Genomic DNA, 60,948 nt, shown 5'->3' with positions numbered 1-60,948 from the left:
CTTTCAGCAGATTTTGTACTTCTTTGAACCTCATCATTTTCCCAATCCCAATATGCATTTTCATCAACATCAATGTCTCTGCTGATCACAATTTGTTTTGTCTTCAAGTTGTACACTCTATAACCTTTGGAGCTTGCTGCATAGCCCAAAAAAATCCCCATTTCAGCTTTGTCATCCAATTTGGATCTTTTTGCTGCTATAACATGAACATAACATATTGATCCAAAGATCTTCAAATGTTTAGCTGAAGGCTTCACACCTATCCATGCCTCAATTGGTGTTTTTTCTTGAACAACCCTTGTTGGCAGCCTATTCAAGAGATACACTGCTGTATAAACAGCTTCAGCCCAAAAACTTTTTGGTATTTGCTTTTCAGCAATCAAACATCTTGCCATCTCCATAACTGTTCTGTTTTTCCTCTCAGAAACTCCATTTTGCTGAGGTGTGTAGCTCACTGTCAACTGATGTACAATGTCCATATCTTCACAAAACAAATTAAATTCATTGGAAGTATACTCCTTTCCGTTGTCAGATCTCAAAGCTTTGATTTTGCCACTACAAGAAATTTAATATTTTGCGACATTTACTTTGCGACCCTTGTCTCTTAACTGTCGCAGAGTGCACATTTGCGACACTTATTGCGACCTTTATGCCCAACTGCCGCAGGTTTTAAGCCAAAATATTCAACGCGTTGTCAATTTGTCAAAAATTCATTTGACCCAAATTTTCGTCACTTCCTCCCTCTTTCTCAATATCATTCTCCCTCACACAACTTCAAACCCTAAAGTCTATTTTTTTTTTCTTGAATCTCACTCTCTCTCAATCTGAAACCTATAGATCTTCATCACTCTCACATTCAATCTCAAGTTCTTCGTCACTCTCACACTCAATCTCACTTTCCTTTAATCTCAATCTTGTGAAACCCTACTGCACTTTCCTCATCAAAGCAAAAACCTCTCGCAATCAAATACCATCAATCACCTTCTCCGATCTCAAAACCTTCACCACCGTCAAAGTTCCCGCGCTACTCCACCGACAGCGGCGAAGTTGTTCAAGATCCATGGCCTTACCGACCACCGCGAAAGGTCGCGAGAATCTCTGGTTCTCGTTCGGATTCGTGTGAAACAAGTCCTCTTGCTGTTGTTCGAACCGTGCAGAGATCGGCAACGCCAACACCATCGCCGTTGCCGTTAGCGAAGGTTTATTCGTCACCGGAGATCGGGAAGATGAATGAAGTGAAGGAGATTAGTAGTAGTTAAATGACGGAGGTTTCGCCGCGGTGTTTCGGGAGGAATGATCATGAAGAGAAGGAGAATGGAATGAGGCATAGCTTGTCTGGAATATTTCCAACGGTTTCGTTGTTTAAGGAGTATCAGAATGCAGCTATGGTGGTAGTTAATTACTCTAATTTTGATTCAAATTATTCAATTAAATATGCTTATTTAATTTTGATTGATGTGGATTAAAAAATGAAATGTGAATTAGGTTATGAACTCTGAGAAGTTTATTTTTCCCTGTTATGTTTATTTTTTAAACATTAAAGTAGTGCTTATTATTACCGGAAATGGATCGAGTGCAGTCGCCTCCAGTGCTGTTAAGCTGCAGTCAGCGGTTTCGAGCAGTTTGATTAAAATCAGACGGTTCAGATTTAAAAGTTCCGTCATTGATATCTGAACCGTCTGGTCTTGATTGGGCAGCTACAAGCTCGAGGACTGCATGCAGTGAGTAATGCTACTCAACAAATGATTTTGCAAAATGAAATCAGTTCATTGAGGGAAGAACTTACATTCTAATCATTTTTTTTTTTATGTTTTCTAGATCTTCAGTTGTAATTAGTTTTTTTTCATATCTTGGTCTTCTTCATTCCTGCTATTCACCCAAACATTGCATAATAATGTCGTTCTTCCTAATGATATTGTTGGAGTTAATTCTAGTAGTAGTAACATTATGTCCACTTGGAGCAATTCTTATTAGCTTAGTAATGATAAATAAAATTAGATTAAGTTCATTTATAAAGATATACTTGACGACTAAGATTTACTTTAATTAGTTTAAGCCACTTACACACCCTTCAGCCTTATATACAACAAAATACGCTAAACTTATGCGTAAAACACAAAATCAATTAGCTATTTAAAGAATTGATGGTCATATTCAAGACTTGCATGTCTAGCTATGAGTCTATGAGAATGATTCCTTGATAATGAAAGCTTTGGAACCTTGTTCTTTTATCTCGTCAATTTTAATGACACAAATATATAGTTCCAATTCCCAACCGTTATAGTTGATATTTTGGATTGAAATTAGTTCCACAAATAATTTTGTTGATATAAAACATATACTCCCTCCGTTTCAAAATGAGTGTCGCTTTAGCTAAAAAAATTTGTTTCAAAATGAATGTCACTATCAGTTTCCAATGCAATAATAACTTTTTCTTTTCAATTGTACCCTCCAATTAATACTCTACACACTACTTCCAAAGTATTACTTTTAAAACTAACCAATAGTTAATAAGGATAATTTGGTAAAATAATCATTCTTTTTCTTTTAATCATTGCATTTCTTAATATGTGTGTAAACACCTAAAACGACACTCATTTTGAAACGGAGGGAGTAGTTCCAATATTCTCATTTGTATTTACACGCGGCAGTTGTTAGCCATGTGTATGCTGCTGTCAGCAGCTGTTTCTGTGCTGGCAGGTTGCTGTGATCTGCTGTTTTCGGGTGTGGACGGCCTGTTTTTGCTGTTTTTTGGGTGAGCAGTTTAGTGAGAAGTCTGGGTGGTTTTCAAAGTCCATTTGTTTTGCTGCTGTTCTGTTTTTTTGGCCTCTTTCGGGGCTTCGGAAAATTGGTTTCCGGTTAAATTTTTAGGGACGGTTGGTTTTTAGGTTCCTTAGGTATTTAAGCTATGTCGGTCTTGTATTTAAGAGCATGCAGCTGTGTTGAATACAATACTCAACAACTATTGATATGTGGTCTCTTTATTGTATAGTGAATGAATTAATTGATGATAACTATCTTGTCCATAAAACAACCATTTTTGTTTCTCAAATTTCTTAGGCATACAATGTTCTCAAAAGACCTGCTGATGTGATTGATAAATTTGACAGGAAAGCTCTAGAGCAATTAATCTGGTAAGAAATCTAGCTTTCTATTCATTTCCTCCATGCATTGCCCTCTACCATTTTTCGTTGAAGTATTTTATCAAGTGGTGGGTACAGATTATGATTTTGGTACTATTTAGATAGAATATGATGGTCTAGATAAACAATAGTGCTATGGGTTGAATTACTCGAGGTTGCGAATGTTGAAAATTATTTTAATGATAAGTTTGTTGATCTACTTGTAAATGTAACTTTCGGCAAGCAAATTCGAATCTGGGTTAGATACCAAGACTTTTAAGTTATTTTGATGAAATTTGAGTAGTCTAAGAATACAAAGGTAATGATATTAATGGTTTAGTACAATATGACTTAGTTTGACGTAAGAGCTTAATTTCTATTTCAAAACATGTTACTCTATAACTTATACCGATAAAATTAGTATTTTACATTATCAATGAGTCTACATGTGTTTGATGTTGCCTCGTGCAAAGAATAAGAAATTTTCTGGACTCTTCTTTTTAGTAATGTTTGCAATTTCAATTTGTTTATTGACAGAGTGCAGAGGTCTCATTTTATGATCTCACAGAACTTATACAAAATATAATTGATTTTTGGGTTAATACCCCTTTTAGTCCCTGTAATATGAGCGAATTCCAGTTTTAGTCCCTGTAAAAAAAAAAGTTTAGATTCTGTCCCTAACATTTGAGATTCTTCCACTTTTAGTCCCTCACCTGAACCAGTCAGCAGAATCTGCTGACGTGTCATGCTGACTGTGTAATTATTTTTATTTTTTATTTTTTTTATTGTGCACACGTGGCATTTGTATTTTTTTTAATAAAAAATTCTTAAAAAAATAAAAAAACGAAAAAAAATCTTAAAAAACTAGAAAAAATTATAAAAATTAAAAATAATGAAAAAAATCTGAAAAAATTTAAAAAATTATGAAACAAAATCTTAAAAAATTAAAAAAATCTAAAAAAAAATTCTGATTATTTATTACGCAATGGCATTGCTTTTTATTTTCTTTAATTTAAATAAAAACAAAATTCAGAAAATAAATTAACTTAAATTAAAATCAAAGTGAAAAGGAATTTAAATAAAAAATGGGTTTCATCTTTCTCTTCTTCACAATCCTTCAAAAAAAAAAAAAAATCTTTCTCTTCTTCACAAATCCTTTTCTTCTTCTTCTACCTGTTATATCACGCAAGCTTCCCAGCACCCATGAATTTTGTTTCAATCTTAATCAAATCTCCAATTGATGGATTAATAGACACGCCTAACTCAAAGAAAAATACACCAGCTAGAACATTTATTCCCTTTCATTTCATACCAGATCCAAACCGTTTGTAATTAAAGAAAAGTGACGATGGTACTTGTTGAGGTAGAGGGTGCCCAACTAGAACATTTATTCCCATCATCACCTTGAATTTATCAACAGAACACACTTGAATTTATGGGTTTATAAAAATCTCATCTTTCAATTTCGAATTTTGGGTTTCTTAAAATTTGAATCACACACTTGAATCTGTGGATTTCTTGTTGAAGCTTGTGTTGTAGCTGTTCATGTTTTTGTTGTTGTTCTTGGAATTTTGTGGATTTGTGAATCTGTTTTTTTTTTTTTTGTAAATATGAAGCTTGCTTTTTTGTTCTTGTTGCTTGGGTTTATGATGAATAGAAGAAGAAGAAGAAGAAGAGCTTTGTTTTATGGCGCTGTCTTGTTGTATTTTGCTTTTGGTGTTTGTGTTGCTTTGGGTACTTGCTGTTGTAGCAGGTTTGTTTTGTTTGTATTGGTTTTAAGGAAGGGCTTTTGTATAATTTTTTTGGTGTTTGGCTTTGTGCGCCACACCACTGTTGGCTGGCTGGGCTATGTTTGTTCTGCTTGGTTCCTTGCTGCTGTAGCTTCTGTTAGTAGGCAGGACCTGTTTGTTTGCTTGTATCAGCGTGTACCATGTGAAGAAGAAGAAGAACGATGGAAGGAGAAGAAGGAAAACAAGGGCATTTGCTTGTATCAAATTTTATTTTTTAAAATAAAATTCAAAATTTTTTAAATTTGAAAAATATTCAGATTTTTTTTCAAAAACAAATAATCAGAAATTTTTTTTAGATTTTTTAAGATTTTTTTTCGTTTTAAATTTTTTTCATAATTTTTTAAGATTTTTTTCATTATTTTTAATTTTTATAAACTTTTCTAGATTTTTTTTTTTATTTTTTTAGATTTTTTAAATATTTTAAGCGTTTTAAATTTTTAAGATTTTTTAAATTTTTTCATTATTTTTTAAGATTTTTTTCATTATTTTTAATTTTTATAAATTTTTCTAATTTTTTTTTTAATAATTTTTTATTAAAAAAATACAAATGCCACCTGTGCACAATAAAAAAATAAAAAACAAAAAAATTACACAGTCAGCATGACACGTCAGCAGATTCTGCTGACTGGTTCAGGTGAGGGACTAAAAGTGGAAGAATCTCAAATGTTAGGGACAGAATCTAAACTTTTTTTTTACAGGGACTAAAACTGGAATTCGCTCATATTACAGGGACTAAAAGGGGTATTAACCCTTGATTTTTACATGAAAGTATGATCTTATTGAATTTTGATGTTGTTAGCTTTGGGTCCTGTTTGACTAAGCAAGTGTTTATAACATAAATGCTCATTATATGCTTATGTATAAATGTGCATTATATGCATAAATGTGTCAGATGCCAACTCTGCACTTGCACAATTCATCCTTGATTTGGCTTGATCATAATGAACTTTTTGTGGCTACTTTATCTGATTTAGGTGTTGTTTGTGGCTACCTGGAGTTTTGCTTGAACTCAAGACTGGTGTTTTGAATGAAAGGGTAATGATTTATTTGTTTCACATTGAATGCAATTAATTGGTCTTGTAAGCTTCTTTGTAATAAATAGCTAATGGTTATTCCATAGTGGTTATTTTTGACAAATATATCAGAAAGTAATTATAAGTTTAATTGCGCGATAAGTTAGAATCATGACTTGCGTGACATTATTGCTTATTTTTGTTAATTGATGTGTCTTATATAATCTTTGACTTATTTTTAGGTGGAAGACTTAGAATCACCAAACAGAGCATAGCATTCTTTGGAGTCTATTCATCTCTGTTGATCAAAACAACTTCCTCGCCAAATATCATCTACATATATTGATTAAATTTTCATGTTAGGAACTCAAGAAACCTTATTGTATCACTTGTTTGTATTTTATATGAATGTAAAATTCATATTTTAGTTTATGAATTTGTTCATATTTTTTATTAATTATGAATTATTTTAGTTTTATATATTTTTTATTAGTAAATAGTTCTATTAAAAATTCAGGAAAAAACTGATTTTTTTTTTAAAATTAACTCAACATCTGCGACCCTTGCAAACTGTCGCAATATTTTTTTATAAATAAATTTTATGCATCTGCGACCCCTCCCCAACTGTCGCAAGTCCCTTGAAATCCATTTGAATCTCCTCATTTGCGACCCTTAGCAACTGTCGCAGTGCCTTTTGTGGCAGTTGGTACGGCTGTTCTATGAAGGGTCGCAAAAAACACTTGCGACCCCAACATCCGCGATTGTTGGGGAAGGGTCGCAATTGTACATTTGCGACCCTTCTAACAGTCGCAATCTGCCATTTTAAAAGTCGCAAAATGCAGTTTTTCTTGTAACCACTTTGAGATTCCACCATAGCTCTAAACTTTTTGAAGACATTAAAAGTTTGAGCTTTACTTGTCATAAAATACACTCTCGTCATCCCAGTCAGATCATCAATAAACAATAGAAAGTACTTGTTGTGGCTAAGAGAGGGCATACTCATAGGACCATACAAGTCAGTATGAACAAGCTCCAATTTTTCCTTTGCTCGTGTAACATTTGTTGACCGAAAAGACTTTCTATGCATTTTTCCAAGTTGACAAGCATCACATAAATCATTAATACAATTAATTTCTGGCATGTCTCTCACCATATCATGAGATTGCAGAAATTTTAATGCATTAAAATTAAAATGACCATATCTTTTGTGCCATAGTGCAGAATCATCATGCTTGGAAACAAGTGCTGTTTGATTCACTTGATTCAAACTTAATGGAAAACTATTTCCACACATTTCAACCTTCACAACTTCAGAATCAGTTGAATCCATTATGACACAACTATTATTTTTAAAGGAAATTGAATATCCTTTCTTCAATAACTGAGCAACACTTAGCAAATTTTGACTCAGATCTCGAATCAACAAAACATCATGGATATATTTTGGACCTTTGCTAGTGTGAACATAAACAGTACCTTTTCCTTTGGCCTGAACAATTTTTCCATTTCCAAGCTTCATTCTGGTTCGTACAGCTTTGTCCAAATAGGTGAAGATACTTGGTTCTTTTGCCATGTGGATTGTGCACCCACTATCAACATACCATACATCTTTTGAAGAAGAACTAGATGTATGAGTGGCCATAAATAAGTGATCTTCATGGGCTTGTTCATCAGTGAAGTTAACTTGATGTGCATGTTGTGGTTGAGATTGGTTTTGTTTTAATCGACAAAACTTCTCTCTATGACCCCATCGATGACAGTGATTGCATTTAATTTGGGGTTTTCCCTTATAAAAGCAATCTTTTGTCAAGTGATTTGTTCTTTTACAAGTTAGACAAGGAGGGAACCTGTCCTTTGCTGCAGATCCACTTGAACTACCATCATCTTTGTTCTTTCCTTGTTGATCACCACCATGTTTGTAGTTCCTTTTCTTCTGCCCAGACTGCTTGTGGTTGGCCTGAAAAGCCCCATCAGAAACATCATCCATTCTCATAGAGAATCTTTGTTCATGAGCTGACAATTTGCTGACCATCTCAGAAACAGTTAGTTTCTTGAGATCACATGACTCTTCAATAGCAACAACTTTGGCTTCAAATTTGTCAGGTAAGCTGATCAGCATCTTTTCCACTACTTTGCTGTCATCTACAACCTCACCATGAAGTCTCATTTGATTCACCAAGTAAGATAGCTTTGAGGTGTATTCTTTGACAGATTCATGTTCCTTCATTTTCAGCATTTCAATCTCCCTTTTAAGAGTCAATAACTTTATGGATCTTACCCTTTCATCACCAGCATACCTTTCGTCCAACTCATCCCATATTTGCTTGGCTGTTTCGAGATGCATGATTCCCGCAAACACATCATCTGCCAAGGCTGAATGAAGAACTGAAACTGCTTTCTCCTTCTTCAATTTCTCCTCCTCATGGTGTTTCATTTGAGCTACTGTGGGATTAGCTTGCAGTGGTGGAACCTGCTTGTCTTCATCTACATAATCCCATAAGCCAAAAGACTTCAAACATGATTTCATTTTGACAACCCATATGTGATAACTTTCCCCAGAAAATTGAGGAATAGAAATTACAACATTACTACTAGAAGCCATTTGATTTCTAACAAGTTTTTTTGGTGTGTTTTTTTCTTTTTCTCACAGCCTCTAAGAACACTGCTCTGTATACCACTGTTAGCTTTTGTAATGGCAGCAGAAGCAATAAGCACAAAACAGAAATTAGAGGAAAATAAGTGAAAGAGAAGGGACAATAACAATGTTTAGTATGCTGCAATTTGATTCATACCATCCATACATCCTTTTTACATATTTATAGCCAAATACTTGGTAATGACTCAGCCTATGCTTAGCTGATGTCATATGACATAAACCTACTTATCTTGTGCAGATAACCTTACTTGTGCAGCAGAGTTTTACTTAACAAAACAAGTTAAAATGATTACACACATAAGCAATTAAGTAACATAATTAATAAAGTATTTAGATATAGCGCTTAACTTATAGATTTCTGGTGTTTGATTTGCCACTTCTTTCAAGTTTCATATGCGATACAACCTAAATTGTGTGATCTATAATCTTTATCTAATTTTAATTTGGTTAAAACTGTTTTTAGTAATTACAACAAAACTCTATCTATGTTTAGTCTCCAATTTAGTGATTTTGATTAATATATTTCATCAATTTCTGGTTCATGAAAATATCAAATTGAAGAATTATTTGTTCAAGTGCAATCACACTAAGTGTGTTAATACACAATACTTTATCTTTGTTATTAGTAAACACACCAAGTAAAACAACAATAATGGACTATTAGCAGGAACTAGATTAATTAACTAGCTACTGTTGATATTTGGATTTTCCATCGTATTAACTATGATTGCCTATATTAAATTAAAGCTTACTCCAGGGAAGAGAAAGAAAGTAAAAAAACTAAAATTACATGGGCGTAGTAGAGCGGAGGAGTAAAATTGTGATATAAGCTAATTTTAACTTAAGTAATTATGAATATAATAAACAAAAAGATAACAAGTTTGAAAGGGACATCATCATCAAATTAAATTTGCTCAAACTTCATCAATGGAAGTCCATATCATGCTTGTAAACATTCTTCTACTATACGTTAGTATATAATAAAGACTCAAACGTTTTAAACTATTCTATGTGAGACTTCTTAACTTTTAAAACATAAGAAAAAACTAAAAAAAAGCTAACAATCTCTTACATATTTCAACAGTCCAAAAGAAACCGTAAAGGAATATTTTTTTATTGAACATCATACCACAAAACAAATGCTATCAATTATAATTCTTTAACAAAAGATGCTTATTTTTCTCCAATTGCTATCAGTTATAATGTTTTTACGAATGTTGCTTAGATGGAGAATGTAAAGAGTATCCAACCTGCAGATCCTATTCTTGTTACTTTTCATAATTTTTATATATCAATTTTATTAAAATCCAAAATGAATATTTGGGATTCTAATATAGAACTATATGCACATGATACAGTAGAAACTCTATAAATTAATAATGTCAGGACCGGAGAAATTTATTAATTTAGAGAGTTATTAATTTATCGATAAATTAATAATTATTAATTTAAAGAGTTTTTAAGTAATTATACTGTACATACCAAACAAAAAGACAAATTAGTTTATGCCTCTTAAAATTACGTTGCACCGAACCTTGGGACTCAACGTAAATTAGTAATTACTGTGTTCATATGCATTGGAAATCAATAATGACTTTTGAACTTTAAAGGAAAACAGACAACTATTGAATCATATTTCAATAGAGTGTAATATATTTTTTTTTTCAATTTCTATGAATTATTAATTTATGATTTTCTTGGGACCGAAAATTATAAAGGGATCTCCCGAAAAATTATTATCTTACTATTTTATCGAGTTTTTCAATTTTTTACATTGGCTCAAGTCGGGACCGGACAAATTTATTATTTTATAGAATTTATTAATTTACCGAGTATTAATTTAAAGAGTTTCTACTGTACAATACATCATGCTGATCAACTAACTATAGGCATGCATATCAAATCCATAACTCACTGAATCCAACTAGAAAAACTAAATAAAAAAGAGCGACAAATCATTTAAATCGCATTGGAGTGGATCTTTTCCTTAAGCATCATCGAAGTTTTGATAGGTTATGAATAGCTTTATGACCGACATTCATAACATAATGAACCAAATTCATCACACCAATAGTTTTCATAAAGTAAGTTAAAGTTTTCATAAAAACAAATAAGAATCAAATTCAGAGTATCTCAATGCCAATAACTCTAATATTAACACACTTTGAAGCAGCGACACTTGTGATATGGGTCATTGTTTGTCACCAACACGACAACAACACATGTAATGACATTGAATTATAATACTTTTTAAAATTATTATTGACATCAACATGTAATTGTTTGTGTGTATGTGTGCTTCATAGGTAACACATAGAAAAAAGGAACAGGTCATCAACTAGTTATGAGCAGACTCATTACAGGGACATCATGTCGTATAACTTCAATTTTGGTATTTTAATTTTCATAATTCATAATGTAGTAAAAAAAAGCACAAATATGATTAAAATTGAAATGGACAAGTTCATTATCAATATAAATCATTCATTCAAATTTTTAAAAATCGAAAAACATAATTCATACCCAGTTGCAAAAATTCAAGGTCAGAGAAAAATTTAATGGATCAAAAGAAAAGGAGAAAGTGATCAAGATAAAGAATCGCCAGCATTCACAAAAGAGAGACGGTGATCGCCGTTCGAGCAGCCTCAACATAAGCTCTTGCAGCTTCTTTTGTCATATCCTCCCAAACCATGCTTCCTTGTTCAACTGCTTCATAAACATTTATTTTCCTTCCATTATATGAACACTTTGAATAAATAGTGTGATTATATACCCAGTTGGTTTTGTTGTGCTTTTATATGTGAGGGGAGAGTGAGGTGAACCATTGAACTAGTTGAGTTTATAGCAATTCCATTGTTTAGGCTGCAAGATATGCCTATATATATATAAGTTTGTTAATTAACTTACGAAATTAATCCTCCAAAGCTTTTTGATATTCATGAAAAAAATTAAATTAGAGAATTCGTGAAAAGGTTGAGATATAAGCTAATTTTAACTTATGTATAATTATCCTTAAAAAATAAACTTATGTATAATTATGAGCATAAACAAAAACAAAATAACATGGGCAGAGAGAAGTATGTTCTACCAAAATAAGTCTCTCTTTCATGCCTATTTAATTTCTTCTTTAATACGTTAGTATATAAAGACTCAAAAACTCTCTAAACTATTCTATGTGGGACTTGTTAACCATTAAAACAAAAAAAAAAAACCTGAAAAAGCTAACAATATCTTACATATTTCAATAGTCCAAAAGAAACCGTAAAGGATTTTTTTTATTGAACATCATACCACCAAAACAAATGCTATCAATTATAATTCTTGAACAAAAGACGTTTCATTTTCTCCAAATTCTATCAGTTATAATTATTTTATGAATGTTGCTTAGATGGAGAATATAAAGAGTATCCAACCTCTAGATCCTACTCTTATTTTGCTTTTCAGTTTTTACAATCCTTATATCAATTTGATTAAGATTCAAAATGAATATTTGGGACTCTAATATAGAACTATATGTACATGATACAATACACCATGCTGCTCAAATAACTAGAGGCATGATATCAAATCCATAACTCACTGAAGCCAACACAGAAACGCACAAATTTCTCAGCTAGCTACTCGAGTTCAATGGAAGTACAAATGAACAACAAATCAGCAAAATTAAAAATGTGAATCTTGTCCTTATTCACTAAGAAATGACACGGTGATTTAATTGGCTATTATTATGTAGCGAAAATACCATACAACAAAGACAAGGACACCGAACACAACACACAACACGTCAACACTTGTAATAATTGGAAAAAAATAATCATAATTGAATGTTATTACATGTGATGGTATCGTGTCGGTGTAGGACACTTATACGGGGACCAAACACCATACTGACCCGTCAACACCGAAAATTGTTTTTAAAAGTGGCATAATTGAATGTAATCATGTGGTCAGTATCGTGTTGATGGTGTTGATGTCTGATACGGACACATAGTGAACACGGTTTCTATCAAAGATGTTTCATGTTTAATTTGTGCTACACAAATTACAATTGAATATACTTACTAAATCATTTCTCAATGTCAGTAAAAAATAACATTCAGAACAAAATGAATCCAATTCATTCACACCATTGCACAGCGAAAAATAAGTTCAAGTCTTAATAAGGTTCAAATTAAAAGTATCTCATTGCCAATCACTCTAATATTAACACTATGAAGTACCGACACGTCTGATATGTGTCGGTGTCTTACACATGCACAACCCCGGCACATGTAATTACATTGGATAATGTCACTTTTTTAAAATAAATTTCGGTATTGAGTGAGTGTCTGTGTGCGTGCTTCATCGTTAACACATACAGAAAAAAGGAACTATTTATCAACTAATGAGCAAGATTGATACCTCGTTTTTGGACTCGCTGAGCTCCTCCAAGTGATGCAGCTTCTTTCATCATATCATCCCAAACCATGCTTCCTTCTTCAACTGCTTCATAAACCTTTCACATCCTTGCCATTTATATGAACACTTTTAAGTGGAGGAATTTATCTAACAAGGTGTTTATCATAAAACTCCTATTTCAAGATTGTGATTTAATTAAGTAAATATCGCGTTAAAAGGGCTTTTGCTAACTGATGTAAATAAACACTCCCAGTCACATATCGTAGCCAATATTACTTACGTGTATGTGCTACAAAGATAATCGGAGATACTTACTAAATCATTCCTCAATGCTAGACATAATCTAAGATTTAGTACAAAATGAATCCAATGCATTGCGAAAAATAAGTTCAAGCCTTAATAAGGTTCAAATTAGAAGTATGAAATTAAAAGTATCTCAATGCCTACAGTCTAACATTAGCCTTTCAAGAACCCGACACTTCTAATATGTGTCAGTGTTTTGCTCTAACACGGCACCGACACATGTGATTACATTGAATAATGTCGAAAAGTGATTTAACGCAGTCACCAATTTTCTGCAGTCACACTATTGAAATATCGGTGATTGTCAGATCTCAATCTAATGGCTATAGAAGAGGCAGATTGACTTTTTTATTTACAATTAAAAATACCGAGCGTAAGCGTTGACCGTCTGAACTTAATTGAATGACAATGATTGAATGACTTCGTAGCTACGTCAATTTATTGACTGCGGTTAATCAGTGTCCGATAATGTCACTGATTTTAAAATATTATTGGTGTGGCGTGCCTGTGCATCATAGTTATAGTTTTGGAACATACCAAGTTCATGCATGTTGATAGTTTTGGAAAGTACATGGGGGAGAATATTGCTCCTAGTAGAACAACAAGAGAGAAGTTTCAACACACCATTGGCAAGATGCAAAATTTATTGACTGTGTGGAAGCACCAATGTCTGAGTTTCAATAGTAGACTTGCTCTGGGAAGTATAGCAGTCACCTTGTCGTCGGAGACAGAGACAAACTTCATGATCAATCAACGGTTCTTATGTGTTTATTTTGTTTCCCCTTAGAGGTGGACTTATTTTCTTCTAATAGATTGAAGATATAGTAAGATCTAAGCAATGACCTCAACCTTGGTGAATGTAATTAAAGTTCTTAAATACTTGAGTTCAGTTTAGATTAGCTTTTAGGTTAATATGGATTGGCTTCTAAACTTTTTTTTTTACTGGGGTTAAACCGAAACTCGCCCAAATTACAGGAGGTAAAGACATATTAACCCTTTATTTTATGAAAAAGTTCAATGAGTGTTGCTGAAAAAGTTGATATGTATAACTTAATTTTAAATATTTTTATAATTCAACCGAAATTGTTATTATTTGTCATATCTTGTATGTACGAAAAAAATATAAGTATTAAAGAGAAAAAGGAATAATATAAGTATAAAAAAAAACTATAAAGATTAATCTTCTCCACTTTGAACCAGGTCAGAGAATCCACTTTGAACCACTTTGAACCAGGTCAGAGAATCCACTTTGAACCGGGTCAGAACCGGGTCAGAGAATGAGAATGATTGCCAATTGTATACACTTTGAACCAGGTCAGAGAATCCACTTTGAACCAGGTCAGAGAATGAGAATGATTGCCAATTGTATTGTATTAATATCATAAGTATTGTATTAATATCATAATCGCAAGGTCGCAAGGCAATCATTCCCATTCCCTTTGTTGTGAAGAAGTTTCCTCTTTTGTAGTTGTACATTGTTTTATATTGTACATTTGTATGTAAAGACCCACAGACTCGCTAAACTATTCTATGTGGGACTTCTTAACTTTTGAAATATAAATCTTTACGCTTACTAGTGAAGTTACTTTTCACTCTAAAACAATCCATAATCAACCACAAATACCCAGAAAATTAACTAATTATATATTTGTGCTCCACTTTGATGATGAATCTAGTAATTACTTCAAAACTTATAATAATTAGTAAAAAAAAATGTTTCTGTTCAAGCCTTGGGTGTCGAAATGCTATCCGCTTCACAATCCTACTCTTATTACTTCTCATAATTCTCATATATCAGTTTGATTAAGATCCAAAATGAATATTTGGGATTCTAATATAGAACTATGGGCACAAGATACAATACATCACACTCATCAACTAACTAGAGGCATGCATATCAAATCTACAACTCACTGAACCCACCACAGAAATGCACAAATTTCATAGCTACCTACTTGTGTTCAAGGAAAGTAAGAAATGAGTTTATAACTTTAATTTTGGTATTTTTACTTTCATAAATCATAATTCAATCACTTTATTTTTTCAAATTTTTACCGGTACCCACGTGTCAGGGTCGTGCGGCCGATGTTTGTACTTCGTAGATTGATATGGATTAGTTCATCAATACGATTCATTCATATATTAAAAAAGTGAAATAATAATTCATACTCAATTGCCAAAATTTAACAAACTAATAATAATGAGCGAATATGGCTGTGTAGCAACAAGTATTGGGTAGCATAAAGACTCTTAATTAAAGAGTGATGCAGCTTATTTCATCCCAAACCATGCTTCCTTCTTCAACTGCTTCAGAAACCATTCTTTTCCTTGCCGTTATATATGAACACTGATAAGTTTTTAATCTGATTTTTTTGAGTGAACCTTTGAACTAGTTTAGTTTTTAATGTTGAACAAAGTCATTGCTAAATAGTTTTATTCTTTTTTTTTTTTAAGAATGTTTAATTCCTTGTTTGATAATAATCTATGGCGTGTATATATATATATATAAACATTTGGCAGTTTCTTAGACTATGTAATTGGTGCAAGTTTGTTTGACTTGAATAAAGGGCATACATATATCTCAGGTATGTGATTTCATATGTGAAGAGAATGACTTCATCATATTCTATTTCAATATATAGTGTAATTCTGAATTGGTCATTGCCACTTCTTTCAATCTTTTTATGTGATACTAAACTAATTATGTGTGATCTATGATTTTTTTAGCTATAAATTATTTTCTTTCGATTTATGTCATGTTTGGATAAACAACCTAAATTAGTGCACTTATAACGGTTTATGTAGAAGCTAACAAAATATAAAATAAAGTCAAACTATTTTAATATAAGCTATAAAATAAGTTTTTCATCAGTAGACACTATTGATCAAGCTTTTTGTAATTAATCATGAGTTCTTCTGTTTGTTTATATATCTATTTTCCTTAGAGTTGGACATGTTTTCTAGTCGACCGATCGAATATATGGTAAGGTCTAAGCGCCTCTTTCTAGTCGACCGATCGAATATATGGTAAGGTCTAAGCGCCTCAACCTTGTTTAACTAAACTCGTAGCGATTTTTTTAAATTAAGAAAGTTTATAGAGTAATTATGAGTATTAAGAAAAACAAACTATAAAGATTAACCTTACCCCCCTAGAACAGTGAAGCGTCGCATAATGCAATCACCCCATTGCACCTAAGAGTAAGTTTACTCTTTTATATATGAATACAATTTGATGTTACACATTTTTGTATAAAGGACTCGTACACTCTATAAACTATTCTATGTGGGACTATTTCACTTTTGAAATATAAGAAAAAGTGAAAAACACTAGAAAACATAACAATTCCTCACCTTTTTTCAAAGTTCACAAGAATCAAAGAAACTGAAAAATTAATTTTATGAACTAATTAACATCATGTCAACAAAACAATCTTCACACTTATGATCAGTTAGATAATTCACTTTTGGCTTAAATGCATTTTTCACCCCCTATGTTTCAAAAAGTTGCGATTTTGGCCCACTTTAAAAAAATGGATATTTCGACCCCCTAACTTTTGGTCCTCTTTTGATTAGCTGATTTTGATAGAGATTATGGCAATATCTCAGTGTCTGATGGTGTAAACTGGCATGAAGATAGAAGGATGCTGATAAGTGGAGTCCATACTGGCATGATGTCCAAACTGGCATGATTAGTGGAGTCCAAACTGATAAGTGGATCCTTCTTTAGGGGGGCCAAAAGTTACACCATGCTAGTTTGGACTCCACTTATCAGCATCCTTCTATCCCCATGCCAGTTTACATCACCAGAGACTGAGAAATTGGCATAAATCAGCTAATCAAAAGTTAGAGGGTCGAAATATCCATTTTTTTTATAGGGGGCCAAAATCACAACTTTTTGAAACATAGGGGTGAAAAGTGCATTTAAGCCTTCACTTTTCACCCCAACACAATCCATAATCAATTACAAACACACAAAAAATGTAACTAGTTATATCTTTTTGCTCAAATGTCCCAGCATAGGCATCATGCCAAGTTCAACCTACTTAGTAAAGAAGCATGTTTCTGTTAAAGCCTTGGTCGGGTGTGAAAATGCTATCAATTATAATTCTTTCATCAATGTTACTTAGATGGAGAATGTAAAGAGTATCCAACCAGAAACGCACAATACTTGAGTTCAAAGAAGGTATGAAATAACAAAATATAATACAACAAAGACTTTGAAATTGATACTAAAAGACTATATGCTATTATTACCATGACGGAAAAAATATCATACCACACAGACCTAGAAATGAAATTACAACTGGACATACTTGTTAATAACGTTTCTCAATGCCAATCATAAAATAACATTCAGAACAAAATGAACCCAAGCCATTCACGTTTATGAAGAATTGACACAGACATAGATACTGGATACGACAAGTCCACCCTGATTATAATCTAGGAAATGACAAAATTAGATGTAATCATGCATATATGGTCGTGTCAATGTTAGTGTCGGTGTTAGTGTAACCGATGTTTGTGTTTCATAGATTGAAATGGACAAGTTCATTCATATATTTAAAATTTGAAAACATAATTCATACCTCAATCGCAAAACTTCAACAAACTAATAAATAATGAGTGAATACGATAGCGGCGTTAGTATTGAGAAAATCATTAAAACAAAAACCATCATTGAGTAACAGAAATGAAATAGTAAAACAAAAATAGAAGAAAAGCATAAATCAAGGTAGAGCTTAAAGAGTGAAAGAGAGATAAGATCGATAACCTGCAGAAAGAATCGCTTTCGGACTCCCCGAGATCCTCCTAGTGATGCAGCTTCTTTCATCATACCATCCCAAACCCTGCTTCCTTCTTCAACTACTACAGAAACCTTTCTCTTCCTTTCCATTATCTGATCACTTTTAAGTTCTTAGTGTGATTTTTTTGAAGTTTGGTTTTGTGCTTTATATATGAGGGGGAGAGTGAGTGAAACTTTAAACTGGTTGAGTTTTTAAGCTGAATAAGTCTTATATTGATTTTGTAATTTGTCATTAGTGTTGTAATCCTAAATTATATCATAAGGCAAGGAATGATTGCTATGAAAAAGTTTCCTTGTACATTTTTTTATATTGCACATTTGGTGTTGTGTTGGTTTTGTTGTGCTTTTGTAGTGGAGAGTGAGTGAACCTTTGAATTAGCTGAGTTTATAGCAATTCCTTTGTTTGTTTATAAATATTTGGAAGTTTCTTAAACTTTGTAATTGCTGGAAGCTTGTTTGACTTGAACAAAAAGGTATTATTACATAGATTTCTGGTGTTTGATTTGCCACTTCTTTCAAGTTTCTTATGCGATACAATACAACCTAAATTGTATGATTTATAATCTTTATCTAACTTTAATTTGGTTAAAATTGTTTTTAGTGATTACTACAAAACTCTATTGATGGTTAGTCTCCAATTTAGTGATTTTGATTAATATTTCATCAATTTCAGGTCATTTTGATTAAAAGTACATGGGTGTAGTAGAGCGGAGGAGTAAAATTGTGATATTGACGGTAGTATTTAAGCACAATTTGTATCTTGTAGTCGTAAGTATTGCATAACAGAAAAATGTAGTAGTCACTCTACAGTCGAAGACATAGACATGATTTAACAAACATTGATTTACTTTTTTAACGGAAGATATAGTAAGATCTAAACAATAGTCTCAACCTTAGTTAAAGTAATTGAAGCTCTTAAATACTTGAGTTGAGTTCGGATTAGCTTTAGGTTAATAAGGATTAATTTTTACCTTATAAGTGTGTTTCAATCAAAATAAGTTTTGTACTTAACTTACAAAAATAATCCTCCAAAGCTTTTGATATTCATGAAAAAGTTAAATTAGAGAATTGGTGAAAAAGTTGAGATATAAGCTAATTTTGACTTAAGTGTAATATTCATGAAAAAGTTAAATTAGAGAATTGGTGAAAAAGTTGAGATATAAGCTAATTTTAATTTAAGTGTAATTATGAATATAAAATGAATATAAACAAAAAAATAACAAGTTTGAAAGGGACGTCATCACAAAAAGATAACAAGTTTGAAAGGGACGTCATCACAAGTTTGAAAGGGACGTCATCAAATTGAAATTGAATTTGCTCAAACACTTCATCAATGGAAGTCCATTTCATTTTCTTGTGTACATTCTTCTACCATATGTTAGTATATAATAAAGACTCAAAAACGTTTTAAACTATTCTATGTGGGACTTCTTAACTTTTAAAACATAAGAAAAAAACTAAAAAAAGCTAACAATCTCTTGCATATTTCAACAGTCCAAAAGAAACCGTAAAGGAATTTTTTGATTGAACATCATACCAACAAAACAAATGCTATCAATTATAATCTGTGAAGCCCGGATACGAGATACAATACGGATACGATACTGCAACGATACGCCGATACGGAAAAATTTCAAAAATCAAGATACGATACGGCTGGGATACGTTAATAAAAAAACTTATATAATTAAATGTACAATATAATTATAACCATTTTTTTAATATGCAAATATATTAACAAACAAAAAAAACCAGTCATAGACTCGTAGCACATCAACATAAATATAAATAATATTGACGATTAAGAGAGTGATGATTAGTTAATTACATAAACAATATATCCCAAAAAGAGCACCATCACTGCTATATTATATTCAAAAGGAACATTGTTAGTGTTATATTATATCTATCCAAAAAAGAAACACTATATCCAAAAAAGAACACATCAGTACTCAGGAGTTAAGTTATTTTAGTTAACATTAATTGGGAAATATTGGGGCAGGTATCAGTGCAGAATAATTGTCGGATACTCTCCTGATACGTATCGGGAAGTATCGGATAATTATTTTTTAAAAAAATAAAATTTAATCTTTGGATACTCTTCTGATACATAACGGGAAGTATCGGGCAGGTATCGGTGCAGGATATGTAGGGGATACAATACATCATCCATTTTGAAGTATCGGGGCTTCACAGATTATAATTCTTGAACAAAATTTGTTTCTTTTTCTCAAAATGCTATCAATTATAATGTTTTTATCAATGTTGCTTAGATGGAGAATGTAGAGAGTATCCAACCTCCAGATCCTACTCTTATTACTCTTCAGTTTTTTACAATCCTTATATCAATTTGATTAAGATTCAAAATGAATATTTGGGATTCTAATATAGAACTATATGTACACAATACAATACATCATGCTGATCAACTAAATAGAGGCATGTGTATAACATCCAGTACTCAGTGAATCCTTATACAGCTGTGTTGATATCATGTCGACAACGGTGTCTTACAACGAAACTATCAGACACGGTTTTTATCAAAAGTGTATGTGCTACAGATATAACTGGAGCTACTTACTAAATCATTCCTCAATGCTAGACAAAACATAACATTTAGAACAAAATGAACCCAATGCATTGCGGACAATAAGTTCAAGTCTTAATAAGGTTCAAATTTGAAGTATGAAATTAAAAGTATCTCATTGCCAATCAATCTAATATTAGCCCATGAAGAACTGACACTTCTAATATGTGTCAGTGTCTGGCACAAACTTGATACCGACACATGCGATTACATTGAATAATGTCAAAACGTGATTTAATGCATTTAATGATTTCCTGTCACACAGTTGGAATATCAGTGACCGTTCGATCTCAATCTGATTGCTATAGAAGAGGCAGATTGATTTTTTATTTTACAATTAAAAATACCGAGTGTAGGTGTCAACCGTCTGCTCTTAATTACATGGCAATGATTGAATAACTTCGTACCTACATCGATTCATTGACTGCCGTGAATCAATGTCCGATAATGTCACTGTTTTTAAATTATTATCGGCGTGGTTGTAAGGGGTAGTTTAGTCTTTGCGCAGCTACTTGTAAGCTAAGTCTAGTTGCTTTGTTATCTTTACTATAAATAGGTGACTACTACTTGTATTGAACGATTGAATAATGAATAACACTTTTCTCTTTACAATTGGTATCTAGAGCTCGGGTTAAGGGCTTGTAGAACAAATCACAAAAAGCGCAGCTTTTTGGCGTGAAAAGTTTGTTACGGGTTGTTACGATATTCCTCTTTCTTCATCTTCATCGCTTCGAAGCATTCATCCATGGCGGATTCTGCGAATTTCGCCCAACCTTCTATTCCAAAGTTTGATGGATTCTACGATCACTGGGCCATGCTTATGGAAAATCTTCTTCGCTCCAAAGAATATTGGGATTTGGTTGAAACTGGAGTCACAATTGCTCCTGAAAATCCAACACCAGAACAAGAAAAAGCTGCAAAGGATAGTAAGCTTCTTGATCTTAAGGTCAAAAACTATCTGTTTCAATCTATTGATAGAACGATTATAGAAACCATTCTGGTTAAAGATTCAGCAAAGGATATTTGGGATTCTATGCGCAAGAAGTATCAAGGTTCTACCAAGGTGAAACGTGCCCAATTGCAAGCTTTACGCAGAGAATTTGAGATTCTTGCAATGAAAGAAGGTGAAAGCATTGATGATTACTTCTCAAGAACTCTCTCTATTGCGAATAAGATGACAGCGCATGGTGAGAAAATGGATCAAACTCTTGTTGTTGAAAAGATTCTGAGATCTTTAACAAGTAAATTCAATTACGTAGTGTGTTCCGTTGAAGAATCAAATGATGTCACTGCGCTATCAATTGATGAGCTACAGAGCAGTCTACTTGTTCAAGAACAACGTATGAAATCTCAAAATCAAGATTTTGAGGCTGAACAAGCTTTGAAGGTCTCTAATGGTGAAAGAGGTTCTGTGGGGAATGGTAGAGGAAGAGGACGTTCTGGTGGAAGAGGAAGGGGTAGAGGAAGAATCAACAAAGCAAGTGTTGAGTGCTTCAAGTGCCACAAGCTGGGACACTATCAGAATGAGTGTCCCCTATGGGAAGAAAATGCCAACTTTGCTGAGTTTGAAGATGGTGAATTGCTTCTTATGGCTCAATCTTCATTAAACACAAATGCCAAAGATGAGGTATGGTTTCTTGATTCTGGCTGCTCAAATCATATGATAGGATCAAAAGATTGGCTGTTTGATTTTGATAGTGAGTTTAGAGAATCAGTTAAGTTGGGTGATGATTCTAGAATGCCTGTTATGGGAAGAGGAAACTTGAAATTGATTATTGGTGGCATTGTTCAAGTTATAACAAATGTGTATTATCTTCCTGGACTTAGAAACAATTTGCTTAGCATTGGACAACTTCAGCAGAAGAATCTAACAATTGTTTTTAAAAGGGATACTAGCAAAGTGTATCATGAGGAGAGGGGTCTGATCATGTCAACCCAGATGAGTACCAATAGAATGTTCATCATCTCTGCACCAGTTATTGTTCCTGAATGTCTGAAAATTGAAAAATGTGAAGATGCTAAGATATGGCATCAGAGGTATGGACATCTCAGTTGGAAGGGTCTGAAAATTCTGATTAAGAAAGAAATGGTGAGGGATTTACCAGTATTGCAGGAGATTGAAGAAAAATGCAAAGATTGCTTGTTGGGAAAGCAACACAGGGAAACCATTCCTAAGAAAGCACAATGGAGAGCTTCATAAAGGCTTGAATTGATTCACTCTGATCTCTGTGGCCCTATCTCACCTAGTTCCAACTCTGGGAGCAGATACTTCATAACCTTCACTGATGATTTCAGTAGGAAAACATGGGTGTACATACTAAAAGAGAAATCAAAGGCATTTGAAACATTCAAATTGTTCAAAGTCTTAGTTGAAAAGGAATCTGGAGGTTTAATCAAATGCCTAAGATCTGACAGAGGTGGGGAGTATACTTCTACAGAATTCAATGAATTTTGCAGCTCAAATGGAATCAAGAGACAACTGACCACTGCTTACACACCACAACAAAATGGTGTTTCAGAGAGAAAGAATAGAACTCTGATGAATATGGTGAGAAGTATGCTTGCAGCTAGAAATGTTCCCAAGGTTTTCTGGCCAGAAGCAGTTGTATGGGCCACTCATGTGTTAAACAGAAGCCCCACATTGTCAGTTAAGGACATAACTCCAGAGGAAGCATGGAGTGGGGTGAAACCTACAGTTCAACACTTTAGAGTTTTTGGATGCATTTCCTATACTCATATACCAGACATTCAGAGGAAGAAACTTGATGACAAAAGTACCAGATGCATTCTACTTGGTTTAAGTGAAGAATCAAAGGCTTATAAGCTATATGATCCTAAAAGTAAGAAAGTGATAATCAGCAGGGATGTAGTATTTGAAGAAACACAAGGGTAGAACTGGAATGGTAATAAAAACACACAGTCAAGTTCAACCTTGATAGATGATGATGTGATAGAATTCACAACTGATGAGCCATTTGATCAAACTGAACCAGAAATGGATGGATTTGATCATACAAATGGGAATGACACTTCAGATCATGAGCATGCTGCCTCTGATCATGAAGTAGAGACAGATGTTGAGTCAACTGATGAAGTTGAACTTTCCCCTAGAACAAGAAATCCACCAAGTTATTTGAGAGATTATGTGACTGGCAGAGAAGCTGAAGAAGATGAATTGCAGAGTGGGTTAGCTTTGTTCAGTACTTCATCTGATCCTAGTACCTTTGATGAAGCATCAAAAATGAAGGTATGGAGAGAAGCTATGAAGCAAGAAATTGACTCAATAGAAAGTAACAACACTTGGGAGCTTACTGATTTGCCAGCAGGTTGCAAGAAGATAGGAGTAAAGTGGGTTTACAAAACTAAGCTGAATGAAAAAGGGGAAATTGAGAAGCACAAAGCCAGATTGGTTGCTAAGGGATATGCTCAGAAGCTTGGAGTTGATTACAATGAGGTGTTTGCACCAGTAGCAAGATGGGACACCATCAGAACTCTTCTGGCAGTTGCAGCTTGCAAAGGCTGGAAAGTGTATCAACTTGATGTTAAGAGTGCCTTTTTGCATGGTGACTTAATTGAAAATGTGTATGTGGAGCAACCTTTAGGTTACCAAAAGGCAGACACAAGTAAAGTGTATAAACTGAAGAAGGCCCTGTATGGATTAAGACAGGCACCTAGAGCATGGTACAGCAAGATAGAATACTACTTTGCTCAAGAAAAGTTTGAAAAATGTTCACATGAACATACTTTATTTGTGAAAAATAATTCTGATGGGAGAGTACTTATAGTTAGTCTGTATGTAGATGATCTAATCTACACTGGAGATGACATTGAAATGTTTGAATCATTCAAACATTCAATGCAAAGGAATTTTGCTATGACTGACCTGGGAAAGATGAGATACTTTCTTGGAGTAGAAGTAAAGCAGTGTGATGAAGGGATCTTTATTAGTCAATGCAAGTACTCTACTGAAATCTTAGAAAGGTTTGGTATGGAGAACTGCAATATGGTTTGTAATCCTATAGTGACTGGAACTAAACTGGTGAAGGATGAGAGTGCTAAAGCAACAGATGCAAGCAAATTCAAACAAATGGTTGGCTGTCTAATGTACCTGCTTGCCACCAGACCTGATCTAGCATACTCAGTATGCCTGGTTGCTAGATACATGGAGAGACCCACTGAAATGCACCTGGCAGCTATCAAGAGGATCCTGAGATACTTGAAAGGAACTACTAGCTATGGAATACTGTATAAAAGAGGAAAAGAGGTGAAATTGACTGGCTGGTCAGATTCAGATTATGCAGGTGATATTGATGATAGGAAAAGTACTTCAGGCTATGTGTACATGATTGGTGAAAGTGCAATAGCTTGGTCATCAAAAAAACAACCTATAGTTACTCTCTCCACTACTGAAGCAGAATATGTTGCAGCAGCTTCATGTTCATGTCAAGGAATTTGGCTAAGAAGAATCCTACACCACTTGAATGAAGTTCAGAAAGAAGTGACAACAATCTACTGTGATAATAGCTCCTCAATAAAGCTGTCTAAGAATCCAGTCATGCATGGTAGATGCAAACATATAGATGTCAGGTTTCACTTTCTAAGAGATTTGACTAAAGATGGAATCATGGAGCTGAAGCATTGCGCCACTCAAGATCAATTAGCTGATATCATGACTAAGCCACTGAAGTTGGAAGCATTTTGCAAGCTGAGATCTAAGCTTGGTATTATGGATAGCTTGAAAGAACCAAACTAACCCTTTGTATAAACTGTTTCAGGGAATGTTCAGTTTAGGAAAAGGAATGTAAGGGGTAGTTTAGTCTTTGCGCAGCTACTTGTAAGCTAAGTCTAGTTGCTTTGTTATCTTTACTATAAATAGGTGACTACTACTTGTATTGAACGATTGAATAATGAATAACACTTTTCTCTTTACAGTGGTGTGTCTATGCTTTATAGTTGACACACAGACAAAGGGAACAAATTATCAACTAATGAGCAAATTCAGTACTGGGACATCATCATATAACTTTAATTTGGTATTTTTACTTTCAAAATTCATAAGGTAATAAAATGCGCATTTAAAAAACAAAAACATAATTCACAATCAATCGTGAAATATTCAACAAGGTCTGAGAAAAGTTAACGGATTCAAGAAGCTAATAATAATGAGCGAATTAGTTTTATTCATTTGTTTAACGTAGCCAAGAAACTATTAACAGAATTTTTACATGAACTATAATCCTTAACTAGCTGCATGATGTTTGAAGTAAATATCACATTAAAAGGGATAAAAATAACACTTCCAGTCATAGGTCGTAGCCAATATTACTTACATGTTGGATAAAAATGATATTTGGGTCAGCTTCAAACATAATAATATCATGTGTGCAGTTTTGCTATGCGTTAGGGGAAATGATTTACAATAAAAAAAACTCAAAAAAAATCTTTAAATATGTTGACCGACAACTTAAAGATGACATCTTGCAACATACCAAGTTCATGCATGTTGATAGTTTGGGAAAGTATATGGGGGAGAATAATGCTCGTGGTAGAACAACAAGAGAGAAGTTTTAACACACCATTGGCACGATGCAAAATTGATTGACAGTGTGGAAGCACCTGTGTCTAAGTTTCACTGGTAGACTTGCTCTGAGAAGTTATAGTTGTCTCCCTGTCGTAAGAAACGTAGACACAATTGATCAAACTTCATGATCAATCACGAGTTCTCATGCGTGTTTACTTTCTGTTTTCCTTAGAACAAAGATATAGTAAGGTCTAAGCAATGACCTCAAACTTGGTTAATGTATTTGAAGCTCTCAAATTAAAAATACTTAAGTTCAGTTTAGAATAGCTTTTAGGTTAATATGGATTGGCTTTTATGAAAAAGTTCAATGAGTGTAATTGCTGAAAAAGTTGAGATGTATATAGAGGTTGAATTTTTTCATTATTTTTTGTACACATATTAAGAACATAAAAAAAACATTTCCCGCAAAAAATTAGAATTTTTCGACAACGGATGGATTAAATATGAATTTTTAATGCGCCAATAACTCAAGAAACCAAAACATCAAAACGTCGACCTAGAAATTTTGATCTGGTTTTTTGCAGACAGCTCTAAAAAAATATATATATAGGGTATGTAAAGTTTCGTAGAATTCTAAATAAGTTTCGATTTATTTTGATTTTTCGACCGAAACGCGTAAAATCACAATAAAAAGCAGCAAAGCCAGATGCAATTAACTGCCTCTGGAGGAGCCAATGGCAGTTAACACCCGGCGCATATGCCAGAGGCAGTTAACTACCGCTGGGGGTAATTTGGTCATTTACTTGTGTCAATAGGAAGTATTCAATGTCAAAAAAGCAATTTTCGGACATGTTTTCTAACTGATCGAATATATGGTAAAGTCTAAGCAATGGCCTCAACCTTGTTTAACAAAACTCATAGCCATTTTTTAAAATTAAGAAAGTTTTATATAGTGTAATTATGAGTAATAAAAAAAACAAACTATAAAGTATAAAGATTAACCTTATCCAGAACATAAAGATAAGATTAACCTTATTTAAAATTAAGAAAGTTTTATATAGTGTAATTATGAGTAATAAAAAAAACAAACTATAAAGTATAAAGATTAACCTTATCCAGAACATAAAGATAAGATTAACCTTATATATCCAGAACCGCTGAAAGAAAGTTTGCACAATACAAACTTCGGATGATCCTCTCAAATTAAGTTTACTCTTTTATAAAAGTATATAATTTGATGTTACAGATTTATATATAAAGACTCAAAGACTCTCTAAACTATTCTATATGGGACTACTTAACTTTTGAAATATAAGAAAAAGTGAAAAACACATGAAGACGTAACAATTGCTCATCTGTTTCAAAGTTTAAAAGAAACTGAGAAAATAATTTGCTGAAGTAAAAACGTCATGCCAACAAAACAATCTTCACACTTATAATCAGATAGATAATTTACTTTTCACTCCAACACACAATCCATAATCAATCACAAACACACAAAAAAATATAAATACTTGTAACTTTGTGCTCATCATTGATTGTGAATGTTAAGAAATGCGATTATTCAAATGTCCCAACATAAGCATCATTCCAAATTCAACCTACTTAGTATAGAAGCATGTTTCTGTTCAAGCCTTGGTTGTGTGTGAAAATGCTATCAATCAGAGCCTTGTAAAAATACTTGTCTAATTATCTGGATTCTAATATAGAACTACAGGCACAAGATACAATACATCATGCTCATCAACTAACTAGAGGCATGTATATCGAATCCACAACTCACTGAACCCACCTTTGAAACGCACAAAATTTCTTAACTATCTACTTGAGTGCAATGAAAGTAAGAAATGACACAGTGACTTTGAAATTGATAATAGAAGACGTAACATGCTATTACGATGAATGGAAGATAAGCAATGAAACCCGCGATGGCTACTGAATAACCTCCTCTGACTTTATCAATAATAAAGCCTTTCACCTTTGTATTTGTTCGCCAAATCTTATGCAATTTCATCCAAGCTCGGTCTTGCCTGAATCTTCGTGGGAGAAGAAGAAGCGGTTCATCAGCCAATACATCTGTGGATCCTGCCAAATCATTAAACCTGGCAGCAGCTTGCTCTTTGATTAGTGGTTCACCAGCCACTAGATCAGTGAATAATCTCTCTAAATTCTTCTTTCTGATATTTGATTCACCGGCAGCTCGATCCATGAATCCCACCTTATTCTCAAACGTGGTGGTTGGGTTGATTGACACTCTTGTAAGCTCATCTCGCATACAATTTCTGGGGGTCCTAAGTCCTGCATCCACCAAGAACGTTTCTTTTCCTAAGCGCAAAACTTCAGATTGCAAGGCCTTTCCACTACATAAGAATGAATTTGAATTACATCTTGGTAATAATTGGCTCAAGCTCAAATAGATGCTCATCTTAAGCTTCCTTTCCCTTTGTTTCTATTGTGTTAGTGTCAACCTTTTTATATATATGAGATGAGATGAGATCAGTTGCTTTTTAAAAAACAATAAAGAATAAGAAAGACATAAAATGAAGTAGGAAATGGGGACAGCACACACATCATATACCGACGGAGAAACAAAGCAGCACCAAAGGAACAAACACAATACAAAAATGAGACTCAAAACTACTGATTAAAAAGCGACAATCATTATGAAACGGAGGGAGTGCAAACTAAATTGTGTGATCTATGATCTTTATCTAATTTTAATTTGATTAAATATGTTTTTAGTAAGTACAATAAAATTCTATTGATGTTTAGTCTTCAATTTAGTGTTTTTGATTAATATTTCATCAATTTTTGGCCCAAGTAAATACCAAATTGGAGAATTATTTGTCTAAGTGTGATCATACTAATACTAATGCATATGATTTTTTATGATATACCCTTATTCTATTCTTGTCATTCATTTTGTACAAGGCATCAAAGGAGATGTTAATAAAAAGACACAATACTTTATATCTATTAATAGTAAAGACACCAAGTACAAACACCAAAAATGGACTAAACCTATGGGCTATTAACTGGATTGCCTATATTAAACTTGTTCGCACTTTATAGAACGAAAATTACATGGTAGTTTTTTTTTTTTTTGGTACAAAATCCATATCCATTTTTTTTAAATAAAAAAGGTAAAATCCATATCCATTTTTTTTTAAATACAAGTCTATTTAAGAAATAAACTCCAATTAACTTGTTATAAATGTGTATTACACATTAGTATATAAAGACTTGAAAATTCTCTAAACCATCCTATGTGGGACTTCTTAACTTTAAAAAAATAAAAACACTAAAAAACTTATTAATCTCTCACATATTAAGGTCAAAAAGAAGCTGATTTTTTTTTTTCTTTATGGTTTAACATTGTACCAGCAAAACAAATTTTCACAGTTATTATTAACGGTAAGAGAAGTCACAAACACAAAAAATGAAGCTAGTTTAGTTTTTAAAGCTGAACAAGTCATGTTAATTAGTTTTATTCTTTTTTCTTTAGAAATAGATTTATTCCTTTATTTGTTTATAATCTATGGTGTGTCTCTCTCTCTATATATAAACATTTGGCAGTCTCTTAGACTTTATAATTAGTGCAAGCTTGTTTGACTTGGATAAAGGGCATACATAGATTTCTGGCATGTGATTTCATATGTGAAGAGAATGACTTCATCATATTCGATGTCAATAGTGCAATTCTGAATTGGGCATTGCCACTTCTTTCGATCTTTTTATGTGATACAAAATCAACTATGTGTGATCTATGATCTTTTTAGCTATAAAAAATTCTGTTGATATATGTCATGTTTGGAAAGAAAAAAAAAACTTAAATTAACGCACTTATAACGGCCTATGTAGAAGCTATTTCAATAAAAAAAAAGTTAAAATGAAGTCAAATTATTTTAATATAAGTAATAAATAAGCTTTTCATAAGTAGACACAATTGATCAAACTTTTGTAATGAATCATGAGTTCTTGTGGGTTTATATATGTATAATATATGGTAAGGGCTAAGCAACAGCCTCAACCTTGTTTAACTAATTACACGTATTTAAAAAAATAACAAACTATAAAGATGAACCTTGACTCTAAACCATGGAACGATTGCATATTAAATAAATGCAACCGTAACTTGGCCCTGAATAAGTTTACTCTTTTATATTTGTATACAATTTGATGTTATGCATTTGTATATTAAGACTCGAAGACTCTCTAAACTATTCTATGTGGGATTTCTTAACTCTTGAAATATAAGAAAAAGTGAAAAACACAAAAAATGTAACTAGTTATATCTATATGCTCGTCATTGATGGTGAAGGTTAAGAAATGCGATTTCTCAAATGTCCCACAACATCGTGCCAAGTTCAACCTACTTAGTAAAGAAGCATGTTTCTGTTCAAGCCTTGGTTGTGTGTGAAAATTCTACACTGATTCAAACCAAAGAAGAAGTTCAAGTTTCCACAAAAATAAATAAGGCCTAGTTTAAATTCAAAGTATCTCAATTCCATGCACACTAATATTAAGGCCTTGAGGAAAAAGAAACAGATTAGCAAATTAATGAGCATATTCAGTATAGGAACATCATATATCATTTATAACCTTAACTTTGGTATTTTTACTTTCATAATTCATAAGGTAGTAAAAAAGCGCATGTAAGATTTAAATTGAAAATTTTCTGTAGCATTCAATTACTTCATTTTTTTAAATTTTTACCGGTGTCCACATGTCAGTGTTAGTGTTATATGTCCAGTGTCTATGTTTCATATATTGAAATTAACAAGTTCATAATTCATATATTTAAAATGTGAAAACATAATTCATAATCAATCGTGAAAATTCATTAACTAATTATAATGAGCGAATAGGATAGTGGCCTTTGAATTGAGAAAATCACAAAAACAAAAAGAGTCATCGAGTAACCGAAATGAAATAGTAACGCAAAAATAGAAGAAGAAAGGCTTAAATCAAGGTAGAACATAAAGAGTGAAAGAGAGATCAAGATTGATACCTGCAGAAAGAATCGCTTTCGGACTCCCCGAGCTCCTCCTAGTGATGCAGCTCTTTTCATCATATCTTCCGATCACCCCAAACCATGTTTCCTTCTTCAGCTACTTCAGAAACTTTTATCTTCCTTGCCATTATCTGATCACTTTTAAGTTCTTTACTGTGATATTTTTTGAAGGTATATTGTTGAAGTTTGGTTTTGTGCTTTATATATGAGGGGAGAGTGAGTGAAACTTTAAACTGGTTGAGTTTTTAAGCTGAATAAGTCTTACATTGATTTTGTAATTGGTGCAAGATTGTTTGACTTGGACAAAGAGTATTATTACATAGATTTCTGGTGTGTGATTTTAGATGTGATAAACTAACTTCATCATCATATTCTCTTGTTATGTGATACAAAACTAACTATGTGTGATCGATGACAATGGCGAATCTGACATTGGCAGAAACGGTTGTGGATAGGAAGTGATGGAGCACCGCCGTCATCGAAAAAGATTTTGCATTGGCAGCGGACGAGAAAATTACTGGGTACTGGTGAGCCAATTTTCCCGCATCAGTTTTCAACTCTGTGGCGGTGAAGTAGCATACTCCAGCGACAAGGATTGACAGTGACCACACAAGGAGGTCGGCGTAGGATTCAATTCAACCATCATAAAATTGTTATTTTCACTCCTTCAAAACTAAGACGTCATCATCGCTGAAATGTAATCATCATCGTCATTTTGGGATCATCATCGTCGCTGAAATGTAAGGGAGGATAAAGCATTAACAATCCTAATTTCATTTGACACATCATTTGTTTGTTTACATTGAAAGTCATTCGCATTATAAAGCATTTTCCTAGATGTTAGTAAATTAGTTATATTTTCCATCATTCAAACCAAAGATCTCCTACTTCAAATTCATTTGGTGTTCTTTATCTCGCCAACCAAACTTGAGACTTAATCTCTTATTTTCTTTCTTTTCATTATGAATGCTAAAAGAGTAGGCTATGCATTCCCTATGTATCAATTCCATACTCACTGACGTATAAATTCCCAATCAAACAATTTACAACACATTGTACAGTGAAATAAAACTGACATGAAAATCAAACTGAAGGCATGTTGCATAAATATGAACTAAAACTTGAGAACTATGAAGCAGTGAAGATCTGTGACTACTTATTCAGACATATTATGCTCTTTTTCATTTCTTTTGAGCATAAAGTTCCACAAATCAGGGACTTTCAACGCTAAACAACTACACCAAATAATAACAACAATCCAAAAACGATGACAGTATCAACAAAAAAGAAGAAACTGAAAGGAACCATAACTGCAATCAAGTCTAACAAATTATTAACCTATAAATTATTAGAACGCCAAGTTATTGTTTGATCTACCGCCTATAGAACACAACAATACTCTTATTTTTGGGGTTAATGCTCTCAATGGTGAATTGATCATTCGATATCCTCCGTCTTTGCCTTTTGTTGTGAGAAGGGAATGGAAGATAATCAATGAAACCCGCGATGGCTACTGAATAACCTCCTCTAGATAACCCACTGTAATATAGGTCATTTTCGGTTTTCCCCCCTGTAATTTTTTTTTTTATTTACCCCTCTGTAAAAAAAAATTGTTTTGATTTACCCCCTAATAGGTCAAACAAAAACGAAAATTTCTTAAAAAAAAATAAAATTGGTTTTTGTTTGGCCTACTAGGGGGTAAATCAAAACAAAATTTTTTACAGGGGGTAAATCAAAAAAGAAAAAATGTATAGGGGAAATCCGAAAATGACCTATATTACAGTGGGGTAAAGACCTATTAACCCTTCATATTATGTTAAAAACATGTCAAAATTATATCCACTACAGACCAACATTAAAACAAAAAATTTGTGAGGATAAAAACATCGCATTTTATTTTTTAAGGACTAAAATCAAAATCAAAATTTGATATAATTATAGGGACGAAAAACTTATTTAACCCTTGATTTTATTACTGACTATTTATTTATATTGAAAAGGATATATATAAAGACAGTCACAACAAAAATATTATAGAGGAGTGCATATTTTTATGGCTTTTTGTTGCATTGCTTTTTCTCTCAATAAACTATATTTTATACGATTTTGTTTTGAGAGAATTTTATACAATTCTTAATAATAAAAATGGGAAATGCTAATATGGATTCAATTTAACGGAAGACCCTCGTATTGGATTCAATTTAACGGAAGACCCTCGTATTTTTAGTAAATTTTATTAAAATATTATTTTTGTTCATCCATTTTTATTATCATAAAATATATATTTTTTTATTTTTATTAAAACTGGTAAACAATTAGTTATTATCGATATTATTTATCATGTGTTATATTTTTGCCATCTTTAATCACTTTTTCTGACTTCGTCCCTGACTATAGTATTTAAGCACAGTTTGTATTTTGTAATTGTAAGTATTTCATAATAAGTAATTGTAAGTATTTCATAATAAAAAACTGTAGTAGTCACTCTATATCCAAACACATAGACATAATTGAACAAACTCTATGATCAATTGTCTATGTTTTAATGTGCGTTTATTATTTGTTTTCTTTAGAGTTCGATTTACTTTTTGGACTTTAGATATGTAAGATCTAAACAATAGTCTCAACCTTGACTTAAGTAATTGAAGCTCTTAAATACTTAACTTACGAAATTGAAACATCTTATGTTGAGTTTGGATTAGTTTTAGGTTTTTTTGAATCGGATTAGTTTTAGGTTAAAATGAATTAATTTTTACCTTACGAAAGCTTTTCAATCAAAATAATTACGAGCATGTGAAAGAAACTTTCTTCTTCACAAGGAAATTTCCTTTCGTCACGCTTGTTTAATTTCATTTATTATACGTTAGTGTATAAAGACTCAAAAATTCTCTAAACTATTCTATGTGGGACTTCTTAACTTTTAAAATATAAGAAAAGTCTATCAATGTTTAGTCTCCGATTTTAATTAAAATTTATTCCATCAATTTTTGGTCCATGAAAATACCAAATTGGAAAATTATTTGTTTAAGTGCACTCAGATTAGTATTAAGGGAGCTTCTACGGTGCAGTCAGGAAACTGACTTTTTTGAAAAAATTAATTTTGATCTTAATGTTTGATTCATTTTTAAATTGTTGATTACTGATTAATGATCAATAGTAATTCATCTAGTAATGCTTGCAACATCTTGGACTTACAGGTGCTATTTTATCGTTGGAATTTTTAACATGCAAACAGAGTTGATGATATTATATCATAGTCTTAAGTGTTACAGTTTGTGGGGTGTTACGCTTAAAACAAGGTAGGATAAAATTAGATTAAGTGTAGTCTTGTTAATCTGATGAATTGATGATACTATGAGGACTGAACTTTTGATGCCATTGTACAAACACTGGGGTGTTACTCACTACATTTTTGATGTTATAGTGTTAAATTCACTAGAAAAGTCATTTTCATGACTTCACCATACAATTTTCCTAGTATTAATGCATATGATCTAAGCTTACACAATTCTTGCATGTCATTTTGTCCAAGGTATCAAAGGAAATGTTAAGAGACAATACATAAATGATATTTACTATTTATGTTTCATATTTATTGAAAAAATAGACAATAAGTTCAAACATAGCAAGTGGAGATTGGGCGTAGTAAGTAGAGCCGAGGAGTAACTTTTACCCAAAATTATAGTAGTCATCATGCCGAAGACACATTTTGTATTTTATATTTGTAAGTATTGCATAATAGAAAATTATAGTAGTCACCCTACCGACAAAGACATAGACATAATTGAACAAAATTTGTGATCAATTGTCGTGTTATAATGTGTGATTATTGATTTGTTTTCTTTAAAGTTGGGTTACCTTTTTAATGAAAGATATAAGAAGATCTAAACAATAGTCTCAACCTTGGTTAAAGTAATTAAAGCTCTTAAATACTTTAGTTAAGTTTGGATTAGCTTTTACTTCATGAGAGCTTTTCAATCAAAATAGACAATATGTTCAAGCGTAGCCGGTGGAGATGGAAACACATTGGGTGTAGTAGAGCCGAGGAGTAAATTTGTGATGTGAAAACACAATTTGTATTTTATAATCGTAAGTATTGTATAATAGAAAATTAAAGTAATCACTCTAAAGCTGAAGACATAGACATAATTGAATATATGGACACTATTTTGTAAATAACTTTCGAGACATTCTTCTTTCTCTCTCTTTATATTGGTCCAAAAACAATAGAAAGGGAGATATGAAGAGAGAGAAAGAGAGAGTAAAAACACAATGTAAGTATGAAAAAGAGTTGTAACAAAATGGTTGTACAAATATCATTACTATTTTAAATTATGTAAGAAAATTTATTTATACAAAATTCATATAATTTTTTTTTCAAATTAAAAATATTCATACTTTCTGCGGAAAAAAGAGCTCGCAAGGAAGACTTTTTACAAGATAATTGTGTATAAAGACTTCTATCCAAGCTTCTTATACAATTTTTATAACACATTACTATATAAAGACTAAAAAACTCTCTAAATCATCCTATGTGGGACTTTTTAACATTTAAAATATAAGAGCACTAACCAAAAATCTAACAATCTCTTCCGTTATAAAGACTAAAAAACTCTCTGAAGAAGAAGAAGAAGACGTTCAGGAATCGTTTGAAGAGGAGACGATGGAAGAACCAATATACGATGAAGAATATGTTGGTGCTAACATTTGTGAAGTGTTTGAAGAAAAGGGAAAAGGAGATCCAATATATGATGATATGGTCTTGATGACATTCCGGAAGTGATTAAAAAAGAGGAGAATGACAAACCAGTCTATGACGAAGAATATATTCCTGTTGAATATAGTGAATCTTTGGAGGCTAAAAGAAGCTTTCAAGCAACAACAGATAAAGAAGAGCCATGTCTAAAACACAATATCTTCCACTCTTCCAACACCTCGCAAGGTAAGCTTTGCGATATTATCATCAATAATGGAAGTTGTGAAAGTGTTGTATTGAACAATATGGTAGAAAAATTAAAGTTGTCGACAAAGGAGCACCCACATCCGTACAAGCTACAATGGCTCAACAAGGATAATGAGGTAAGATTATCTCAACACTCCATTGTCTCATTTTCCATTGACAACAATATGATTGTCATGCATTATTTGATGATTATGACAACATCTACACTTTTGTGAAGGATGTGATTAAAATCAATTTTGCACCTCTACCACTCAATGAATTCGGTGATAGAAAAGAGGAGTTCAATATACTTGGGCTTTCACTCGCAAAGGAACCATTCAAGGATAAGACAAAGTTATATCTGCTTCGTCCAGTTCCTAAGCCACCTTGGGAAAATGTTGGAACTGATTTTGTCCTTGGAATACTTTGGATTTCGCAGCAAAATTATTCAGAAATCTTGAGTCGAGGATGAACAAGGAAATCTTGACTCGAGGACGAGTCTCTTCCAACCCGGGGAGAATGATAGAGAATGATGAAGAATAATATGGAAGACTCTAGAACACTAAAGAATAATATAGAAGTCTCTAGAATACTAGGGAATAATAAGGAAGCTACTAGACACTACTAAATAAGCATTAGGAAGTCTTAACTTTTCTAGATCCTTCTAGTCTTATGTACTAGAGTATCCATATCTCTAGACTTTTCTTTGTTTCTAGATATTTCTAGTTTGTAATGGAGAGTCTTCCTAGAGTAGTATAAATAAGGCTTACCACCTAGTGTTTTGGCACACTGAAGCATACTTAAGATACTCAAGCATTGAAGCATTCAAATAATATAGACTTTTCTTTGAGAATATTAGAGAGTTTCTCTATTTTCTCTACCTTTTCTTTGTCCCTAAGCCAAATGGATTTTTGAAAGATCAATTTTAGATAATGATAAACTAATGTTTATGATTAATATATTTTCAATTTTAAGAATATTATAATAACATAAATTGAATTTGAAATTTTTTATATAAATCCTCCCAAACTCTCCAAAACTCATTCCAATACAAATTTTAAGTTCCTCTAAATAAGGGGGATTTTGTATTATGAATAACAAATTAACCTTAAATCCCATATTCCATTTATTCTTTCCTTTATTAATTCTCAACGGTTTAGAGCCCATTTAACCCTTTAATTTAAATTTTAAAATCTTGATGTTTTCATCAAAACAGAGCAATTTTTTTCCATTTGGATTCTTTTTTTTTTTTTGGTTTGACTTTAAGGAATCAAGCGTTCTCCTTAATTAAAACCAAAAAACTCTAAAGAAGCATGATTGTTGTAGTATTTTAAAATTACTACCAATCAGATTTATTAATAACAATGATGATGATTTCCTCAAAAAAAAAAAAAAAAACAATGATGATGATAATAGTAGGATAACAAAAATTGACATGAAATCAAACTGAAGGCGCATAACCTTGCATAGTTACAACCAAACTTATAAATATGAACTAAAACTTGCGAACTATGAAACAGTAGAGATCTGTGACTATGAAATCGTTCTGAATATTAAAACTGGATCATTATATGCATTTTCCATCTTATCATGAAATTCAGACATATTATGCTCGTTTTCGTCTCTTTAAAGCGTAGGAACAATCCAGAAACGACGACACTATCAACAAAAAACAAGAAACTGAAAGAAACCATAACTGCAAGTCTCACAATTCTTAACCTATAATTATTAGAACGCCAAGTTTTCTTATGATATACAGCTTTTAGAACACCACAACATAGTCACCAAGTTCGTAGTTCGCTTCGGTACGTGGTACGGGTTCGGGTACGCGGTACGCAAGTTTTAAAGAATTGGGTTCGAAGGGGGTATACAGAGTCGGTACGTTATTTGGGTTCGCGGTACGTTCTAATATATTATTCGGTACGTTGTGAATAGAATAAATTATTTAGTTAAAATATATGAGTAGAAATATTGATATCATCACTTTTTTTGTAAAAGAAAAAATATTAATATCATCACATTCATTCAAAATCCGAGCCTTGCATAATTTCCCTAGTTTTTTTTTCTTTGACAAATTTATCTTTTAATAAAAAAAATGTATTTTTCTTTTAGAATAAAATGTATTCCTACTTGAAGGAATGTACTCCTACTATTGTTAACAGCTATTTCCAAAGTAATTTAATTACTGTTTGTTTCAGTTACCTATGCATGGTTTATCAAAAAGTGTAATTACTAATGGTCGAATTTTTATACAAACCAAACTTATTTTTCCGATTACCAAGAAAGAATAATAGAAAGAAAAAGCTCTAAAAAAAAATTCAACGGGTCTGTCTCTCTCTCTCTAACCTTCAATGTCTCCAGCTTCTTCTTCTCCCCTGTTTTCATTATCTCCTTTCTTCTTCTCCCCTAAATTATTCATACAACAAATTGCTTCGTTTATACCTTTTTATGTCACAATTTTGAAATTCGTAACTGGAAAAGGGCAAATCGCAACATTTTTTCCGGGTTCATCTTCTATTTCACCGGTTCGTTGTCTTCTACGAATGCTACACGAATTTAGACGAACCCGGTTCGCAAAAGTACCGCGAACCGGTTCGCGCGAACCAATTCGCGGTTCTCTAATGGGGTGACGAATTATGTGACTATGCACCACAATACACTTCATTCTTGGGTTAATGCTTTCATTGGAGAATTGATCATTCGATATCCTCCGTCTGTGCCTTTTGTTTTGAGAACGGAATGGAAGATAAGCAATGAAACCCGCGATGGCTACTGAATAACCTCCTCTGACTTTATCAATAATAAAGCCTTTCACATTTGTATTTGTTCGCCAAATCTTGTTCAGTTTCATCAGTCGCTACATCTGTGGATCCTGCCAAATCATTAAACCTGGGAGCTGCTCGCTCTTTGATCAGTGGTTCACCGGCCACTAGATTAATGAATAATCTCTCCAAATTCTTCTTTCTGATATGTGATTCACCTGCAGCTCGATCCATGAATCCCACCTTATTCTCAAACCTGGTGGCTGGGTTGATTGGCGCTCTTGTAAGCTCATCTCGCATACAATTTTCTGGGGGGTCCCATGTCCTGCATCCACCAAGAACGTTTATTTTCCTAAGCGCAAAACTTCAGATTGCAAGGCCTTTCACTACAAAAGAAAGAAATGACACAATAACTTTGAAAACAATAATAATAGGCTTAATAGACTTTATTGGTGTTGTCGACATGTCAGTGTTCGTGTATGTGTATGTGGTCGTGCATCATAGTTAATACTTACAGAAAAAGGAATCGTTATCAACTAATTATAAGCAGCTTCAGTACAGGAACATCATATCATATAGCTTTAATATTGATATTTTAACTTTCATAATTCATTAGGTAGTAAAATGCAGAAATAAGATTTAAATCGAAATGGAAAAGTTTCATCAATATGATTCATTCATATATTTAATAACCGAAAAGGTTTGAGAAAATTTAACTGATTCAACAGAGTAATAATAATGATTAAATACTCCGAGAAAATCACCGGGAACAACAAGCATTGAGCAGAAGAAATCAAATGGTAAAACGAAAATGGAAGAAGAAGCAGAAATCACGGAAGATAAAGTGATAAGGAACAAACTAAATTGTGTAATCTATGATCTTTATCTAATTTTAACATCGTTAAAAATGTTTAATAATTACAACAAAATTCTATTGATGTTTAGTCTCCAATTTAATGATTTTGATTAATATTTCATCCGTTTTTGGTCCATGAAAATACTAAATTACAAAATTATTTGTTTAAGTGTGATAATACTAGTATTAATGCAAATGATTTCTAAAATTGTTATACAGACAGTAGTATTTAGAAAACTGTTGTAGTCACTCTATATCCGAAGACAAAAACATTTTTTTTTTTTTTGGTGACCGAGGTTTGAGCCTCGGACCTTGCGTATATTATGTATTGTCCTTACCAACTAAGTTAAGCTCACGAGGACAGACAAAAACATATATAATTGAACAAACTATATTATCAATTGTCTATGTTTTAATGTGCGTTTATTATTTGTTTTCTTTAGAGTTCGATTTACTTTATTGACCGAAGATGTAGTAAGATCAAATCAATAGTCTCAACCTTGGTTAAAGTAATTGAAGCTCTTATATACTTAACTTACGAAATTGAAACATCTTATGTTGAGTTTGGATTAGTTTTAGGTTAATATGGATTAATTTTTACCTTATGAGAGCTTTTTAATCAAAAAAGTTTGTTACTTACCTTACGAAAATAATCCTCCAAAGCTTTTTGATATTCATGAAAAGGTTAAATTAGAGAATTGTTGAAAAAGTTGAGATGCAACACTTATTTTAACTCATATGTAATTATGAATTTTAAAAAAAAAAAATGAAAGAATAAGGAGGAATTATCAAATGAAATATATAAGCACACTCACATTTACAATGAGAAAATGTGACCTTACCACAAGAAAATTTCCCCTTAAACTTGTTTAATTTTTTTTGTTATACATTCGTATATAAAGACTCCAAAACTTTATATAGTATTTTATGTGGGACTTCTTTAACTTTTATAATATATGAATAAAACTAAAAAACCTAACAATCTCACACAAATAAGTTTGTTACTTAACTTACGAAAACAATCCTCCAAAGATTTTTGATATTCATGAAAAAATTAAATTAGAGAATTGCTGATTCATAGAAATTGTCCAAAAAATGTATGAAACATAAAGGGTAATCAGTTCATAGCTTGTTCCAGCTTGTTGTACAACTCAAAGCTCTTAACTAAGTCTTTTCTTTTCCAACATTAAACTACCGTCTTCATAGTTATCATCTTGCTCTAATCCATCTAACATTACTTGAAATTATTTGGCGATAACCTTTTGTTTAATTCATCTAATGCACCCCTACATTGACAAAAATAAAACCCATTGGAAATTCGGAACCAACCATCTAGCATAACTTGGTTGTTAAATTAATAATGTAAGCTTTTGAAATACCACAAAAACACTCAAAAAAGAAGAAACATGAATCAATTTTTATAGTTTTTTCTATGCAAAACCACATGCTCAAAACTTCTTCGTGTGTGTTTGGCAACACGTTTTTAGGCTCCAAACGTGGTTTACTTTTGTCAAAAGCCATTTTGCCCATTTTCATGTTGTTTGGATGAATGAAAAAGCAAGTCTGGGAAACGTGGTTTTTGCTCCAAAACGCAGTTTTCCTGAAGCTGAGATTCGGAGCTTCTGCGGCAGATTCAACAATCACGTTTTTCTCTGAAAGTGTAATTTACCTAATTACCCATGTTCACATAAAATTATTCTTCACTTCACCCAAATTTCCATTTGCTTGTTGCCCTTTCTCTCTGGAATTCACAGCGATGCAGATCTATCTTCCCCTTGGTAACCTTGAGACTGTCACTGAATATTGAGATGGGAAAAGAATATTGAGAGATATGGGGAAGGAAATCGATTTGGTAGAAATTAAAGATACATACAAGAAATTTAAGGATCTATAAAATGGAGATCTTATTTTTTTAGAGAGATGGAAGGAGCTGTGAGCTATGGAGTGCAGCCGTGGAATGGAGTTGATTAGAAAAGAAACTGGAATGTATCTTTTGTTGATAATTGTTTTTGTCAAATTTTTTGAAAATATATTAATGTTATTTTAATTGGTGCTGAAAATATATTAATTATAACTTCTTTTTTTATGGGATTTTAAAATTAATTTTTGAAGCAATAAAAATGAGATATTTAGTTTTAAATAAAATTAAAAGGATGCTTTAAAAAAATATAATTAAAAGGATAATTTGGTCATTTTACATTCAAAATCAATTTTGATTCAAATTATCCAAACAACATCAACTCATAAGAATCACTTTTAAATAAGTTTATCCAAACATAAATCAATTCACCTCAAACTCACTTTTAACCAAAATCAATTCTCTCAAACTCAATTCTATTAGAATCAATTCTCGCCACCGCCATACCAAACACACACTTCATCAAATAGACTTACCAGCATTAATACATCCCCATTTCAAGGTTCATCTTTTTCTGAATTGCAAATTGATAATGAACTAATTTGAACATATAATCATTGGCATAAAAGAATTGGAACACAAAAGTGAATTTTATCTTAAGAACTTCTACTTATTTATTTGTTTGCCTTTTGCTTGGAATACTCTTTCATATGCAAAAAAAAATCCAAATATTATTCTTTACACATTGGCCAAACCATTATCAAACTTATCACACAAACAAAGAAAAAATCATAATAATAGTAGTATAATCTAAACAAAAAATGAGAGCCAAATCCACACGTGCTAGGTCAAATCACTTAAAGCTAGCACATGAGAAACTCTAACCATTCGGTAATGCAAGATGAAATAATGAAATTAAGTAATCAAATACATCCAATATGTTGGAACTTGGTAGGGGTCGAACGTCATAGCAAACCGTGGAATAACCTAAACGCGCCAATAAATCATGGAAGAGAAGAGAGAAGGAGTAGAAACACGAAGGAAACAATAAAACTATAGTAGCATTGTGCTTCAAAGTGCTTGCTCGCTGCATGTCGGTCTTCCTCTTACCATCAAAGCAAAAGAAGTGGTCTCGAGATTGGCTGTGGACGAATCCACAGTGGTAGCTCACAGCAGACGTACCTTCATCGTCATGTTTGACATTGATAAAAGAATGAGGAGACTATAAAAATGGTTGTGACCTAGAAGTGTTAAAGGAGAAAAAATGTTAAAGGAGAGAGATGAAGGACAATAGTAGGCATTGAAACTCTCTAATTTCAATTGAAGATGGAGGGAGAGCGGAAGTAGATGGTTTTTGAATTAGACCATAAACCAAAGATGGAGAATACAATTGTCAAACTTGCCATAATACTATGTTTGCTTTGTTATATTGTATGATAATGTTAGTAAATAGTAGTTATATTTTCGATCATTCAAACTATAGATCTCCTATTTCAAATTTATCTCATGTACCTCGAGACTTAATATGTTATTATCTTTCTTTTCACTATGAATGTCAAAGAGAAGGCCATGCATTTCCTAAGTTTCAATTCCATAATCCATTAGCGCATAATTTCCCAACCAAACAATTTACAACAACACATTGCCTAAATTATTAACAGAAAGCAAGAAACCGAAAGGAACCATAACTGCAATCAAGTCTAACAAAAAACAATTATTAACCAAAATTATTAGAAAACCAAGTTATTATATGATCTACCAAATCATTATATCATGGCAGCTGCTTGCTCTTTGATCATTGATTCCCGCCAGCCTAGATCGATGAATAGTCTGCCCAATTTCTGGGGTCCTACTCCCAGCTTCCACTAAGAATGTTTAAAACTTCAGAAGTATAAGCTAATGAAAATTGCTTTTTTGACAATGAATACTTATTGATACAAGTAAATGACGTTTTTATCCCAAGCGGTTGTTGACCACCGTTGGAAAAACCGCCGGCAGTTAACTGCCGCTGGACCCAGCGGTTGTTAACTGCCGTTGCAATGTTAATGATATGAACGCAGAAACTTCCGGTTCTAGTTCCAGAACACATGCAACACAAACATCAAATTTTAATCAAAATCTCCCAATCCTCATTTGCTCGAAAATCATCCTAATTTCTTCAAGTAAATCACAAGTAAGTTCTTTTCTTCCTATTTACATGCAATGTAGTTTGTTTAGGGTGTTAGTTTTCATAATTTTGAGCAAAATGTTAGTTTTAGGTTAGGTTAGAAAAGTGCAAATTATGCATGATTTAGATGCTTTGATAGATTGTTTATGCTGACATTGTTGTTTAGAGTAGGTTTAGGTACAATGTAGTTGAATTTGATGTTGAATTAACACTAATTGTGCTAGTATTTTAAAATGCACTTAAGGTGTTTGATGAAATGCCTAAGTGAAATAATCTTGTTTTTTTTTGTGATTTTTTTTTCCAAATATGTTAAATTTAATAATGTATATATGTTATAATTATTATAAGGTTGGATTTTGACATTTTTTGGCAAGTTTAAGAATGACATAATGTTATAAGATACGTAATTTTTTTTTTATGAAATGTCTAAGTTGATTGATTCTAAGTTTGAATTTTTATGAATGCCTAAATAAAATTTGTTACATGTTAAATGCCTTAAAAGTATATAGTTTTTAAGGAAATGCTTAGATACATTCAACTTAGGGATATGCCTAAGTAAAATTTGTTACATGTTAAATGCCTTAAAAGTATATAGTTTTTTAAGAAAATGCTTAGATACATTCAACTTAGGGATATGCCTAAGTAAAATTTGTTACATGTTAAATGCCTTAAAAGTATATATTTTTTGGCAACTTATTTGTGTTTTTTAAATTTGTTTTGAACAGATATGGCTAGGGATGAGGATGAGCGATAGCGGGTTATTAGAAAGGATAGGATGCACAAAGGTAAAGCGACGAGTACCGCTAGCGCTCGGAGAGAAAAGGAGGATCAAAATCCGTATGTCCCTAAGACTCGGAAGCGCAGGGACCCGAGGATAGTTGGAGAGGGATCACATGCACAGGTGGATTACTCCTCCCAGGTGGTTGATCCGACACCAGCGCATGATTATGCTGGGTATGCGGATGAGGGTTTTGCTGGATATGATCCGATGGAGGAGGATAGGATGTTTTATCAGCCGCAGGACGAGGCAGAGGATGAGGAGGTGGGAGATGATGAGGGGATGCCACAGGATGTTGTGGTGGATTATCTTGAGGCAGATAATCTAGTTCCTGAGGGTGAGCCTGAGCCTCAGACTCAGCCACGACGTCGTCGTGTTCCGTTCATACCATCGTATCCTATTGGAGGGCCTCCCTTTTATGGAGGACCTGAGACCACGTCACTATTGTCTGACTATGCGAGACACGTGGCGAACCCTCTTTGGTTGAACCATCATAATGTAAGTGTTTAAATTGTTTAAAATTCTTTAAATGCTTTAAAGTGATTATTTAAAATAATGTAGCGTAAATGTTTTAATTATTTAAAAGAATGTAGCTTAAGTGATTTAATTATTTAATATTATGTAGCGTAAGTGATTTAATTATTTAAAAGAATGTAGCGTAAATGTTTTAATTATTTAAAAGAATGTAGTGTAAGTGTTTTAATTATTTAGTATTATGTAGCGTAAGTGATTTAATTATTTAATATTATGTAGCGTAAATGTTTTAATTATTTAAAAGAATGTAGCGTAAGTGATTTAATTATTTAATATTATGTAGCGTAAATGTTTTAATTATTTAAAAGAATGTAGCGTAAGTGTTTTAATTATTTAATATTATGCAGCGTAAGTGATTTAATTATTTAATATTATGTAGCGTAAGTGATTTAATTATTTAAAATAGTGACAATGTCTTAATTAATTTGAATTTCAGATGTGGTATGATGAAGCGGGTTACAAGAGTATAAATGCAGGGAAAAGGATGAAAGAGCTTGATAAGCCGGAGGCGGGTTTGAGGTGGTTTTGGGAGCATGTAGAGGGGTCTGGCCTATATGATTTGATATACACCGGGTATTCGACTGTGACCCATGCCATGATACGTGCTATGTGCGAGAGGTGGCACACGGAGACCAGTAGTTTTCATCTACCTGTGGGGGAGATGACGATTACTTTGGACGATGTGCATAATCTCCTACACATTCCTATTCACGACCGCATGCTGGACCATGACGAGGCAATGGATCGGGACCGTTCGATTGATTTGATGACTAGGTTGTTGGGCATGTCAGATGCTAATGCTAGGGCTTAGGTTAGGAATGAATTTGCTGGTCATATTAGTTATCCCTCACTGTAGCGGGTTTATGAAGACCACCTGACAGAGGCTAGACGGCTTGAGGAGCCACAGAAGAGGGAGGACCTGCAGGAGAGAACGAGGAGGAGGGTGTGGTGTGTGAGGGGTTTCCTTCTATATCTCGTTGGTTATGCGATGTTCACTAACAAAACGAACACACACATCGACTTGATATATCTTGATTGTATGGCGGACTTGCAGGAGATTGGGAAGTGGTCATGGGGAGGGATGACTTTAGCTTACCTTTACGATTATCTGGATGATTCTATTATCCTGAATAACAGAATGATGGCTGGTTGTATGACTCTTTTTATGGTAATAATTTAATATTTAACTTCATTTCTTTATGAATTTATTTTATAAATTTTATTATCATGTTAGATTATTTTATAATGTTTTAGATTTATTGAATATTTAACTCGAATAATTATTTTTGTGTATTATTTATTTTGTTGCAAGGATGGATTTTGGAGCATTTGTCAGGTCCGTACCCAAGGAAGCCTAACGCGGGTTGGAAGCCGGAGAGACCATGTGCTAGGAGATGGCTTACTAGCAGAGGGCATGAAGATTTGCACCATTACCTTTTACGCCTGGATCGCTTAGAGGTGGATAACGTCAGGTTTTCTACTTATGGTGATCACAGAGAGGTGCGCACATTTCAGCTTCTGTGCACTTACTCGAGATGGCTGATGTGCGGGAAGGAGAGGGTGTACCGTCATTTACCTGAGCATGTAAAGAGGCAATTATCCTTTGTACAGGACGTTCCCAGACATCCGTCTTTTGTCGTTCAGGTGCCTACGCAGTTGCTGACCACTGTGTTGATGAACGCTCAGGCGTGGTTATTCACTGCTTAGGGAGATGGGTGTGAGAGAGCATGGCATCATGCGCCTGGCTACATGGCTTGGTATGCCAAAGTCTCTCACCCTCGTATTCTCCCACCTGATGAAGGATCTCCTCACAGGCCAGCGAAAGTGGAGATGATCATAGAGGAGGAGCATGCCAGGGAGATGCCTGACACACTGACGATCCTCCGGAATGTGGTGCATATAGATGATGATATTGTGGCCAGGCAAGCCGAGATGACTAAAGAGGAGATTGTCCAAAAGGTGATGCGGATAGCCGGTACTGGTCGCCCTGCCCTTACTTATCAAATTGCCAGGCGGCGCAGGGGGCCGAGGCATGCTAGGCAGCAGGGTTGATTATGATTAGGCTTTTTTTTATGTACTTTTTGACTGTGTTGTATAATTATGACATGTTCCGTACATTTTGGTACTTCTATGACATTTTCCGACATACCTTTATATTATTTCTTGCGTTTTAATTTTATCTGTTAAATATTATTTTGTACGTACGTTTTAATTTCCCGACATGTCCTGGTTCTTTAGTTTAATTTGCAATTGGAAGCAAAAACAGGAAAAAATCTCCTGGATAACTAGTGCAGACAACACTGGTCTAGTTTACTAGTGTGAACGACAGTTAACTGCCGCTGGTGGCCAGCAGTTGTTAACTGTCGGCGTATCATTGAGCGGTTGTTAACTGCCGCTGGAGGCATTTTAGTATTTTACTTGTGTCAATAGGAAGTTTTCATTGTTAGAAAAGCAATTTTCTAAGCTAATTTAACTCGTGCAAGAAGTTTTTTTACAAAATTCAAGGCCAACTTTTTTCACTAAAAGAGAATGTCAGATGAAAATTTTTGTACAATCTAATTTAACTCGTGCAAGAAGTTTTTTTACAAAATTCAAGGCCAACTTTTTTCACTAAAAGAGAATGTCAGATGAAAATTTTTGTACAATTATTATTATTATAAAATTTTTGTACAATCTAATTTAACTCGTGCAAGAAGTTTTTTTACAAAATTCAAGGCCAACTTTTTTCACTAAAAGAGAATGTCAGATGAAAATAAAAGAGAATGTCAGATGAAAATTTTTGTACAATTAATATTATTTATAAAATTTTTGTACAATCTAATTTAACTCGTGCAAGAAGTTTTTTACAAAATTCAAGGCCAACTTTTTTCACTAAAAGAGAATGTCAGATGAAAATAAAAGAGAATGTCAGATGAAAATAACTCGTGCAAGAAGTTTTTTTACAAAATTCAAGGCCAACTTTTTTCACTAAAAGAGAATGTCAGATGAAAATTTTTGTACAATCTAATTTAACTCGTGCAAGAAGTTTTTTTACAAAATTCAAGGCCAACTTTTTTCACTAAAAGAGAATGTCAGATGAAAATTTTTGTACAATTATTATTATTATAAAATTTTTGTACAATCTAATTTAACTCGTGCAAGAAGTTTTTTTACAAAATTCAAGGCCAACTTTTTTCACTAAAAGAGAATGTCAGATGAAAATAAAAGAGAATGTCAGATGAAAATTTTTGTACAATTAATATTATTTATAAAATTTTTGTACAATCTAATTTAACTCGTGCAAGAAGTTTTTTTACAAAATTCAAGGCCAACTTTTTTCACTAAAAGAGAATGTCAGATGAAAATAAAAGAGAATGTCAGATGAAAATTTTTGTACAATTATTATTATAATATTATAATTATAATTGCAAATATTTATAATATTATAATTATAATTGCAAATATAATTATAATTATAATATTATAATTATAATTGCAAATATATTATAATTGCAAATATATTCTTAATCCACAATAATTCTCCTCCGTCAACTCTACAATCATGTATTACCCATTAGTGTATAAAGACTCAAAAACTCTCTAAAGTATTCTATGTGGGACTTCTTACTTTTAAAATATAACAATATATCACATATTTCAAATGTTCAAAAGAAATGGAAAATCAACTTTTGATCTAACATCATGCCAACAAAACAAATATTCACAATTACTAAGTTGTAGAGAAGTCATTTTTCACCCTAAAACAATCCATAATCAACCACAAATACACAAAAAATGCAACTAATTATATATTTGTGCTCGTCATTGATGATGAATCTAGTAATTATCAAAACTTGTAATTGTGGATTCTAATATAGAACTATAGATACACTATACAATACATCATGCTGATCAACTAACTAGAGGCACACATATCGAATCCACAACTCACAGAATCCACCACAGAAACGCACAAAATTTCTTAGCTAGCTACTCAAGTTCAAGGAAAGGAAGAAATGAGTATATTCAGTATAGCCATATAGAAGCATCGTTTATAACTTTAATTTTGTTATTTTTACTTTCATAGATTATAATTCAATTATTTCATTTTTTTCAATTTTTACCCGTGCCCACGCGTAAGGGTCGTGTCCGGCTGATGTTTGTTCTTCATAGATTGATGTGGATTAGTTCATCAATATGATTCATTCATATATTTAAAATGTGATAAAATAATTCATACTCAATCACGAAAATTCAACAAACTAATAATAATGAGCGAATATGGCTGTGTAGCAACAAGAATTGAGTAGCGGAAATCAAGGTAAAGCATAAAGACTCTTAATTAAAGAGTGAAAGAGAGATCAAGATCGATACATGGAGAAATAATTGCTCTTAGACTCCTGGTGATGCAGCTTCTTTCATCATATTATCCCAAACCATGCTTCCTTCTTCAACTGCTTCAGAAACCTTTCTTTTCCTTGCCATTATATATGAATACTTATAAGTTTTTAATGTGATTTTTTTTGAAGGAGAGTGAGTGAACCTATGAACTAGTTTAGTTTTTACTACTACAAAATACCCCCTTTAATAGCATTCATTTGGGGCTTTAATAGCGCTTGTGAAGCGCTAAGAAAGCCCCGCTATTATAGGTCAGAACCCCTATAATAGCGCTTTGAAAACGCTATTATATAGCAGCGTTTCAATAGCGCTTTCAGAAAAGCGCTAATAAAGCCTTTTTTTTTTCTATTTTTAACATATGTTTCTTAGCGTTTTCCAGAAACCGCTATCATAACTACCCTCTTTAATAGCGCTTTTCTTACCATCTTTAATAGCACTTTAAGAAAAGCGCTAATAAAAGTCCCAATATTTTTATTTTATAAATTAAATCTACAACCAAAAGCTTCATAATAATATACTGACTTGACAAAAAATATATATACAGATCAGAAACACTAGTAATCCATTAATAGAAATAAACAACAATAATGTGTTGATCAAAAACTTAATTACAAAAGACATCTAATGTACACTTGCATAAAAATGCAAAGTATATATGTGCACAGTACGAATATATGAACAATTACAAGTCTAATGTAACTTAGAAAACCTTGGCTTTTTTTCTCCAATTTTCCATACTAATTCGAACCTCGCGATGAACGATGACTCCAATGTAACTGACAAAACCTTGGCTTTCTTCCCCAACTAGTTGACCTCGAGCATTCCAACGAACCTGAAGTAAGATTGCATGGTATACAAAATGAATTCAGCAATGCATTAACAAGTCCAAAAAATCTCCATAAGGGACATGAGAAATTAAACAAATTCCATAAAGAATACATGTTCCGAAGGACCAAACAGGACCTAATATATACCAAAGTTACTTATCCTATAGAAATAGAACCAATAAGGTAGAGTCCAGAAGACAAAAATTCAAACTTTTATTGGCCATCAATAACCTTTTAAATAGTTGCTTTATTGTTAAAAGAACAATGGCACAATCATATTATGGTACGTACAAAAAATGTTAGCAATATCATCTTACCTTAAGATATCTTGCAAGTTCATTGGCATGTAAAATGTTAGCAAGCTTAGACGGACCATATGCCTTCCATCTGTCAAAACTGTTTAAAAAAAAAGCAAAAATAAAGAATTATAAACTATATTTATGCTTAATTTCTACTTTCAACTAAGGTTTGCACAAGTTATTTCTTTAATAAATGGTAAAATAAAGTCAAACTATTTTTATATAACTATAAGATGTTCTCTTAAGCTATCATGGAGAGCTTATGGAAATAAGTTGAAAATAGCTTGTCGACATGTCATAAGCTTTTTCTATAAGTTCTCACTCTCAACATAAAGCTCTTTTCACACATAATTGGAAGATTGAATAAACAAAGAAAGATTGATCTTACAAATTGGAAGCAAACTTCACATTTGAAAGAGTTAACTCTTTAAAACAAGGCTCGTGATATGGATGCTTCCCTGAAAAAGAAAACTTGGACCAACAAAGAAAATTCAGATATAGATTGAAAAAGCGTCAAAATCAATACTTTGTACACACTATACACCACAGAAACATGTATAATTTTACATGCCATCAACACTTTACAGTTTACATGACTTTAAGCAGCCACCAGAAACAACAAAAAACTATTAAGTGTGATTTTGATCATAGTAGTCAACATATATTTGAGCATTACCAATCATAACCTGAAGCTCACTCGCTCAGTACGTACCTTAGGACGCATGGCTGGAAAGAAGCTAAGGATCAAAGCTGATGCACCAAAACAGAACCCCAAAATTCTGCAGCATCTTAGCAACAACAAAAACTGATCACGCTAGGATCGATAGCGAAAAATGAATAGCAAAATTATGCCACATAACACCAACTCAGATCATTTAAAATTGGGAAATGTTAACCAGTGCCCCCAGGGCACTGGTTAAGGCAGCAAATATAGTAGTTTTTGCATCGAAAACTATGTAATCAATTACTCAAAAGTTAAAAAAGTGTCTTTTTTAATTTAATTTTTCCTTTTTTAGATGCCTTAACCAGTGCCCCGGGGGCACCGGTTAACTCAACCCTTTAAAATTTAGTAAATACAAACTAGTATGAACTTACTTTGCAGCCCACCCTGATCCTTAATTCTTCTCCAGGACTGTCATGCAAAATAAAATAGAAAAGTGTATAATGTTATGCCTAGGCAACATCTGTAGTCCACTGCATAAAACTATGATGTGAACTTAATAATGCACTTACTCTAAAATGTCAACTTGTGCAGAGAATATAATACAATGATTTGTGAATTAATGAGATTATTCAAGAATAAACTATTAAGAGGCATGTAGCATATACAATATATGAGAAATTGATAAAATAGAATAATATATCAATAGAAGCATGAATTTCATATTCTCATCACAGTCTCCTATATGACATGTCCACAAATATAGGTAGGTCCCATTATTTACTAACTTTGAAACACATAAAGGGTGACTATACCTCATCAAATCTAACGAGAGTGACAAACTATACTTCATATAAGTTAAGAAAGAAACCAGACCATTTTATAGTAAAAACTTACTGGAACAATGAACAGTTCGTTTGCGTGTGTCTATTGTACAAATTTATGAAGCATGGACACGGACATCGGACACGACGTAGACATATTTTTTAAACTTATATAATTCAATATAAACATATGTGTCAGTGTCGTGTCGGTGTCAAACACAATACATATCCGACACTGAGATACGCCTAATCCGAGGAATATTTGTGCTTCATAGTATCTAATTAGCTATGAAATTGTAATTAATAACAAATACTTACAAAGATGTCAATGAAGGACAAAAGTACATTAACATATGAAATAATAAGTTGTATAAAGGCCAGAGAATAATATTAAATTTCAAGGCTATTATTCACATTCAAAATTTCTCAAGTAGTAGATCAATGATGACTATATATACAAAAAAAAAATATTGAAGAACCAAGACTTTTAAGAATCCTACGCTGTTCAATTACCTATACATGACCACCACATTATTTTTGTATGAGTTTCAGGTTCTCAAATTAAAATTAAACACATAAAAACATAATTGTACATCAATACTTGTTTTTCTTAACTAAAAAAAAACACTACACAGCATATTCAATAACAAATTTTCAAAACATCCACACACAAAATTTCATTTCACGTGTTTTCTAATTCAACCCCAAAAAAATTGAAACAAAAAAAAATGCAGAGAGACCTTCCTGTAGCATTCTAAATAGACCATAGCATGTTGGTTTTCTTAGATTTGACCTTAAGAACAGATGAGTAGTATAAACATACCTTACATGATTTACCTTTCGTTGTATGAGGCAGATCTGGGTTATGATTCGTGTATGAATCAGAATTCGGGTTTGAAATTCGATGAGCTCTAAAATTGATTTGGTTTTCAACGAATCCTGGGTTCAATCCATGGAAAGCTTCTTGATTTTAGGGTTTTAATGGGTTTGTAAGTGAGGGTGAATAACAATGAAAGAAAAGAGGGATTTCAGATGGTGAGTTCTAAGTTCATGGGTGAGAGACAACAAAAGAGAAGAAGGGTTTCAGATTGAACCGGAATAGGAAGAAGAAGGGTTTCAGAGGTAGTGGGTTTTCTTTGTGGAAGATGGGTTTATGAGTTTTGAAGGCAAAATTAATAAGCTGCGTGTTTTTTATTTTATTTTGATATACAACCACTTAATAGCGCTTTTGCAAAAGCGCTAACAAACGGTACCTTTTTAATAGTGTTTATCTCAAAGCGCTATCTAACCCAGTTTTTAACATGTTTTTCTTAGCGTTTTCTGAAAAGTGCTATAACAGGTCTATGAGTTGCATTTTTAATAGCATTTATTCATAAGCGCTATTAAAATTGTGCTATTAAAAGCCAAAATTGTGGTCGTTTAAAGTTGAACAAGTCATGCTAATTAGTTTTATTCCTTTCTTTGTTTATAATTTATGGCGTATGTTATATGTGTGTGAGTGTGTGTAAACATTTGGCAATTTCTTAGACTTTGTAATTGGTGCAAGGTTGTTTGACTTGGATAAAGGGCATACATATATTTCAGTTATGTGATTTCATACATACTTCATCATATTCTATGTCAATAGTGTAGTTCTGAATTGGTCATTGCCACTTTCAATCTTTTTATATGATACAAAACTAATTATGTGTGATCTATGATCTTTTAGCTATAAAAATTTCTTTTGATTTATGTCATGTTTGGATAAACAAGTTAATTATCGTGCTAATAACGGCTTATATAGAAGTTATTTCTATAATAAAAGGTAAAATAAAGTCAAACTGTTTTAATATAAACAATAAATAAATGTTGGGTTAATTAAGTTTTTAGTCCCAATAAATATACCGAATTTCATTTTTAGTCCTCATAAAAGAATTTGACATTTGGTCCCTATAAAATTTTTCAGCACGTAGTTTTAGTCCCTGTTAAATTAAAATTTGTTTAATTATGACTAAAATTTTAAATTTTTCAATGATTTTTTACATACTTGTTTAAAACATTATAAAACGCTCCGCCGCAATAAGTTAGCTCAAAATTTTATTTTTTTGTCCAAATTAATGTTATTTTTATCTTGAATTTTTTGCGTTTAAAAAAAATATATATCTAATTCATTACATGTTAAAAAATTTTAATTTTTTTATAAAAGTGATTATTATAATATTTTTAACATGTCTGTTAAAAATCATTTAAAAATATAAAAGTTTAAGTATAATTAAACAATTTTTAATTTAACAGGGACCAACACATACTTTTAGTCCTTGTAAAATTAAAATTTGCTTAATTGTGATTAAACTTTTATATTTTTGAACATATTTTTTACATACTTATTTAGAACATTATACAAAGTTCCTCCGCAAAAAAGTAACTCAAAATTTTATTATTAAGTCCAAATTTTCATTAATATACTACAAGAAAAACTGCATTTTGCGACTTTTAAAAACGCTGATTGCGACTGTTAGAAGGGTCGCAAATGTACATTTGCGACTGTTCCCCAACAGTCACATTTGTTGGGGTCGCAACAGTCATTTGCGACCCTTCCTAGAACAGCCACTCCAACTGCCGCAACAAGTGCTGCGACAGTTGCCAACCGTCGCAAAGGAGCGTTTTAATTTAATTTAAAAGGGCTTGCGACCCTTCAAAACAGTCGCAGATGTTAAGTTTTTTTAAAAAATAAAATAAAGGCTTGCGACCCTTCAAACAGTCGCAAATGTTAAGATTTTTTAAAAAAAAAATTAAAAAATGAATGGGGCAGTTTTTGTTGCCAATTTAAATAAATATATTAATAAATACATAAAATAAAAAAAATACATAACTAAAAATAGCAAGACCATCACATAAAATGTGCCTTAACTAACATCCTTAATAATTGTTTTCTCATTCAACTAAATAAAAGTTTAAGTTTTAACACAAGGTAGGCTAAGCCTCTACGTCATCCATGCTTCAATCCCAGAAGGCACTTGGGTGAGGAGAAGTGTCAGATTTAACAACTTAAGCTATAGAAATATTGGTTGATATTTGAATGCAGCAAACAGAAATCTATGTAACACTATTTTTATCAAGTTTTTATACCTTGATTTGACAAATTCACAACACTCTCAGCCTATGTAAAACTAGGGAACCAATAAATAACCAAAATCCTTATGTCATTACCTGCCTCTTGAGGAGAAAGCTATATATTTGGTCATCACAATCTTCTTGACCAATGACATTATTCACAGCTTAAGCATTAGATAGCAGCCACACACACACACTCACATGTGAACCTAACCTAGTGCCATCTGAATGTGACATGCCTCCTAAAGGACTTTTAGATGTAGATCTTCTGACGCGACTTGAGCTGCTCGGATAAGGTGATGTTCTGCTACACTCATGTGACAAAGACCTATCTTTTCTCTCCTTAGGCATTTTAAATGTTCTGAACTGAATTGAGTGAAGTAGAAGCTGCATACAGATAGCATCAACATCAGAAATTTAGCGAAACTGAATTTGCTTTAAAACTTATGTTTCACACATCAAACATCAATGCCAAAACAAATCCTATAATTAGACATCAAATGCAGACAAATGTATCTATCAATAAACAAATGTATCTATCAATAAACTACCCTTAAGATAACTCCATGATTCCTTAGTTTCTAAAAAATATTACAAACAAATGTATCTATCAATAAACAATACTCCCAAAAGCTGAAGCTTTTAATCTGAAGAACAATGAACGGTTTCATAGAACTGGTTAATTGCACGAGTTTATTAATAAAGGTTAACTTATTCCATTGAAGAACATAATTCAGCTCAACAGATTTCTGCATTACTATACACTATATAATATACAAAGTATTGACAACTAATATTAAGTAAACCACAGAAAGTTTATTATGATCAGGCCAAATCAAGGATGAATTGTGTAAGTGCAGATTTGACGACTGACACATTTATGCATATAATGTGCATTTATACATAAGCATAGAAGGAGCATTTATGTTATAAACACATGTTTAGCCAAACAGGGCCCAAAGCAAACAACATCAAAATTCAATTTTCATTATGCTCACCTCAAAACAGAGACTCAAATCAAAATCTGAAGAAAAAAAAATCATAGGAGTAAAAGATTTAATCCATTTTCATCAAACAATCCAAGAGATTCAATAGGTAATAGGCATTGAACTTCAAAAAGAATCCAGTAACATAATTCGCTGCACTAGGAAGATAACCACAACCCAATTCGCGGGTACCAAATTCAAGTGCTTTGGCATCTTAGTAAGAACATAAACTAAAGAGTTGAAAAAAAAAGTGAAATAGCAAAAAATTAACCAAAATCAGAAAGTGGAGAAATTACACAAATGTCTTATATAATGATGCAACTAATCAGATGCCAAAGTTATAGAGGCAATGTTTTTACCCTATGTAGAAGAATTAATGGCACCTGATGACGGTTCACTAACTTCATTATTTTCATCTGTAGATGGCTTAGTGGCAGCTTGTCTGTCATCATCGGCAAACATATCAAAATCATCCGTGTTCCCAAATATTCCTTCTTCTCTTGCCCTGACCAATTTCTCATATCCATCTGAAAGAAAGAGATTGTAAAACGCATAAGCATTAGTAATTGGTGCTCCTATAAAAACATGTAGCATTCCTTGATTTTCAGTCCTTGTAAATCTATACGTTGATATCATTATTCATGGAAGATGAGACAAGAAAAATATTGAGATTAACTAATGCCCAGGACCAACTTCCCCGAAGTTTAAAGCTTAATGTGATGGTCCAAAAAATAACTTTCTTATTATAACACTGATGGTACGGCAAAATATTTCATTTCACATCCCGACCATAATACCAACACAAGTGGAATAGAATTATGTCATTAAAATACATGGCTAAGTTATAAATTAACCAGCATATTCCATCGTGTTAATAAAGTAACTCATATCACAATGTTTTGTGAGTCACAAAACATAAAAGTAAAGGTGTGAATACTTATACAACAATTAAACATAATAAAAATAAAGCAAAGGCATGATGTAATACACTGACCTGCTTCACGCTCAAAAACCTCTTTATGTTCATGATAAACATCTGCAATAAACACAAACAAACAAACAGAAAGAAGCCAATATTAAGCATCATGTGGTAAAAACAAATTTAGAAGCACATCAAGCTGGACAACACAAAGACAAAGGTACCATCAGGCTGTCATTCTTTAAAATCAATCTCTAAACCTGCAGAGACATGCATCGAACCGAGGAGGCAAGGAAATGGATCGTGCATTCGAAAGACATCTATTGGACAAAGCAGAGAAGCAGGTATCTCTTATGACAGCGGAAGAAAGAGTTCAGACTGGTTTTCCAATTATGTGATGAAAAGAAGAGAGAAGAAGTCTGAGAGCAAGAGAAAGAAGTGGAGTAAAAGTAGTTACCTTATGCATGCATGTTTTTTATTGTTAGGCGCAAGAAATTCGAAACTTTGTGATGCCATCCATATTTACCCCTATGATCTGCAACTATGTAGACAGACTTAAATATGTATTTGAATGTCATCAACTGTTCTCAACATTTTTGGCTAGGTTTGTTCATGGTTCAGTTCATAGTATAAACTGAACTGCAAAAAATTGAAAAATATTTTAGAAAAACCAAACTGAACTGAACTTTGTTAATTCCAAATTGAACCGAACTGCTTTAGTGCATTCATATTTCAACTTCTAAACCAAACATCTTTTGTAACCAAACTGATGCTTTGTTCCGAATTAGCTCAAGAACTTTTTATTTTGTAAATTGAGATCAAATTTGGATTGCACAATTGGAAAATATGAGTGTTTCACAACAGTTTTTAACATACACTCAGAGTGCTTCTATTACATGCATGATTCCTAGACAGCACCTTTGTTAAGTCCCTCTACCATAATGAAACTTTTTGAGTGTTTCTACATCCATGATTTCGCTAAAAAGTTTGATCCCAAACAAAGAATAAAAAATATAGTAATCTCATAATAGATATAATTTTTTACCATAGTTTACTATGAAACACTATAGAAAAGAGTCCTTACCCTACAGCACAGCCTTGTATACAGAATAGAGATTATACATGAGATGAAAACAAATGGATAGGTGGATGTACCAACTAAGCACCCTGCACCAAAGACTAGTTAATCTACTATCTAAGAAATGCCAAATTCTACTAAGCAGCTAAACTAAAACAAATAAAAGTTACATAATATGAATTGACATTGATGTGATGCAGCTATCTATCACTATAGCACATGTCAACAAATAATAAAACATTAACTAAAACTCATCAATCATTAAAACTTCGTTATTAATGAGTTCACGACATTTCAGACAAATAATTAACTGCAATTAAATCAATCAAAATCATATACTGTACATCTCAGTTGGCTATAAAAAGATTCATTCAAGCTATTCAAAACATTGATAATCAAGATATCATTGGCCACTCACTCAATCTGTGACCCTGAGAACAACCAATTTATCGATAACCCGTGCCCGTTTCACACATCATATATTCATTTCATTCACAGATAGGAAAAAAAAAACTCATGTTTTGAAAGAAAAAAGGGGCAAATTCAAAGAGGAATATATTATATAACTAAACAAAAAGTAATTTTATGTGAGTTGGCATACCTAATTATCATTACTACCAGAAGCAAGTTATCTGTCATCACAAGACCATTCCTATCCACATACCTATCAAGTTGAAGGATAAAAATTGCCATCAAACAGGAATTAGTGCTAGTTTAATGTGTATTCAGAAAATTATTTTTTTACCTCAAACTTATGGCTAACAGGCTTGCCAATAGGGTGACTTGAAACTCTCATGTCATGTTGAAGTATGTTCCTATCCATACTTCCTGAAGCCAAATATGCGAGAGTTCCATGTGCCATCTCTATTCACAATCATCAGAGTATATTTGAGGTGTTGTTGATGCTGCAAAGTTGCAGAATCCATCTTCTAAAACAAATATCTTGTTAATGCATATCATCATGAACTTTTAACCAGATAGATATAATAAGCCCCTCATGGTTACAATATTAAGAGACCAATATAAATTGGAACTGGCATGAACAAATTTCCAATGTTAAAGAAAGTATGAATGCTCTAAATGTATATATGCATAACATAACAATATATAAATCCATTCTCAAAACTTTACAAATTTTACTCCTGAAATCTCAACAAACCATTTAAAAGGCAAATATATCACACATAAAGGCATGACGGTAAATGGTTCTCTCTGTTTTGTTGTCTTCGTTTTTCACTGAACAAAAATAAATTGAAAATAAATTAAGAATTGATAGTACTGCATGTTCAGCATAGAACATTGAATCCTTGACACACACAAAAAATTATACTATAACAACACTGAATCCTTGACACACACAAAACTAATACCCAACCAAAGTAAAATTGGGGAGGATAAGGGAACAATTTTTTTTAGGATTTTTATGGGATTTGAGCAATAACACAAATGAGAAATTGAAGCTAGTGAAAGAATTAAATTATAGGACAAACCTGCGTTTTTCGGCAACGATGGGGGAGACGATTAACCTTTCAGTTTCTACAGACGGCGGGAAAGAACTTGCCTCACGATGATGGGAGACGACGACGAAAGATTCCGGCGTACGGTGGGAGACAAAACTGATGACGAGAGAGAAGTGTTGAGGTTCAAGTAGGGGTTAGGTTTTGTCATGAGTTCCGATTTTGGGGGTTAGGTTTTGGGTTCCGATTGATTGAGAGTGAGAGTGAGATGGAGATGGAGATGGAGATTCTGAGTGAGAGTGATTGAGAGTACCAAACTGTAGAAAGAGATTTGAGACTGAGATTTGAGAGTGGGGTTTTGGGAAAGTGAGAAAGGGGGGGAACGAAAATTTGGTAAAGAGGGGAATGAAAATATACAACGCGCCTTCTAATTAATTAACAAAAAAAATCTGCGACGGTTCACCCTAACAGCCGCAACAACTGTTGCAAAAATGCACTTTGAGGCAGTTGCAAGGTAAGGGTCGCAGATGAAGTGTCGCAATTTGCAGTTTTTCTTGAAGTGTCGCAATTTGCAGTTTTTCTTGAAGTGTCGCAACAACTGTTGCAAAAATTCATATTTAATTCATTACATGTTAAAAAACTAAAAGATTTTATAAAAGAGTGTCTTACGATGTTATGAACATGTCTGTAAAAAAATCTTTCAAAAATTTAGAAGTTTAAGCGTAATTACATAAATTTAAATTTAACAGGGACTAAAAACACTAACGGAAAATTTTGTAGGGACTAAAAAATGTGATTTGTTTTTATAGGGACTAAAAACAAAACTTCAGATATTTATTGGGACCAAAAACTTAATTAACTCATAAATGATTCATAAGTAGACACAATTGATCAAACTTTTGTAATCAATCATGAGTTTTTCTGTTTGTTTATATATCTATTTTACTTAGAGCTGGACATGTTTTCTACCAATCGAATTTATGGTAAGGTCTAAGCAATGGCCTCAATCTTGTTTAACGTAATTGAAGCTCTTCGAAACTTCAGTTGAGTTTGGACCACTTTAGGTCAATATGGATTGGTTTCTAACTGATCGAATATATGGTAAAGTCTAAGCAATGGCCTCAACCTTGTTTAACAAAACTCATTGCCATTTTTTTAAAAATTAAGAAAGTTTATATAGTGTAATTATGAGTATTAAAAAAAACAAACTATATAGTGTAATTACGTTAAACAATCTTGTTTAACGTAATTGAAGCTCGACACTTTAGTTGAGTTTGGACCAGTTTAGGTCGATATGGATAGGTTGTGTTTTCTAACTG

At 32.6% G+C, this 60,948-nt stretch overlaps 3 protein-coding genes and 1 long non-coding RNA gene across 18 annotated transcripts; 3 read left to right on the top strand and 1 right to left on the bottom strand.

The window, feature by feature from the left end:
- Positions 1-719: 719 nt before the first annotated feature.
- On the top strand, positions 720-6,357 carry LOC146912532 (uncharacterized). Of its 2 annotated transcripts, none has more exons than XR_015016736.1 (4): positions 720-1,388; positions 3,061-3,134; positions 5,887-5,947; positions 6,168-6,357. It is a non-coding gene; the product is annotated as an uncharacterized LOC146912532 (long non-coding RNA). The 2 variants fall into 2 exon arrangements; XR_015016735.1 differs by having other exon boundaries at positions 720-1,391.
- A 38,214-nt stretch (positions 6,358-44,571) lies between these two features.
- Positions 44,572-45,919, top strand: LOC146912531 (uncharacterized). The gene is made up of 2 exons (XM_085720744.1): positions 44,572-45,072; positions 45,545-45,919. Exons 1-2 carry the CDS (start codon positions 44,572-44,574, stop codon positions 45,917-45,919), a joined length of 876 nt encoding a protein of 291 aa, XP_085576870.1.
- Positions 45,920-46,147: 228 nt separating this feature from the next.
- LOC146912530 (uncharacterized) lies at positions 46,148-47,160 on the top strand. Its single transcript, XM_085720742.1, has 3 exons — positions 46,148-46,256; positions 46,421-46,608; positions 46,816-47,160. The coding sequence occupies exons 1-3, from the start codon at positions 46,148-46,150 to the stop codon at positions 47,158-47,160; spliced, it is 642 nt and encodes a 213-aa protein (XP_085576868.1).
- Positions 47,161-54,981: 7,821 nt separating this feature from the next.
- Positions 54,982-60,058, bottom strand: LOC146912529 (uncharacterized). Of its 14 annotated transcripts, none has more exons than XR_015016725.1 (9): positions 59,663-60,036; positions 58,918-59,408; positions 58,774-58,836; positions 58,179-58,261; positions 57,552-57,629; positions 57,319-57,414; positions 57,170-57,211; positions 56,535-56,702; positions 54,982-55,576 (listed from the first exon to the last, which is right to left on the bottom strand). XR_015016725.1 is itself a non-coding variant. In XM_085722102.1 (8 exons), the coding sequence occupies exons 5-8, from the start codon at positions 57,558-57,560 to the stop codon at positions 55,355-55,357; spliced, it is 441 nt and encodes a 146-aa protein (XP_085578228.1). In that variant the 5' UTR covers positions 57,561-57,629; positions 58,179-58,261; positions 58,774-58,836; positions 58,918-59,098; positions 59,663-60,058; the 3' UTR covers positions 55,130-55,354. The 14 variants fall into 14 exon arrangements, 6 of the variants coding, with proteins under 6 accessions (XP_085578228.1, XP_085578226.1, XP_085578230.1 ...); XR_015016726.1 differs by having other exon boundaries at positions 57,319-57,444; positions 58,918-59,101; XR_015016727.1 differs by having other exon boundaries at positions 58,918-59,101.
- Between the last annotated feature and the right edge of the window lie 890 nt (positions 60,059-60,948).

The sequence above is a fragment of the Medicago sativa genome, chromosome 6 (genome assembly GCF_051527215.1).
Source record: "Medicago sativa cultivar Bolivia chromosome 6, Bolivia_mono, whole genome shotgun sequence".
NCBI classification, from domain to species: domain Eukaryota; kingdom Viridiplantae; phylum Streptophyta; class Magnoliopsida; order Fabales; family Fabaceae; genus Medicago; species Medicago sativa.
The sequence above is the reverse complement of the archived record's forward strand: the minus strand, read 5'-3'. Positions and strand labels throughout refer to the sequence as shown.

What these genes read in the sequence shown, in the direction of transcription:
- LOC146912531 (XM_085720744.1), top strand. Translation starts at nt 44,572, where the DNA reads ATGCACAAAGGTAAAGCGACGAGTACCGCTAGCGCTCGGAGAGAAAAG. An exon ending in TTTGGTTGAACCATCATAAT is followed by an intron (nt 45,073 to 45,544) that starts GTAAGTGTTTAA and finishes TTTGAATTTCAG; the next exon opens with ATGTGGTATGATGAAGCGGG.
- LOC146912530 (XM_085720742.1), top strand. Translation starts at nt 46,148, where the DNA reads ATGGCGGACTTGCAGGAGATTGGGAAGTGGTCATGGGGAGGGATGACT. An exon ending in GAATAACAGAATGATGGCTG is followed by an intron (nt 46,257 to 46,420) that starts GTTGTATGACTC and finishes TTTTGTTGCAAG; the next exon opens with GATGGATTTTGGAGCATTTG. An exon ending in CTTATGGTGATCACAGAGAG is followed by an intron (nt 46,609 to 46,815) that starts GTGCGCACATTT and finishes TTCACTGCTTAG; the next exon opens with GGAGATGGGTGTGAGAGAGC.
- LOC146912529 (XM_085722102.1), bottom strand. An exon ending in GGTTTTTGAGCGTGAAGCAG is followed by an intron (nt 56,703 to 57,169) that starts GTCAGTGTATTA and finishes TCTTTCTTTCAG; the next exon opens with ATGGATATGAGAAATTGGTC. An exon ending in CATTAATTCTTCTACATAGG is followed by an intron (nt 55,577 to 56,534) that starts GTAAAAACATTG and finishes ATCTGTATGCAG; the next exon opens with CTTCTACTTCACTCAATTCA.